The sequence below is a fragment of the Rhipicephalus microplus genome, chromosome 3 (genome assembly GCF_043290135.1).
Source record: "Rhipicephalus microplus isolate Deutch F79 chromosome 3, USDA_Rmic, whole genome shotgun sequence".
In the NCBI taxonomy this organism is placed as follows: Eukaryota; Metazoa; Arthropoda; class Arachnida; order Ixodida; family Ixodidae; genus Rhipicephalus; species Rhipicephalus microplus.
Genome location: NC_134702.1, coordinates 95,803,876 through 95,875,964, shown reverse-complemented (window position 1 = coordinate 95,875,964; position 72,089 = coordinate 95,803,876). Strand labels below are relative to the sequence as shown.

Sequence of the window (72,089 nt, the reverse complement as noted above, 5' to 3'; positions counted from 1 at the left end):
GTATTCGTCTTCTGATGGCATAGTGTTTACGGAGGATGAAATCTCCATGGACAGTACTTGGCTTGAGGTAGGATCATAGCCCGTAACCACGTTGGCAGCCGCCATCAACGGGCTGAGAGCCCTTAGCGAGGCGGCGTTGTAGCCGGGAGTGAAGGATGTCCCTCAAGTTGTCAAAACTGGAACCACCTGGACGAAGGTGTTGTCTAGGCGAAGCGGAGAACTTGGCGGTGACGATAAACCCAAGTTTCAGGGGTACCAGGGTGGATGTCCGCAGAAATAGCAGAAAGCCTACGGAGGCGATGTGGAGTGCGTCCGTCACCATCAAGCGCTCGCAGCGCCCCCTAAAGGACCGAAGCTCAAGTTTTCGGAGCGATGACGACGCCGCGCCTGGCCCTGGCTGCGAGCTCCGGAAAACTTGAGGAGAGACGCGGGGAGAGGTCGCAGGCGTGTCAGTCTGTTTCGCCGAAAGGGGAGTGCGTGGGATGCGCGCAACGCGTTCTGCAGTCGGTGCAGAAACTTTTTAGGCGCCGTACCATCAGCTCGGCAGCCTGAAATGAGACGCTCGCTGTGAAAAGTTGTCTTTCCGTTATAGAAGTGGCCCCAAGGATGCGTCGGTGAGATCCGAAGTATGTTGTGTTGTGGGCTGCCACAACAATGCAGACAACACCAAGAGATGCTCACCACTTGTAAAACTGTATCAGTTTTTCAGAAAGTCACAGCCGGCGAACACAGCTGCGTTGGCGAAAGATAAAGCAAGCATGCCACAAGAGCCGGGAAAAATTAAAAAAAAACGAGGCCAGCACTTCAACTTAACTGGCTGTCAAGTTGAGCTTGCTGCTTCGCAGTGACGTCAGTTGGTCATGCTCGGCACAGAAGCCATGACTAAAACTTCTCGGACATTTTGATGCCATGACCATACAACTTCAGTTTTTTATGTATTTTTTAGAACACCGCGAACGTTTGCACATAACAGTACACGGCTGCTACTGCTAGATGCCACATCAAAACAACAATTATATGGTTTCCGCAAACGTCAACACAGCACATCGATAGAGTAGATAGTTTCATGTCGGCAGAATGAGACTTACTTCGAGGCACACGTCGTATACGGTATTATCACGAAGAACTTGAGAAATGCGTTTCGCAGTGACTCGGGCGTCCTCGTCTTCCGTCCTCTGGTCCGCATCATAAACTTGACTGACGAGCTTTAGTCCTTTTGTTAGACTCGCTTTTTGGAAGTTCCTGTCTAGCTGAGAGATCTTTATGAAGTTGCACTGCCGGTGGTTCATTGTGAGGTGACTCAAACGCAGCAAGCGCTCTCTGCACGAATACGTAGGTGAGCGGCAGCGCATTGTCGGGAAAAGAAAACGCGCGATATATATCCCTGATTTCGACTTTTCCACCAAAAATGGTGCTGCCTGTCCAGAGTCGCAGCACCACCATGCGTTGCTTTGGCTTCCTATACAACGCGCTTCAAGTGTCGAGCAATGAAGTTTCAGGAGCGAAGCTTCTTATGGCGTGGGCTGAGCGTCCCGTCATAATCGTACGTAGCCACCTCTCGTTAGTTCTTTAATCGGTTGTAGAGAGCGGTACTTGTACATATAACGAAGTGCATTTACGCTGGAAAATGCAAATGGTGCGATACTAGAGGACGTTACTTGTAGTATGATAAATAATAAGAATCGCAGCATATCCATGAAGTGAATGATGATGAGTGCTGCGAAGCGTCCATCAGTCCGTCCGCGCTTCCGTCCGTTCGTTCGTTCTTGCTTCCATCCATCCGTCCATCCGTCCCTCCATCCGTTCATGCGTCCATCCGTCCCTGCATGTGTCGATGCGTCCGTTCATCCGTTTCTCGCGCGTTAATCTGTGCGTCCATTAGTCTGTCCATGCGTTTGTCTATGCGTCCGCCCATGCGTCCATGCGTCCGTCCGTCCATTCACTGTTCATGCATCCGTACACCCATCGGTCCATGCGTCCGTCCGTGCGTACATTCATACGTTGTTCCGTCCGTACATCCGTCTGTGCGTCAAACACACAGAGAGACAGACAGACAGACAGGCAGAGTGAACACAACCTTGAGTGAACACAACCTTGAAATTCAGCATGCGTGTTGATGTAGCTTCCAATAGTCTGTTTTTGTTGCCTCATTTCATTTTGATGTGCATGTAATCGATCAGCGCTCCGGTAGGAAAGCTTTCTACCCAGAACATAGATACGCAGATCTAAACACCCCTGTGTTTCTTAGGCTGCGCTGAAAATGCGATGCTATGCCCGACAGAATGCCGACAGAAGACTACCGTATTTCGACGACATTTGCAGTGAAGCGCACTGATACGCGACAACTTTTTTTTTATCAGGTCTATATTGGAGTGCATGTTCACTCAATTAGAATGTTCTTTGAACGAACCGTGCATCGTATATTTCTATGCTCCTATTTCGAGTAGCAGATACTCTCTGAAACGTTAGCTTGTCGGCGACCTGTCATTTCTGATATTCATGTTCGTCTAACTTTTTATCGAGGTCACTTGTGATTTCACGTTTATTAATGTCATTGCTGCCTGGATACGAAAATCATTGTTGCCTGCAGCTACTAAAGTTCGGTGCACCTAAGCAGTTGGACGAATGCGAAATTTCTGGCAGAGAGGAAAGCAAAACGTTAGGAGGGAGCTTCGCGCAATTGGATAAAAAGAAAGAGAGGGAAAATAAAGCTGTTGACCAGGCACACACATTCCAAGCTTAGCCTGCCCTCTTTTTACTGTCAGGGAAGGACTACTGAACTACATTTATTATTTACTTTTCATACTTTTTCCCCCTTTTTTCTTCTACAATTTTATGGATAGGATTTGATGTGATTGCTATGTGGAGATAAACGTACCAAAACCACAATTGATTGATAGATTGATTGATTGATATGTGAGGTTTATTGTCCCAAATCCACCATATGATTATGAGGGACGCCATAGTGGAGGGCTCCGGAAATTTTGACCACCTAGGGTTCTTTAACGTGCACCCGAATCTGAGCACACGGGCCTACAACATTTCCGCCTCCATCGGAAATGCAGCCGCTGCAGCCGGGATTCCAACCCGCGACCTGCGGGTCAGTAGCGGAGTACCTTAGCCACTTGACCACCGCGGCGGGGCCGTACCAAAACCGCCATTTGATTATGAGGGACGCCATATTGTGGAGCGCTTCGGAAATTTCGATCACCTGCTCTTAAACGTACACCCAAATCCAAGCACACGGACCCATAGCATTTTCGCCTCCATCGAAAATGCAGCCACACACCAGGGATTCGAGCCCGCAACCTGCGGGTCAGCTAGCGTGTACCCTAAGCACTAGACCAGCACGGTGGGGCTTTTGCGGCTGAGAGAGAGCGAGCGAAGCGTAAAGATATATACACACAGCTAGGTATATCAGTTGTTGTTTTTATGAATACAAGACTCCTTGTCAAAACCTTGTCTCTAGTGACAAACCCTGTACATAAGATTTTTATCTATTCATGAAGTTGTACATTTTTATCGTTGTTTTTGACTCTCAGGCGAATTCGCACCTGCTAAGCATGCTGCCTACACTGGCAAGTTAAAGCGATAGAGGTTCGTGTTTGGGAGGGGTGGTTGACGGGGCCTTTGTATATATGATAAGCGCATGTGCTGAAGGTCTGCAAGTGCCACAGAAACAGCGTCGTTTCCCAACGTCAACTTGTTTTACTTTTTGAAAAGCATGAACAACATGCAGTTGTCATATACTTTACAAACTAACATTAACCCTTTACTGTCTGAGGTCGGCTGAAAAACATTAAGCTAGCAAGTCACCGGATGCGTTGCGCCTTCATTTTGTATTTTGTATTTATTTTACGCTCAATCGCACATACCTTTACACAGGAGAGTGGGGTGCACACAAAAAAACATAACCAAGAGCAAACATAGTAACATGAAAAAATAATTGAAAGATTACAAGGGATAAAAATTTGATTGCTGGCTGTCAAGTACTCACGGAGAATGTAGATTTCGGTATGGAAAATCTAGTGATTTTGTGTAATATATTTTATGTAAGGGCCAGCTGTATTGTGCCTGATGGCAGAAAGCTCGAAGCACGTGGAAAAGCGTTGACTTCTTTCTCGCCTGGCTAACGCAAGTTCTATCTTCAATACTTTTGCTTATTTATTATATACGCGCTCAAAGCGTTGCGCAGGACATGTTGCGTAGTTTTCAAGTATACGTTTTCACTGAAAAGCTCTCAATTCTGTGGCATGCAAAGAATTCGCTATATTCGAAAACGTGCGCATACAAGGTGCAATTTAGATGATTTAATTGTGGAATCATTTAAAAGTTTCCATCTAAAGCTGAAAAAAAGAACAATTTTCATTTTCATCGGAATTATCATAATTCAGGCATTAAAAGGTTATAAACTTTGTTTTGGGTGTGGCTAAATGGTAGAAGTCTGCGAAGAACAATCTGCATGATATATTTAGGCAGTAGTATATGGTAGTAGTAAACGTCACATATGGTAATATGTGACGATTATGTAACTTATGGTAGTAGTATATCATCGCTGTAGGTGACCGGACGTGCCCAGTTTTCTACCTTTTAAACGTACGTGAATGCTGAAATCTTATTATAATCGCAAAAAGAATGCACGATTATGTTAATGTAATTCACTGTCTCTTCAGTTACACCACTGTCTTATGACAACCTCTGGTCGCCTGTGTTTATTTTTAGCAGCGGAGAGCTGCTATAGTTATTTCAGGCCGTGCGAAGTTCCCAGAAGGTTGTTATCATTATCACCAGCCATCTTTATCTTCCGCTGTTTTCTTGGACACGTTCGGCCGACTGTCATGTTCTTCTTGTCCTTCGCACATGCCACGCACCCATTGAAGGGGACTAGCAGGGTAGAAGGTTAATTTTTCTCATAATTACAGAACACTCTAAGGCAAAATTGCCCGAAAAGGAGTAACGGAGCCCAATGGGCGCACGCGATGAACGGATAGACCGTTGGGGAGCAACCACAGAAGGAATCGTGGCGCGTGAAACCAAGCGATGAACCGCCCGGGAACTGCAGGCAGCGCGAAAAGCGTTGCCAAAGTGACCAGGCCTCCTTCTCCTCCTCTGCTGGCTCAGTCTTTCCCCGTATTTTGCCGGCGGCGGTTCGCGTCGGGCGCGCTTGGAGTGCTCGACCACGGCCGCGTGGTTTCGACGATCTAATAATTACGGCGTGGTGCTTGTGTGTACGCTTGGATGAGCGTGGGCTGCTGCTTTTGCGTTTCGCTGCACCCATGAAGTCTGGAGCAAGTCTCAACACGTCAACACGCCGCGCTGTATATCTCTGGCTTCAAGATAGTCACGACCAACACTAGACAGCAACAGTTGGGGAGGCCATTATGGTAGCCGAGAAGTCAACAGACCTATCGGATATATACTTCAGTCTGACTCAGGGCAGAAAACAGCGCTGGATGCTAAGGCAAGTAGGTTATCATTCTTTATTCTACTCTACTTGTCGCGTGTGCGATACGGATCGCGCTTGCCTGCAACGGGCTTGGTCGTGTTGTATATTGCACGCACGAAATGCATCGCGAAGGTCAGCTTCGGCGTCTGCAGTTCGCCTGTGCTTTGGGACCACCTGGAAATTGGCCGCCATTGCCGTCGGCCTCCCGTACACCCGCTCATCGAGTGCTCGCCTGTCTTCGCCACCGCGATGAGCTCCGGGCTGATGATATTGGGCTGAGACCTCGTCGCTGTGTTGGCAGTAGTCGAAAACACGTTGCGGATTCTCGTAAAGAGCTTGGTTGTAGTATGTCGCGCGCTCAAATTGCACCAGCATGAGCTGGCGGGGACTTCGCTAGCGTCGGAACTCACTGAAAATCGGTCGCCATTACAGTCGGTCGCAAGTAGCTCGGTGCCGTCCGCTGGCCGAAGCGGCGGACTCGTGTTTGCGCGCTGCACTCGCTCGAGTTTGTGGAAAAGGGCCGCATTACCGTCGATTTCTTCGGCGCTAGCTCCAAACCAGCTCGGTGCTGTTCGTGGCGGGGGTGAAGCGTACGCTCGCTTTCCTGTTCGAAGTTCACTGGCGGCAGACAATCCGCGTGCAACGCCGTGTTTGGTCTCGCGTTCGCTTGCTCGAGCTCAACGACGTCGCTCGCTTAGGACTCGCCGACTTGTTAGCGGTACGGAGGTTCGCAGAGTTGTGGCTGCAGCCGCCGCTCCTAAGCTTTTGCGCTACGGGGATCGAAATGAGTCTCTGACGATGTGCGACATCACAGTGACATTGTTAACATGTCATATCTCACGTATGTTTTCATTTCACCTTGCACGCATTTCTCATATGCATTTATATTCATCCTCTGTCACGTCTGACTCACTATTTTATATACTTATTGTGCAGCAGTGGGCGCACAGCGTGCTGAAGACTGTGTGCGCTGGCGTCTCTGATGCCTGTCATCCATCTATTTCGTCAGAGCAGCTTCAGAAGGACAGTTCGAGATGTGAAGGTAAAGTTATTTGTGTGTCATATTTTAACGCTTGCTTTTATATTAACGTGTACGTACTTGTCATACGCGTGCATCTTTATCTTCTGTCACGTGTGTCTAAGTATCTTTACTAAATTATTGTACGTGCAGCCGTGGGAACACAACAGGCTGAAGGCTGCGTGCGCTGGCGTCTGCAATGCCTGTCATCTATCGCTTCCGTCGGAGGAGCTCCCAAAGGAGTGAACAAGATTTGACAGCAAGACTGGACTTGTACACTTCATCATGAATTCACTTGAAAGACTGGAGAAACTTCATGTGTATGTAGAAAAATAAAAGATTTTGATGTCTCACTTTTGTCGTTCGTTGTTGCCGTGACTACGAAAGCAGTTACACATAGGTGGCTAACTACTTTTTCGCGTGTTCTTTTCTGCGCAATTTGTTGCTCACTGCGCAGAAAAACAGGCGAAAAAAGTATTAGGCCTGGCGGAAAATAAACAAAAACAATGTTTGAACTGGAGACAAAAAGTTCATTCGATTGGAGTATATGAGTAGATCAACCGTTCGTCCGGCAAGGTGCAACTGTGAGGACTAACGGTTGCCCGGTAAGGTGTAAATGTGGAGATTAACAGTTGCTCTATAAGAAGCAAACGGGAGGACTAAATGTTAGTCCTCTGATATGAATTGTGAGACTAACGATTACTCACTAAAGTGTAAGTTTGAGGACTAAAGGTTTGTCCCTTGAGCTCATCTTTGGGGACTGTTAGAGCCGGCGCCGTTAGTTCTTAAAGGAATTAATGGTTGTGGCAGCCCCATTAGCCCCTAAAAGGACGAACCACACACCCTTTTTCAAATCATTTTATTTTCCCAGAAAGAAACAGGTTCTGGAGAGGTTCACTGGCTAAAAGCTGTTTATGGACAGCTTGACGAGGCCAGTGAACCCTATACAAGGCAGGTGGGACAATTACAAAAGATGTGTGTAACAATAAAGACCATAAGCTAACATAAAAATACCAAAATACGGTGTAATAAAAACATATATATACATTGCTACGAAACATCCTGATACCAGCATAGCACAGAAGATTACATGGACGCGAGCAAAAAGAAAAAAAAAACAAAGAAAGAAAACAAAAGAAAAATCCAGCATCCATAACACCAATATGGCCAAAAAAATAAAATAATAAAAATGATGAAAATATCAGGGAAGATGCATACAAATTTGATCCTTGTGTATGTGCTGCATCATACAATGTACATATATCAGACAAACAAAATTATACAGACTGAATTATATCATATAACCTATTCGGTACAGCATGGATGCACACACTGAAAGAAAAATGAATTGGTACTATCGTACAGACAGCACATTTTACAACGTGAAAAAAGTTAGCCTATATTTACAAAAAAGGATCGTAGTTCTTTTAATGAGAAACTGTTTACATGACTGTATTTATTGAGAATCATTGGTAGATTGTATTGCAATGTTTGAGATTTATAATTATTGCGAAACCTCGGAACAAACCAAACAGCACTGCTTCTTGTTCCTAACAAAACATTTTTTGCAGTTAGACATGCGGTATTTTTAATGAATTGTTTAAACGAAATGGAAGAGAAATAGTAGGATCGCAGAATGCGAAAGATATACATATATTCCACTTTAATAATACCATAGTCCCGACACGCAAGTTGTGTTGATGACAAATAATCTAAATTAGCGACATGTCTAATAATTTTTTTCTGCATGGTCTGAAGTTTCATTATGTTCGTTTTAGTCGTGGTTGCCCACACCAAACTGCAGTAATTTATGTGCGAAAGAAAAAGAGCATGGTATATTTGCAATTTCACCTTTGCGGGTAAGATATATCTACAACGAGCTAGCACACCAACTACACTAGAGGCTTTTTTGCAGATGTCAACGACGTGTTGGTTCCAGCTGAGGTTTGATGAAACGTGCCTTAGAGTGTAATATGTTATGCTTGTGTCAACTAGTTAGTCATTGTAATTATTTGCGATTTGAATAGTCAATTATAATAGTTGTGAAATAGTGTGCGCACCGAATTTGAAGGAGATTATGGAGGACGCAGTGATTTAGTCCTGAACGGCGAACAAAACATCCCTGTTGCTGTACCCTAGAGCAGTGGCCTAAAACGAAAGAAGAGCATGTTCTGATGTAGTTTCAGGCGCAGTTTTCGAAGAGGTAATTCTAGTACCATCATCATCGTCGTCGTCGTCATCATCATCATCATCATGGGCCTGACTACATCCACTGAAAGACAAAGGCCTCTCCCATGTTCTGCCAGTAAACTCGATCCTGTGCTTGCTTCTGCCACTTCCTACGCTCAAATTTCCTACTGTCATCTTACCAACTTTGTCTCCCCTTCAGCCGCTTGCCTTCTCTTGGAATCCAGCCTCTGATCTTTAATGACCAGCAGTTATTTTGCCTTTGCACTACGTGCCCTGCCCATGAATGGTAGATTACCACTTTCCCTCAAGAAGGTCTGTAATAGCTGCATCGTAACGGTACTTACCTACGAAGCTAAAACCTGGAGTATTACAAAAGGGGTTCAACCTATGTTGAGAATGACGCAGTGAGCAATGGAAAGGAAAATTATAGGTGTAACCTTAAAGGACAAGAAGGGAGCAGATTGTATCAGACAACAAACGGGTGTTAAGTACATAATATAGTTGAAATCAAGAAGAAATGGTGCTAGTATGCACATCCTTAATGCATTTATTAGGCGACACGATCAGAAAAGTTACCAACCGCTTCGTCCTTATAACAGTAAAAACACAAAGGAGAGGCCGAAAACCTAACCCATAGAAATAAAAATTGAGGCAGGTAACACGGCTATGACCTTTTGTGATGCTAACGTTTATTATTCTTGAACTAGCCATATAACTGCTCCAGGGAAAAGACGTACATCGTGAGTTTTAATCTAATTGGCTGCCAGCGCGAAGGATGATGGTGAGTTGCTGGCCATAACCCCCCTGGCCCCATTCTTCATATCTATTTCAATCTTCTGGTCGGTGGTGTACAGGAGTGAATCCCATACCTGGTGAAAAGTAAGCATTAATTTTTGTATCACGATAGTTACCTTTGATTAAGGGTTTTTATAAATATACTGTGACAAGCAAGCCCCTGCTGTCTTTGCGTACAAACTACACGCCGAGCTGTCGAAACCTTGGCCCACGTAAAATACGTGGAATTGAATAAAAGATTGGCAGATCCCACGTACCATGTGAATCGATGATATGCGAAGCACGAATAACGAAAGTTGATATGTAACTTTAAAATCAGCACAACGATACGAAGTAAAGGTAAATTGTGCCGCACATGACTTCCGTGTCATGATTATAATGTTTGGATGTGTCGTTTACCGTCGTCATCTATTAACGTCACGAGATGCCAAATACAGTATATGTGGAGCTAGCGAAATCGCTGCGAGAACGCTATAACGTGGTATGTTGTCATGTTCTTACATGGCACGCGTGTCATGATTATCCTGTTTGCACCAGTCATATACATTCGTCCTCCATTGACGTTACGTAACATCAACTTTGGTATAGGTGGAGCTAGCGAACCGGCGAGTGAATCATGAAAGGCTTAATGGGCCTTTCCAGAAAACGCAGCACAGCGCCTTCCCCTGGTAGATCGGCGCCGAGGCATTACGGGAGCGCGGAGCGCCAGCGGTAAGGGCAGACGATGCTTTCTCGCTTCCGCCTGCGCCCTGTGTGGTTATTGCTGGTGTAAGGAGCTGCTATTGTGAATGGAGAGAGAGATAAATAGAGAGGAAAGGCAGGGAAGTTAACCAAGCTTGGCTCGGTTGGCTACCGAACACTTGGGGTGGGGGAAAGGGAGAATAATAGAAAGAAAAGAGATAGAAAAGAAGATGAGTAAGAAACAGAAGGATGAATAGTCAGCTCGAGACTACACAGCATGGTGTCACACTGTTCTTTCACAAGTTGTCGTGAAGTCTGGTGGTCCTTAAGAAGAAGAGGACATTCGTGGCTTTGAGTGTATGGGAGATTGTCGGCCAAGGTCCCAGAATCTTCTGTTTTTGTAAGCGGCCGTGAGTCTAGCTGCATAATACGTCGTTCAGACTGGTATGCTGGGCAATGACATAGAATGTGCTCAAGTGTTTCCTCGCAGGCGCAGATGTTGCATGCTTCTTCTGACCGCTATGACTTTCATCCACGCATACTTGACTGTGTTCGTCGCAAATAACCGTAATTATCACTGAACATGCTGAATAAGGAAACCGGCAGACACACTTGCTCGGTTCTGGGATGTGATAGTACGTGAAAGTCACGGGACGTTTAATTGATTTTTACCTGCCATGGTGGTCTAGTGGCTAAGGCACTCGGTTGCTAGCCCGCAGGTCGTGGAGTTGAATCCCGGCCGTGGCGGCCGGTAAAATGCGGCCGCGGCTGCCACATTTTCGATGGCGGCGAAAATGCATTAGGCCCGTGTGCTCAAATTTCGGGAGCCCTCCACTATGGCATCCCTCATGATCGCATGGTGGTTTTTGGACGATAAACCCCAACACTTATATTGCTCGTACATTACTTGGTGCTGCTTCATGGCTTCGATGTTTGTGGTGCTGCAGCTAACTTGGACCTTTGTTATCTGTGTCCTCACTGTGATTACGGGGCAGGGATTTTACACTTGCAGCTTACCCTGTAATTAATGCCGCGAAGTTATTACGGCGAGAGGCTTAGATACCTCATTGTAAACTCACAGAGTTCCCTATTCATCCGCCTAATATGATTTGATGGAGAAGACCATCTTCTTTTTCTTCTCAGTCAATATACTGATCCTATCCCGCCAGTCTATGAGTGTCAGCAGGGTTTGCCGTGGATGCGAACACGTGCTGGGCCGTGGCTGGGGGAGAGCGCTGGTGTAGCTTGGGCGTGGGCAGGTGCAGGTGTAGCTTGAAAGGGGCCAGTGCCCCTTTTGCACCCCTTGACCGATGCCTCGGCCTGCCACCATTTACACCACCCTTTAAAAACTTGCTGTAGCTAACCGGGTTTGCACTGCCTCCAAAATCGGTGGCACTGCAAAACTGATTTTGCAGTGCCTCCATGATCAGACCACTTTGCGCCAAGCTCGCATGTCGTACGTTGACGTGATCACGTGAAGTCACGTGATGTTTTGTTGATGTCAAAATTTTTTGCGATGTCTGACGTCGTATATGTTGTCATTACGTGGTGTGTTTTTTTTTCTTCGATCACTCAACGTCACTGACGCGGGACGCAAACGGTCGAGTTTCACGTTTGATGAGGCATCTGAGGTTTTCGCATAAAAAAAGTTACCGTTGGTGGCTTCAATGACCCGCGGCGTCGGCGTTAACAGGAGTGATGCAAAAATCATCGCGTGATGACGTCACCACGCGACGTCATCGTGAAATCACGGATCACCCGAATGTAAAGTCATCATGACGGTCTCCTGATCACGTCATGAGACCACATCGTTCCTTTGCACGGCTTTGTTATCGTGTGATCGGCCCACCAATCACGGAGGCCGAGCCGAACCAGGTGAGCTGCTGAAAGTTTGGAATGCCTCCAGTCATTAATCAGTGCAAAGCCACTTTAGGTGCAGAAAACAATCGCAAAAAGGAAGGGGGGGTTGAGACCAATAAATTGACTGAATAAAAAAAAAAGCAGACGGCTGTCGCCTTCAGGTCGCAGTGGGTGAATGTGTAAGAAACACTGCGAGTTTTTTTTTTTGCGCTGTTACGTTGTGTTTATTTTGCTGTTTACTGCATGGGTATGTTAAATCGCATCTGCTTTTTATCGAACATAAACCTAGCGGCCTCACCTATTTTTGCTCCACGCTTCTTTTTTTTCCTGTGTCAAGGCATAGAGCGCTAGTTGTAGTTTCATGGTTATTGATACAAAAGCTACACTCACCGTCCTTTTCCTTCACATTGTCAGCCTATGTAAGCACTGCTGTGGCCATCTAGACCTTTTCCACACTAAATGAGGCTTTCATCATTGCTTTCAAAGTCATTCTGACCATTAACAGCCTTGCTCAGCAACGTTTTCTGGCCTAAACCATCTGTTCCCAGATAGTGAGTGCTTATTAGCACCGTAAGAATATCCACGCTGCGCAAATTCCCCTTCTGATTACGCCTGAGGCAAGTTCTTCAGATGTTTTGTCCTTGGACCTTTTGGCAAAGGTGACAGCAACTGTTATATGTTTTGGGTAGCTTGGAGAGGCAAACTATTCAAACAACAAATTACTAAATTAGAATAACCATAAACTGTAAAGAAACAAGAGATCACTGAAGCTGAAACAGTAAAATAGAACATTGTGTGAAATGTGCACTCTGAGGCTCATTTCATTGGGAATTTCTTCCAATGGTTAACTAGTCATGACTTTTTGCGCAGTCAGGTCCAAAATTCTGAAGTTAATTTCCAACTTACAGCTGTGGAAACAGGAAGCACACTGAGACAGCAGGTTTTACTCTGTTTGAAAGCAAATACTGCATGTGAGGTATCTGCTATATGTACGTGCTGTTAGCTGGTTTTTACTACTCTCAGCGTCCCAAGTGCGAACTTGCTCCCTTTCGTGCTCCCATTCGGCCTCTGTTCCGCTCCAGCCACATTCTAGCGAATGATGGACACCGTCCTGGCAGACCTCAAGTGCAAAAGCTGTCTCGTCTACCTCGATGACGTCGTTGTGTTTTCAGAAACCTTTGACGAGCATCTTAGTCGCCTTCGGATTGTGCTCAAAGCCATTAGATCGGCCAATCTCACACTCAAGCCTGAGAAATGTAATTTCGGCTATGAAGAAATACATTTTCTTGGTCACGCCGTGAGGGCCGTTGGTGTTCGGCCTGATCCTGACAAAACTGCTGCCGTCGCCGCTTTTCCAACTCCAACTGACAAGAAAAGTCTTAGATGATTTCTGGCTCTATGCGCGCATTACCGGCGCTTTATTGAAAATTTCTCCAACATTGCGGAGCCACCATTACGCCTCACGCGTGATGACACACCATTTGTCGGGGCTGACAAACAGCAGACTGCCTTTGCGAAACTACAGCACCGGCTCTGCTCCCATCCCGTGCTAGGCCACATCGATGAAGATGCGGACACAGAAGTACGCACTGATGCCAGCAATAATGGTCTTAGAGCTATTTTGGTATTGAACGGGTAATAGAATATATACGCAAGTCGCACACTGTCTCGCGCAGAATCTAACTATTCTACATCAGAGAAATAATGTCTCGCGCTCATTTGGGCAATTACAAAGTTTTGGCCATATCTATACGGAAGACCATTTAAAGTGGTGACAAATCATCATGCTTTGTACTGGTTGACCAATCTACGAGACCCTTCAGGACGATTAGTACGATGGAGTCTGCGCCTACAGGAATTTGATGTCACCATCGTGTACAAGTCAGGCAAAAAGCACGAAGATGCCGACACGCTATCACGAGCACCTCTTCAATCCGCCAGTACAAGCGCAGAAAAGGACGGCGCCTTCGTGGCAACTCTGAGCGGGTCGGATCTGATATCTCATCAAGGAAATTACGCCGATCTAAGAAAGATTATAGATCACTTAGAAGGTGGCACCGCGCCCATTCCTCGTCCGATGTCGCGAACGTTGCCATCATTTTGCCTACGAAATGGCATCTTATATACAAAAAGAACACTGGTGCTGGTGACAGATCGCATCTTCTCGTCGTGCCTGAAGCCCTCCGCGATGACGTCTTATTAGCTTGCCATGACGAGCCAACATCCGGCCATCTGGGCTACTCGAGAACAATGGATCGGGTGCGACAACACTACTACTGGCCTAAAATGTCTGCCTGTGTCAAACGCTACGTGAAGGGATGCCGGGAACGCCAGCGTTGCAAGACACCACCCTTGAAGCCTGCAGGCCATCTACAACCGATCGATCACTCCCTACACCATTTGATCAAGTAGGAATGGACCTCCTAAGCCGTTTTCTTTGCGATTACTTGACCTTTTACGCTGAGACGAAGGCATTGCCACGAGAGACCGCAGCTGAAGTTGCCAGTTTTTTTATACATCTAATTGCGCTACGGCATGGCGCCCCGTCATATGTCATCACTGATCGAGGGATATCATTCACAGTGAAGCTCTTGCATGATATCTTCAGGTTGAGTTATACAACGCATCGAAAGACCACTGCGTATCACCCTCAGAGTAATGGTTTAACCTAAAGGCTAAACGAAACGCTAGCTGACACGAACTCTATGTACGTGGATGTGCAGCACAAAACGTGGGACGACATCCTGCCATACGTAACATTTGCGTAGAACACTGCAACGCAGGAAACTACACGCTTCACGCCATTTCGGCTCGTTTATAGTCGAGATGTCGGAACTATGCTAGACGCCATGATTCCGTATGAGGTCATCGACGAGCTCGATCAAATAGCCCCCGACATCAATGAGTACATTCAGCACGCTGAGGGAGCACGTCAACTTGCCCATGTGCACATCAGAACTCAACAGTGCGCAGATGCACAGCGGTACAACATCCGCCATTGAGAAGTTAATTATGAACCTGGTGACCAAGTTTGGGTTTGGACACCCATTAGGCGGCGAGGTCTCAGTGAGAAACTCTTGAGGAAGTACTTTGGACCTTACAAAGTACTCAGACGTGTGAGTGACGTCAACTACGAAGTGGTTCCAGACGGAGGCTCACCATCATCCCAGCGCAGGTTACCACGCCCAGAGACTGTACACGTCGTCCGCCTAAAACCATACTTTACGCAGTGATGCGAATTTTCTTCGTTTGCCAGTGAACTCTTTATGTGAACAGTGAATGCCGTTTATTTCCGATTGTCGGGCCCAGGACACCATTCTTCTCGTGTGCTACTTTGTTTAATGTTTGTTGTTGTTGCCTACTTTGACCCACTACTGTGCACACTTTTCTTCAGCATCGGGTCTATGCTCTCTTGGGGGGATGAGTAATGCCACCTGGTGTTCTGTGCCAGCGAACAGTGAGCCAGTTTTGTGCCAGTGAACGAAGAAGACGAAGACGAGCAACCCGTGCCAGCAGAGACGTCCTTCTTTGAGTCTCAGATTTTGACAGTCGCGTCTTGTACGTTTCTTCGTGCTCTTAGCGCGTGACAATATGGAAATACAGTTTGGGACAGTTTATAGTGTACTGGTATCATAAAAATTCTCCAGAACCCGATATTAACGAGACATAACAGACAACAATGCCACAGGGGATGTCATATACTATAGTGGTTGTTATTGGAAGTAAATAGTATGTAAGTGAGAAGGAAGAAAAGTGGATGAAAAGATAAATTGCCGCGAACGCAGCGTGTATTACCGCAGTACATAAAAAAGGGGAGACGACACAGACGTAGATATAGGTAGGCGCTAAACTTCCAACTGTTTATTTCAGGCCAATGACACCCATTTTATACATCCGCTAAAAAGCACAACTCATCTTGCACGTGTTCTTAAACCAAGGAACGTCATTCTTTTTCTGACAAGGAAACCTATGACGAGCTTACACACAAATGGCCTAATTCTTCTATAGCCTCGGCTTCTTTTATCTCCCGTGTGAGCCCATCTCTAGAGCGACCGATAACTATGCAACTATAGAGATCAAGGGAGCACCCACAACCTTTGCAGTGTGCCGCCAGGAATCCTCCCGCCGTAAGCTTATTTTTCGCGTTATATCAGTGCTCGCGTAATCTGCCATTCAGACACCGTTTCATTTGCCCAATATAGCACATCCCGCAGGATAATGGAAACTTGTAGATGACACAGGATACCCAAACAACGAATCTAACGTGGTGTTTCTTATCACAAGCTGGGGAGCAACAATTCTTGGACAAGTGAGCTTGCTAAGTTCCCCTAGTTTCTTGGGCGCTGAAAAATCGACACGTACATTAGCCCTCTGAGCCACTTTCTTTAAGTTCTGAGAAATTGTGTGCATGTAAAGGATAACACCTACTCTGCAGCCCGAGTACTCCAAAACTTTACGCCTGTTTTCTTTTCGAGACTCTTAGAGAATGCGTTCGGCTGCAGAAATTTGTAGCAGAACTGGGTAGCCTGCTTCGGTTAGACGCTTGCTTTGGGTCTCGAAACTGGACGACATCTTGTGGTGACATAATTTGTGTCAAATCGTGTCACAACAAGATGGTGGTGCTTGTGTTTTTGGAGACTTTAATTGTGTCTGTGACGTGAGAGATCATTCATATATAACAAATTGTTATGAAGCAAGTGCAACCTTACTGCAGAAATTATTGAACGACCCTAATTTAATAGTTGTGGGAGCGCATGCACCTTCCTCGGTGAGGTGAACGCACTTTTAAGGCATCTCTCATGCTTGGCTTGACCGTGTATGTGTATCTCTAATCTTATGGTCTCACATTCATAATTATGCTGTAAAGCCCATATTGTTTACAGACCATTGCTTGGTCACTGTTTCTTGAGGTCCTAAAAATTTTTGTAAAACCCCTCTAAACTGGGACCTGTGGAAGCTTAACGTACAGTTGTTGTGCGAAGATTGTTTTGTTAAAATAGTAAAAGAATCGGTACAAGAGGTGACACAGTGTCGACAGCTGCCAATTTTCGCTCACTGGGAAAGGTTCAAAGAAAGAGTCAAGTGTCAGGCAATCAGTATCGCATGTGAAATAAGGCAAAGAGAAAAAAGCTGAAAATGCTATTTTTATGATTTAGTTCATAAGCTCCGTACTTTTGAAAGTCAACAGCCGGGATTGTACGTGGACGAGATAAATGTGATTCGAGCACAGATACAAAACCACGATACAGATTTATACACAGGAGCAAAGATTCGTACCCGTGTTACCCATTTCACTGAAGAGGAACACTAAAAAATCCTTCGGAGATGAAAAGAGGTATGCACTTTCTAAACAGATGCTGCAAATTGAGTCGCGGGGTTCCCTTTGCACAGAGACATGTCAAATAGGAGCCGCATTTGAAAATTATTACAAAAGTTTGTTCACCGCAGCTGAGCATCAGAAGAATTTTGAGGAAAAAGCTGACCACTTCATTGCCCTTGTGCCTCCGCTACAAGATTCATGATAGACTCACTGTAGATGAGCCAATAACCAGAGAGCAAATCTGATTTGCAATAACAACGTTGCAGAAAAACAAAATTCCTGGCCCAGATGACCTTGGTGGCGAATTTTACATAGCTTTCTGGTAACTTCTGATACATTTCGTTGAGCAACTTCTTAAAGAGGCTTATGACCGTGGTGAACTTCCTCCGTCTTTCAATCATAGGGCCATACAACATTAATCCTAAAGGTGCTGATCCTGACGCATTAAAGAGAGTTAACAAATATTGACCTATATCGTTGTGTAACATTGACTACAAAATATTTGCTAAATTGCTGACAAATCGGCTACAGACAGTGATTACTAATTGTGTAGGTTACCACCAAACATGTGGAATTCGCGGTCGCACTATACCGACAAACATTCATATTGCATGTCCGGTTCCTTAGTGTATTGATGGTAGCATAGACCAAGTAGCCCTCCTTCAAATAGACCTTGCAAAAGCATTTGATAAGGTACTGCATGCTTTTTTGTTCCAGCTCCTAAGACACCTGCAGTTGGGTGGTGTACAGTACATTGGTATTTCAATCTGTTATAAGAAGTGACAACTAGGCTAATTGTAAATCGCACACTTTCGAATATAATAGAGTTAAATTCATCTGTACGTCGGGGATGTCCACTCTCGCTTTTGCTTTTTGCAATTTATCTGGAACCATTATGTTTAAGTGTGCTTCTAAAGTCTAGCATAAGAGGGTACCGATATGATGCTGAGGAAGTTAAAGTTCTAGCTTATGCAGATGACATTGCCTTCTTTTGCGCTGATAAACCCAGCGTTCAAGAAGCAGTCAACACTATTTTACCTTTCTGTAAAGTCGCTGGCGTCAGCATAAATTGTGATAAAATAGTGGATTCTGGCTAAACATGTGGGCGCAAACTCCTTCGGTCTTCGCAAATATTTATTGGAATGCGACTTCTTGGTGTGCCTCTCGATAACTATCGCAACAGTGGCCCACACTGGACCGCTGCGATAACTACAGTCCGCCGAAAGGTGGCAACATGGCATGGACGGGAGCTTTCTATTTTCGCCAGAGCGTAAGCGTGCAATATATTCCTTGTATTAAAGCTTATCTATATTCTGCAGCAGGTGTTGCACTGGTCTCGTGCACACATTCAAGCATTTCATATGATATTTGCCTGCTTTATTTGGAGCTCTACCTGGGAACCCATGAGAAGAGGCAATATTTTTCTTCCGCTTGAAAAAAGTGGCCTCGGCCTTGTGCATTTGTTCATGCGACAGTCGGTGTTGCGATTTCTTTACCTCAAGGATGTGTGCCACCCCTTTCTTTTAGCGGTTTTTTGTAACAGCCTATGTTACCACCTTCCTTTTATTCATGTCACAACAAGCGTTGCTAAGGAATAGCCGTTGCGGGAATTCCTAAAAGAAACTGTTCATACTGTCAATTTTTTGAAAGCCAGGTTCACCATAGAGTATTTGTATACTAATGACAGAACAAATTTAACCGCTGCACTTGTGAATAACTTTCTTCCCGAACCTGTTTATCGAAACCCATATTCGCGTTTGCCTGGTCACGATGTATTATTTCGCGTACGTAGAATGTGGATATCTTCTTCAGGGAAAGCATTTTCCTTTAAACTGCACACTTCCACGCTGCCAGTTAAAACGTGGCTGAAGAAAAAATAAATATACGTACCCTGGACAGTGAATTGTAGACTCTGCAACCAACCTGAGAATATAGAGCATTGTTTTATTCATTATCATGACGCTTTTTATTTTTTGGGGCATTGTAAAAACAACATTTAGAAAACAACTTCCAATCACAGCTCACGGTATTACGTTTCACCCATTCAAAAAGAGTGACTGATAATACTCCTCATGATCTGTTTATGTATTGGGACTTTATTCACCATGGAAAAGTCGCATGATTGATAGAGACGCAGAGCCACCATGGTCGACGAGATCTGTCTTCCGAGAAGCAGCTGCTCAAGTGCGCAGTGTTGTTGAGACTTACGACCCCGTTCCGGAGAGGCTTCTTGACGCTTGTGTGTGTTTGCCTGACTTCTATTGAAGTATGTTGTGCGTACTTTACTGGTGATAATTTCATTCATTAAAGAACAAAAAAAGCACAGGCTTGGCTCAGTGGTAGAACATTGGGCTGGCACACGGAGAACCCGGATTCAAATCCCATCGTGTTCGTGGTGTTTTTATATGCAATTTCTTTTCATTCCGCGCCATAGTTGTGATGGACAGCAGCGGTGGCCGACAACTACGGCGCACACGACCCTTGTTTTGATTCCAAAACAGCTTTCACCATAAAAGAACAAAACATAATTATATACGCATACATTCAGTTGCAAAAGACGTTTCAATTCAGTTTTCAAAAACGGAATCCTGCGGGAACAGTAATGCTTTATGCTAATCTGGGGCCCTAATATTGAAGCTTAGTTTGATAGAGATTTTTCATTTTAAAAAGGGAGCCATTTGCTTACCTCGTGAAATAAGTTTTCACCGGGTATTTGACATCACTTCCGCGCAGCCTGTTTTAAATACGCGCGTGCGCACAACTTAGTCAACTTTACGATAACATGGCTGTGGAAAAGACCACTTTTCCATTTTCCCTACCACATATTACTCCTCGAAAGGTCGAATCGATCGAACGCAACATTTAGCACGGTGGACCGCTCGATCTGCTAAATGCCTGCAGCTGACGCGAATACGAAAAGCCAATGGAAGTACCCCGACGCAAGGGCTTCTCCTTACACTGGAGCATATTGAACAATACGGGCAGATTTTTACAGTCGCGGCACTTGCAACGGTGACTTTATAAAGAAAATCCATGCGAGCGAAACGATTGCTCATTCGTACATTCCTGAACCAGTCGTCACGTAGTGTTGAGTACGCATTAAAATGCTCATCCTAATGTTTCCATCCTACGTCTCAATTCTGGTGTTTGGTAAGTACCTGAAGACACGATACTGTTTCATCGCTACTCCTGTTGCTGTCCTATGTTCACGTTAATTGTGCATTGCCCTAGTTTGACTAGCCGAGACACACGTATACGTTTCTGTCATATTTATCAAAATTTATTTTCTTATTTTAAAGATTTTAGTTTTGCCTCCGAAGGGCTATACATATATAATTGTCATCGTCATCACTGTCTTATAACAAACGTTTGAATCGCGAGAAAGAATTTCAAAATAGTCAATAAGCACCAAATGGTAACGCCCAGCTTCTACGCTAAAAAAAGAGCGCCAGTGTGAATACTCTTCACAAGCACTTTTAAACCGAGAAAGAATCTGTCCTTCGTGGTGAATTACGGCCATCGTGATTATTGAAGGACCAATTGACAATGAGTCCATGATGAGGTTTGAGTCCGCCGACGTGATCAAGCTTACAGCTAAATTATCACTTGTTCGTTGATGTACTTCACAGTGGATGCCACTTGTACTTTGTCATCCGGTCCTTTGTATATTTGTAACGTATCTGTTGAAACGGAATGCATGCACAACCATGCAAAAGAGCCGTCGATATGTAAGGTCTTGGATTTACTGATGCCAGGGCATTGATTGATATGTGGGGTTTATTGTCCCCAAACCACCAGATGATTATGAGAGACGTCGTAATAGAGAGCTCCGAAATTTTCGACCATCTGGGGTTCTTTAACGTGCACCCAAATCTGAGCACACAGGCCTACAGCATTGGCGCCTCCATCGGAAATGCAGCCGCCTCAGCCAGTGGGATTCTATCCCGTGACTTGTGGGTCAGCAGCTCAGTACCTTAGCCACTAGACCACCACGGCGGGGCGGATACCAGGGCATTAGGTTGAGGCTTTGTGCGATCTGAGCCCATTGCTCGCATGTGAGCTTGCTACACTTTACACGGTGTGTGACGTACTCGAAAGCGTCACGGCAACAATGAAAGTTTCTATTGAGGACACATTATGAACCATGATCATCGGCATGATTATCGTGATCGCCTAATACATCCAACTACTTTAAATTCTACTACTCCAAGTTAAATGTCTAGTTTTCTCGAAGATATTGCAAAAGGACTTGAAAGTCGCTTTACGCCTGCCTTCTCAAACCACTCGCGATCTTCCGAGAAAAGTGACGGTTTTTAGGAGATCACTGCTTTGGAGTGAAAACAAGTAGTGAGAAATTGCCCAATACTGCGCCAGGTCCGAACGGCATAACTATTTCGACAATGAAAATCATCCATAAGATTTTACCCCAGGAACTCCCGACATAGGTTAACCACTCTATCAAAAACTCATGGATTCCACCTGATTGGAAAATTGGGAACACAATTACTTTATTAAAAAAAGAGGTGCTGGGTTTACGATAGATAACATAAGGCCTATACACTTACATTTAATCTGGTAAAATAATGAAAAAGATCTAACGCATTAGGATAGATAATTGGTTGAATTAAAACATGGTCGTGAGCCTATGCCAAATTGGCTTCAGGCATGGTTGCTCAATTTAGTGTGCCCATGTCAATTTAGAAAGTAGAATACAGCTTGCCCGTTGTAAGAAACAATATGCCGCATTAGTAACCCTAGACATCACAAAAGCTGATGACAGCGGGGAACATTCAAAACTAATAAATTCACTTAAAAACGCAGGTCTACCACAATACTTTGTAGCATGGGTAGATTCCTTCTTAACGACAGAGAATTTCACTTTTCTCAATCTGGTTTGTCGTCTCTAAGGCACAAACAAACTAGAGGTCTCCCGCAAGGATCAGTGTTATCGCCTCTGTTATTTCAAATTTTACTATGCACTCTTCCTGTACAGATGGACGTGCAAGTGTATGTATATGCCGATGATATCGCGTTTGTTTCTACTGCTGCTGGTATACATCCACTTTATCGAAGTCTGCAGACGTATATGAACGCTTTAGAAACGTAGTTATAAAACATAAATTTATCACTGAATGCCAAAAAAAGTGCAATAGTAGTTTTTCCTCTGAGTGTTCCGGTCTATATCGCTTTGCATTACCGGCAAAACGTTATCCCGCCAGTAGAATTTGTTAAGTATTTAGGGATCACTTATACTGCAAAACTTAATTGGAGTCCACATTTAGAAAACATGACTACCAAAGAAACTCGTGCGCTAGGGATAATACCGCAGACTCAGCAGCAAGCGTGCAGGTTTTTGCCGAGATGTTCTCATCATGATTTACTGCATGTATATTCGCCCGATATTAGAGTTCGGCTGTGTCTTGTTTTCTGGTGCCCCTGCATACAAACTACGACCACTGGTTCATTTAGACCGCGAATCATTACGATTATGTCTTGGACTTCCAAAATTTGTATCAATACTATTTTGTACAAAGAAGCACGCCTGCCTTCTCTTCGTATTCGGTGTAACATCCTAAACGCGCGTACATTTGTACAGATCTATGCATCGCCATTGAGGAGATCGAAATATATTTTTCTTGAACACCCGACGGAATTTTTCGGCCATCAGTGGCCAAGATTACGGCTTCCCCAAGTCATTTTCACACAAACACAATTGGAAACATTACAAGTGCAGCTCCGTGAGATACTAATCATAAGCACATCCTTCCAAACAAGCCAAATAGAATTTGAGGACATATTTCCAAAGAATCGCAAACAATTACCCAGTAGATACTTAAATAGCATATTAGAGGACCATTTATCTTGGTTAGAAACGGCTGCAGTGATAGCAGCTGACGCTTCAGTTTGTGAAGAAAAGGCAGGGGTGGGAATCGCATCATTACATTTAGATCTGTCCTTTTCAATTCGATTACCGGACTTTACTCCTATTTATCATGCGTAACTACTTGCTATCATAATAGCTCTACGGAAATTACCCCTATCATTATTAGAAGCCGTCATTCTGACAGACAGCCTATCCGTATGTTCCTCTTTAACTGCATCAAATTTTTTAAATTTTTTTAGAAATATTTCAATCCCTCATTTCAAGACATATACGTATTATTCGCTTTGTATGGGTACCTGGTAACAAAGGTATTCCTCTAAATAAACAAGCGGATGCACTCGCACTTTTATCATGTAATGGTCCGATAATGTCTATCTTGCCAACGTTGGCGTTTGTAACTGCGACACGTTTTGAAAAATTTGCCATATCGGACAACTTCGCAAAGTCTGCGTTGTCAGTTTCTGACTTATCTCAGCTCAATTATCGTTGGAACAATCGATGGTGTTCCTCCAGAAGGACCGCAGTTACCAAAATTCGATGCCGACTCCCCCCACTGAATTTTTACCTACACAGGTCTGGTCTGGTACAGTCACATTTATGCCTCCATTGCAATGAGTGTGAATCTCTTGATCATTTCTTTCTAACGTGCAGATTATTCAGCAATCAGAGGAAAAGACTTCTAGACGAACCACTTCGAAGGTTGAGATTAAATTTATCCCTTGCGGTTCTTCTTTCATTTTGGGCTACCATGCTGGGTTTTAGCCACTGGAGCGTTTGCGAAGCCGTTTGCGATTTTCTTCGGGAGACGAGAAGAATAGAATGCTAAGTTCATCGTTAAAAACATCATAATCAAGCATATTCATTAAAAGCTAAACATTTCTAGATTATGAACACTTCTTTTTAAAAAGCAAGACACTGCTCGTTTCATGGCCGATCCCCCATGGTGGGTTGCGCCAGGATAAAAAAGGGACAAACAAACAAACAACTCATGGCTGTCGGTCTTGTTTTATCCGCGACATTTCTGATGGAGACACTGGGTACGTGTACTTCGGTTGTCTCAGCCATCTAGGAGACAGATACATCTCCCAGAGCAAGAAATAGCCGCCACCTGCGTGGGTTACCCCCTGAATTTGGTCCCTTGGCATCGACACCTAGAAAGGTGACAACGACAAGCCAGGCGGTCCAGACCAGCGATGCCCATGGTTCTTTTCTCCGCATGTTTCTCATGCGCCACAAACAAGAAAACTGTTTCATTAAGATATCTCCGTGAATGTTGATGACTGTCTCAACAATTTTGATCAGGTTGTTAGTATCAACGAATGGGACGATGTTCGCAAGCTGCGCTGGGTTTACTTGTACTTGGAAAATTCTGCGTAGACATTATACGAGAACCACGACGGCTCCTCTGCGACATGGCAAGAGTTAAGCCGACAGCTCCGTGACGCCTACCACAACGCCGAAAGAAAGGAGACGGCTGAACATGCCATATCCTGCAGGAACCAGCAGCCGAACGAACGGGTCTCTATGTTTGCCGAGGAGATGCTTCGGCTCTTCAGGCGTGCCGATCCTGCCATGTCGGAAGAAAATAAGGTACGGCATTTGATGCGGGGTGTAAAGGAACAGGTTTTCGCTGAACTCGTGTGCAATCCACCGATAACCACCGCCGACTTCATCCATGAGACAAAGTTCATGGAGCGTACTCTGCAGCAGTGGTCGTCACAATACGAACGCCACATTCCGGCCCCCACTAGCTCTATTGAATCTGACAGTGAGACAGGCCCTCACAGACTTCATTCGAAGTATCGTGTGGGATGAATTGCGATAGCTTCAGGTAGTGGAATCCCGTCCACATGTGCCAGACATTGCGGATGTAATCAAAGAAGAAGTCCGGCAGGCAGTCATACCCCTGGCGCCAATAGCATCACCAATCACCGAGGCCCCAGTCCTCACATATGCGGTGGCATTGCGATCCTCTGGGCCACCGGCTACAGGTCCCGCTATGCGGACAGTGTACCAGACTATGCCCCATGTCCAGGACACTGCTTCGAGTCCACCTCTCAGCTCAAGGTTTGCAAGCGTACCCTCCTAACTGCCGGCCTCAGGACAAAGTGGTAGCAAGGCAAGCGCGTGGCGCAACCTCGGATAACCGTACACTTTGCTATCACTCCGGTGAAGCAGGTCACGTGTACTGGAAGTGTCAGTACTGCCTAGTAGGCCTCCGTGGTTTCAACCCTGATGCTCGATGCCCACGCTACGGTGAGCGTACCCATGAAATTGAAGCCTATCTTAAGGGCCAGTGAACTCCTTCTGCTGTTCCGCACCACCAATCTAGATCACCATCGTCTCGCCTTTCTACGTCGCCTGTCTACGTCGCGCCTGTCTATGTCGTCTTCCGCTCCCTTCAGGAGCCGGTCACCAAGTGCCCGTAGGGGAAACTAGGATCGGCGACTTCTGGGAGTGAGGTTGCGGTCAGGCGAACTGTTAGAGACCCTCCTTCGACGCAACGACCCGACGATGCCCCTTCCGGTTTTTCAGTGTTCCCCGACAGCAGAAACATCTTTTCTGCCGAAATTGCCGTCTTCGTCGACAATCATGCTGTCAACGCCCTCATGGACACCGGCACCGACTATTCCATAATAAGTGCCGCACTGGCATCTGACTGAGTAAGGTTACCACACCGTGACAAAAACCCCAGTTGAGCACGGCAGGTGGCCATCTGGTGATGCCGTATGTGCATGGCGCGCATTCGAATACGTACGTCGACATTTACGTGGTCTTTCCTCGTATTGCGCATTTGCTCGCGGCCAATCATCTTGGGAATGGACTTTCTTTGTGAATACGGCGCAGTCATCGACCTGCGTGAATTACTTGTGTCCTTCAAGGATCCTTTTAGTGCTGCAACGGACGGTACGCAATTCTTGAAAAGAGCGCTCCAGGTTACTGACGATTCTCTAACTCATCCGCCTCGAAGCAGCCTCTTTGTCAAGGTATAAGTGGGACAGGACGTGTCTGACACAATAAATACGGAGGCCAATTAGTCTCTCCTTATTTCACGACGAATCTGCGTTGCCCGAGGAATCTTTCAACCTAACAAGAGACATGCTCCTCTAATCACGAACATAAGCGACGTGTATCTCCACCTTACGAGATACACTAGCTGCCATTGCATATTTTGAAGAACTTGCTGATACCCAAGGTTCGTCGACGTTAACCCCCCTGACGAGGCCATCGCGGACGCTCTCGATGTGAACGAGGGTCTACTTTTGGCACAAGGAGGAAGAATTTTGCGTATACTCGGTTCATTTCGAGACTGCTTTGCTACTACGTCGAGGGTTAACCAGACGCCACTTGCCCAGCATCGTATCACTACGGAACCCACCGAGAGAGCCATCCGACAACATGCCCATAGGGCACCACAAAAGGAATCAGACGCTATACGTGACCAAGTCTAACAGATGCTTCAGGACGACGTTATCCAGCCATCTACCAGTGCCTGGGCTTCGGCAGTTGTGTTAGTAAAGAAGAAGATAGGCACGTTGCGCTTTTGCGTTAATTCCCGTAAATTAAACAAGGTCACCAAAAAGGACGTTTACCCTGTACCCCAGATAGAAGACTCACTGGATCGTATACGCAATGCTAAGCACTTTTCCCCCATGGATTCGCGTAGCAGCTACTAGCAAATTGCAGTGAACGAGCGCGACCACGAAAAAACGGCTTTTATTACTGCCGACAGCCAGCACGAGTTTAAAGTCTTGCCTTTCTGTCTATGATCAGCACCAGCTACTTTCCGAAAAATGATGGCTATGTTTCTCACGGGAATCAAACGAAAATCATGTCTGGTTTACCTTGACGGCGTCGTAGTTTTTGCAGACACGTTCTAACTACACATCGAGCGCCTTCAGGCACTTTTTCTGGCAATTATAACAGCGGGGCTTTCTCTCAAACCTGATAAATGCCATTTTGAATACGAATGACTGAAGTTTCTGGTCGCCCCGCCGCGGTGGTCTAGTGGCTAAGGTACTCGGCTGCTGGTCCGTAGGTCGCGGGATTGAATCCCAGCTTCAGCAGCTATATTTTCAGTAGAGGCGAAAATTCTGTGGCCCTATGTGCTCAAATTCGGGTGCACGTCAAAGAACCCCAGGTGGTCGAAATTTTTGGAGCCCTCCACTATGGCTTCTCTCATAATCTTATGGTCGTTTTGGGACATTAAATCCAAGATATAAATCAATCAATCAATGTTTCTTGTTCATGTTGTGAGCCATGTCGGCATTCGACTAGATCCGGAGAAAACTCGCGCCGTTGCCGCCTTTCCCGTGCCCACAAATAAGCGTGACCTACGCCAATTTCTGGGGCTCTGTGCGTACTTCGGGCGCTTTGTGAGAACCTTTATAAATATCACTGAACTCCTCAACAAGGTTACAAAATATAGTGTTTCGTTTGTTTGGGGTCCAGAACATGTTTGGGGTCCAGAACATTATTCATGATGTAGTGGGTATCCGACAAGTAGCAGCAGTAACTCAGAGAGTTTAGAAAAGGCTCTGAAAGACCGCTCTTCCAGTTTTCGCAGTGTCTGTGCTGCGAGTTCTGTGAAGGCCTGGTGTGAAGGCCTGGTGTGAAGGTCTTGTATTTCAAAGTTTTTTATTTACATTACATTATTTACATTTTTGATAATTTCTTGTTATTCTATAACAAACATTTCGCATGTTTCTGCTGTTTATTCTCTGTCTATTAACACTGTGTAATACCACGTGTGAATAGAAATATTCTGTTTACTAATACCAAAGGTTTAATTGATACATTATTAGGAACATTGTAAAAGTAACAATATTGTTAAGAGTTGGCATAATGAATCAGTATGCCATTTGTGGTTATTGAGAAAAAATTGTTCCTTTATCTCAGAATATACAAACTGTAGGGTCAGACACCCAGCTTTAGTGGTCTCGAAATGAGGTTGTTTGGTGTCTCAAGTGAAAGAAATTAACATCGATTATTAATTGAAACACTTACTCCGTACCAGGAATTGCAAGAGTGACCCTATTCGTCAAGCTTTCTCTGGCCTACCCAATCACAAGTCATCCAGGCAGTTCTAATGAAAAGAGTGCCATTGTTTACCCCCAAGTGTACGAAAATCGGCAGGAGAATTCGGAAAAAATCTTGGTCATTGACGGATACTCTCTTAATCTGAATAAAGCTTCAGTTCTTGCAGACACAGTCCTTCTGTTAGATGTAACAGCAAATGGCACTGCCGAGCAATACGTGAGTATAAAAAAGATCTTCAAGTTTTTTTAAAAATACTTTCGTGAAGTATTAGAATGATTGTCGAGTAGTCCATAGGACATCCCCCACAAAATTTTTGAAAAGATTTCTCTGTTCTAGCAATCAGCATGCGTAAATGTGGCCGGACCCATCAAAAACCCAGACAAATAATTGTGCCCATGCCTTATCATGTACCTGAACTTGATGCTGTATGATTGGGCCCTCTGTCAGCCTAACATGTTGAATGATATCCTAAGCCACAGTTGTAAATTCAGCTAAGAGTCCTATCCCTTCTGGTCAAGACGAAAATAGCAGATTAAAACAAAACGCTAACCATGATAAATTACAAAATTTAAAAACGACGTTGGGGCTTCCTATACTGGAGCCTTGTAGATTTGCTGGTATTAATTTTCGTGTAGATAGTCAAAAATTCCTAAGCATTTCCCCGAGGGTGAACATGGTTAAGTGCGAATGCACGGGGTGATGCTATAAGGGGTATTTATTAATTCGCACTAATATACTTATTAATCACACTATGGTGCCTTTATGGTGTAATGGTTCCTGGGAATCGCAATTTGATCACACGGGGAAGTTAACGTTAACTCACTGGCGAATGCCAACGGATTTTAACTTTAATCCCCCTCATAGCATCAATCACCCCGTGCATTCGCACTTAACCATGTTCACCCTCGGGGAAATGCTTGGGATTTTTATTACTGATGATGATGAATAAAGTGTAATTAATTAATTTAAGTGTTGTTTGTCATGAAGCACTTGTACACAGATACGTTATATACGAAGTATTATTCAGTTACACTTCACGACGCGTCCAGACGAGCAAAGTCCAGGGCTCGCACCCTCTCCCGAGCGGCACGTTCACTGGCTGGAACGGCTTCGGGAACGTCCACTCGCCGTTGACGATTGCGAGCGGCGTCTTGACGCAGGCCTTCATCGCCCTTCTCCGCCTGATGCTTGCGTTGTTGTTCCGCTTCTTGGGCCGCGTTCGCGGCTCGATGCTGACACCTCATCTCGGCCTTGCGAGCGCGCAGTTCACCATCCGCTGCACGCTTCGCCCGCTTGTCCTCGGTCTCGCGAGCGCGAAGTTCGGCATCTTCTGCACGCTTCGCCCGCTTGTCCTCGGCCTCTCGAGTGCGCAGTTCGGCATCCGCTGCACGCTTCGCCCGCTTGCACTCGGGCTCCCGAGCGCGCAGTTCGGCATCCGCTGCGCGCTTCGCCCGCTTACGTTCGGTCTCACGAGCCCTTCACAGTGCCGCCTTGTCTTCAACGTCGGCGAAACCACCGCGGTACCGTCACCTCCAACGACGGGTGCAGTGCTAGCATTCGGTTGTACTGCATTCGTTGTTGATGGTAGCGTTGCCTCCGGGACACCATCGCACGACCCGCTCTTGACGGGAGACTGAGAGAGAAGGCGGACGCGCGAGAGAGAGGGGTGCGCGCGCAGCGAAGAGAGCGGAGGAGCGAGCCAAGGAGGAGGGGGTATAAGGCGCGTTACTGACACCGATATCAGCGTCGCGTCCGTGGCTTATTCGGTAGAGCGTCGCGCTGCGGCCCGCCAAGTCCTCTTTATTTTAAAGATAGAGAGAAGACTGCGGACGCCGCCGACGGCGGTGGATGGTTTAGGGTCGCTTATAAAGTGTATTCACACCTAAAATTATTTCATAAATTTTGTGCATATTACTTAGGTTGCGTTCTTGTTTCAATCCACAATAGAATTTGAGCACTTTCAAATTTCTTGACCTGTAACTTAAGGATAGAGACCTATAGAAGGAGAAGATCACTCGGCCACTCGGCTATTTCCATAGTGCTTGTTGCTAGTCGGTGGAACAAGCCCGTCGTCCATGGGTCTGCCTTTGACCTCCCGTTCAAAGCAAGAGAGCCCACGCGTTTCAAAGTGCAAGCGCAGAAGCGGGGCTGGTCTGACCTTCTAGTGGCATCGACAGACGCTGCACTCAGACGGCTGTAAAAATAACAGTGTCTGCCCTTTCGTTCCTTCAACATAGTGGCCTTTACGCTGTGATGCGGACGCTCATTGGTGTGGTGTGCACGGGTCACCGAAGGAATGCTGACTTCTGTAAAATCTATAAAGGCGTATAGTGATAACGCTTCGCAATACGGCCAGTCTCATAAATGGACGGTTCAGTGTTGTGGTGGTTCAGGCACGCACTTGGAGATGTGGATCGAATTTGTCCTACTTTTCTTTATTAATTCCTATCCCTTTCATTCAAGTTACTCCATTTCTGTGTCGACCTGTTGATTGATTGATTGATTGATTGATTGATATGCAGGGTTTAACGTTTCAAAACCACCATATGATTATGAGAGACGCTGCAGCAAAGCGCTCCGGAAATTCAGACCACCTGGGGTTCTTTAACGTGCACCCAAATCTAGCACACAGGCCTACAGTGCCGATCTGTTGAGGCGTCATCCTCAAGATAGACAGTTACGGGCGGCACTTTTCTTTTCTTTTTCTTTTCTGATAATTTAGGGGAATTTCAGCTGTTGTTTCCTTTGCGGTGGTATGATATGTGCTCTTTGATCCAGCGCACTATCGTTTCACCGGATGAGTGGAAACCAAGATATACCATGTGTTAGTCATGCCAAAAGAATAGCGAAACCAGTTCCGATTCCTTATAATGCAGCTTTTCGCTGGAGCACGCACGTTGTAACCCCTAGGGAAGATTATATACGTTAACTAACCACTGAAGGTGGCGTAGCTAGCATTTATTACATCTGAAAAAAATGAACTCCCCTATTCTCAGACAAAACTCGAAGTGCGCAGGAACAGGAACTCACACAATTCGCTTTTTAGAGGGGATTTGGGGGAATATACGCTTTTTCGAATTCACAATGAGTCATTTTATGTTTAATTTTATATCTGCAAATTGATAACAAGAGTTGGACGGACACTCGTCCGGTCGAGGAAAGACATGAAGCCAAACTACATAATTTCTTAGCAAAAATAAAGTCAGCATGAAAGCAACATGTTTCGGCTCCCCCTCAGAAGCCCTGTTCAGAAATGAAATGGGATGAGCAGACAGTCTGAAATTGTATCTTTTAAAATGTGACGTAGACAACGTGCGCACACGAGGGGGATGTTACCATTATTCCGTATAATCATTCTGTGCGAAGACTAGTGACAGTTACGCTGTGAGAGAGGCAACATTCCGCAAAGACTAAGACAGTGTATGTAGAATGCAGTAAGAAAAATGGTTTAACCAAATGGGCGGGCAGAACCTGCTGAAGGAACTAGCTACGAAATCAACGGGGGTAATGCAAGGATTTCCACACAAGCACAAAATTAGGGTCGTTTCTGTTTCATTTCGAATGTCTTGACAATCCAAACGATGGCACGCACAATTAATCCCAAAAACCGCAGCGTTCTTCACATTTGCGCACGCTGTCTACGTCACATTCAACGTATACATAAACACACAGCTTGAGCGATGATTTTCGTTTGAGAAAACGGCTCGCGCGCGAAAGGGTAAACTTGTCCTCACCTGCAAATTGTACGCATTTCTACATTTCTCCTGTGCTCACTAGAGATCACACGTAACTCTAAGGCTTCTGAACAGTCGTTTATGTAGCGGCATTGTCGATCCTTTCATCAAAAACATGTTTTATTTTCTTTTTTGTAGAGCACACATACAATGACCAATAAGCTTTCCTAAGGCTTGGATGTCTTGCATGACGCACTTTTCGCGCGAAACAGTTTTTCACCAGCTGCAGTATCAGACGTGCAAAGCTTCACCGTACGTAAAAAGTACAAGGTGAAAGCGTGTAAAAGAGAGCCGTATGAATGCATGCTAATTATTTCAAAATGTACTGAGAAAATGTTCACAGAAGTTATGTGCAGGTTCAAGGTCCCCACTACGAGAGACACTTGTTCGAGGATAAGGAGAAACTAGCATCGCTCATCCTTAAGCCCCTAGGTGGAGGAAGCTACCACATCGTGAGTAAACAACATTGTTGAAGTAACTATAGAAGAATAAGGTTGGGGTGGAGCACATACGGCAAGCATTCTCTAATCAAGACTTGTTTTATATTACCGCTATCCCTCAAGAGGAAGGTTCAGCTTCAATTGAGGATGACGCAGCTAGAAAAATTATGGGTGTTAATTTAAACAGACAAGAAGGGGACAGAGTGGGTCAAGAACAAAGCAAGAATAGGGATATCTTAGTTCAAATCAAGAAGAATAAACATACATGGGCCAGGCTCGTAGCACGTAGGCAGGATAACCGGTGGTAATTAGGGTAACTGACTGGATTCCCAGAGAGGGCAAATGCACGAACGGGAGACAGAAAGTTAGGTGGACCGATGAGAATAAAAAGTTCGTAGGCATAACGTGGCACAAGACCGGTTTGATAGGCAGAGCATGAGAGGTCATTGCCTTGCAGTGCGCGTAGTCAGGCTGACGATTATGATAACTATTTTGAGTAAATAACATTCTCAAGTAAAAGCGTTATAACTCCTAATTGTATCAGTATAGCCAGGAAAAATAAAAAAATCTCCCGAAATCAACGCAAGTTTATATTGATATATGTGGAAACACACACCCACGCACAACAACCCTAGCCTATTTCTCTACCACCATCCCAAAACGAGCTTTTGGCTTTACCTCTGCACATTGACAGCCTGTTTATAAATGATTTAATTAAGGAACCGTTCCCATCTATTTGTGCGTAATACTACGGACGATGTTTGACGAGCATCATATTTAATTACAAGTCAACAAAAAGAGCTACTCCGAAAATAGACATGACCTGTTAATTCACGGAAATATTTCGATATTATAACCACTGTGCAATGGTGAAGATATCCATGGCATCCGTGATTCGTGTGTCCTATAGGTTGTGCCACAGAAACAGGTCAATTCAACTCCTAACCAGGGACTCAGTGGTAACCTAAAACTAAAAAAAAGACGACAGTTAGTCCATCAAAGCTCCTACTTACCACTGGCCCACTAAAATGAAGAAAGCAACAGCTGTAGCCCAAAATGTGCGACCACCAGTGGTACTGAGTAGAAACTACAGAAGGACCCATGACCCCCTCCATTCTGGTTCTCAGTGGGAACCACAAAACGACCCATGGGTCCGACCAGGGGACCTGCAATAGTTCGTTCCCCTCAAGAAGACGCCACGCTTCAGAAAGGAAAGCTCGATGCTATGCAGAATGGTCAGCGTCAACGTCAAGCCGATCAACAGTATACCCAGTCAGAGCTGCCTAGAACCAGAGGCGGCGAAGACGCGTGTACTTCGAAGATGCCAGCCGTGAACGTAAGTCTAAGGCTGCTCATACTGAAGCAAAAAGACAACAGTTGGCCCGACAAACGACTGCGAAGCAATGGTGGCACGCCAAATACCCGAAGATCCGAGTACGTACAACGAGAGAATAATAGAAAAACACGAAGGGCAACTGTGACCGCGAGAAGACCGCAATTCGATAAAAGGCCAACACCAACGGCCATCGTGTCCATGTCGTGTCTGTGACTACCTGTGGCGTAACTCGAGCTTCCGTGTGCTGAGAACCAACTTAGAAACAACTTATCACCACCGAGCTAAAGCCTAGCAACGATGCAATAGCAACGTATAAACAACCTGCCTCACCCAGCTAAAGCCTACAAGGAATCAAGAAACAACTAGATTAGTTTTTAAATTCTCCAGTTTCGCTTTTTCAAGGCTTCCGTGGCTTAGTAGAAGATTCCATTATATATATTTTTTAATCAGACAGGTATGGTGAACTACACTCACAGGATCGAACCTGGCGAGACTTGGGAACGGTCATCACAGGAAAGATTGGCGCACCGACTATCATTAATTGACGTCACACCTGGGACATATGACGTCGTGAATAACGTCGGTAAGCTGCAAGCTTTTCGTAGTCTCCCCTTGCCTCGTGTGCGTGCGCATGTGTGTGTGAGAGAGTGAGAACATTATTTAATGAATACAAGATTATTATTTGAATGCACAGTGCTGATATAGCCCCCTTCCCCTCCACATACCTTGAAGAAAAAAAGAAAGCTAATACGGCTCTAGTTGAACACCTAAGAAAGGGCGTAGCATTGTCATGCAGTGATTTGTGTTGGTAGAGTTTCCGCTGCTGCGTTTACGAAACCGTTAATGTTTGTGGGAAGCATGCATGGTTTTCCCGGCACGGAGAAGAACCTTGTTAGGGTGATTCACAAACTGGTAGGCAACACGACACAACTTTTAATGACATTTCTCGACTTTCTACTTGTTCCCTCAGTCGATGTACATGTCGTTTGCGGCGACTTCCGTCGGGTTATTTGCCCCCTTCAGTTGTAGCGACCAAGAGATGGTAAAGTGCAAGTAGGAGGAGCATTTGTGAAATGTTCGAGATGGTGCTGCATTGCCTTGCGTGGCGTAGGAGTCATTGATACATATGTGAGGTTTAACGTCCCAAAACCACCATACAATCATGAGAGACACCATAGTGGAGGGCTCCGGAAATTTCGACCTCCTGGTGTTTTTAGGAGCGAAGCTCCTTAAGGCGTGGGCTGTGCGTCCCCTGTATGTAGCCACCTCTCGTTCAGTTCTAAGTATTACGCTAGCCACCGCCCGATCTAAAGGGTACAGCCATATCCATCCGTCCATCCGTCCATCCGTCCGTCCGTCCGTCCATCCATCCATCCATTCATCCATCCGTCCAACCGTCCGTCCGTCCGTCCATCCATCCATCCGTCCATCCATCCATCCGTCCGTCCATCCGTCCGTCCATCCATCCGTCCGTCCGTTCGTCCGTCCGTCCGTCTATCCGTCCATCCATCCGTCCATCCATCCATCCATCCATCCATCCATTCATCCATCCATCCATCCATCCATCCATCTATCCGTCCGTCCGTCCGTCCATCCATCCGTCCATCCGTCCATTCGTCCGTCCGTCCATCCATCCGTCCATCATTCCGTCCGTCCATCCGTCCGTCCGTCCGTTCATCCATCCATAAGTCCATCCGTCCATCCATCCGTCCGTCCGTCCGTCCAAAAGATGCAAGATGTTATAAACTAGACGGCGGTACGTGTTTTTGATTATGAAAGATGCGAGGTGTTATAAAATAGGAATGATGCCACATATGGCGCGTGTCATCGTTCGATATAGTGCGGCGACGTACGCTAGGGGGAGCGTTGCAATAAAATGGAGTGGGCAAAATGTACGGAGGATTCATGGTTTACCAGGTTTACCTCCGGAGCTTCGCCCACTCATCATCATTCACTTCGTGGATATGGCGGCATTTTTTAACGTGCACCCAAATTTGAGCACACGGGCCTACAAAATTCCCGCCTCCATCGGAAATGCAGCCGCCACCGCCGGGGTTTGATCCCGTGACTTGCGGTTCAGCAGCCGAATACCCTAACCACTAGTTCACCACGGCGGGGCGTCAGTCAATGGAAAGCTTTGAATGATTCTGGAATTTCTTCCAGTCACGCTTGTTAATGAACCAGCAACGAAGCACAACAACCTTCGCCAAAAGTAGTGAAAATGTGGGGAAGGAGTTAGCAGTTAGACTGAGTGCACTTTTCTTTGAGGAATGTCAAAGTTTTCAAACCTGTGCTTCAAGCCCATACTACTCATCAAGACCATATTCTGGTAAGAAATTTGTTTTTGTAAAGATATGGCATATACCATTTAACAAGGCCATTTGTACGACAAGTTTGTTGTGACATCTTCCTTGCGGTTTCTTCGACACAAAATATCCCGACAATAACAGCGCCATTCATGCGCAAGATGAACATTTGTAGCGATACTTGTCCGCCTTGTATTTTTCAGATAACAGTTTTAAAAATGAACAACGCTACCAAAAAATCAGTAAGTCTTTACCTATATCTAGTAAGGAGTTCTACGCCAAAAACGCCCTTTGTGCTGCTTTCTTGTTTACAGAAAACCGAGCTCTCCCAAAATTTTATACGGTGGAGACGCACTTCATCACTGGTCTCAAGCACACCAGCTACTTCGGCAACGGAACTGAAGACCGAGTTGCCTATGCTATGCTCTTTATGCACGCGGTAAGAGAAGAGAGGAAAATTGACGGGGTGTTTTCTCAGTAGGCGAAGCTGGCGCATGTTTAACATAAACTAAAAGGCAGTGACATCTTTACACCGGTGCTACACAGGCAAACTAACCGACGTAAACATAGTTATACTCGTATAAGGGCTAAGTTTCCGGATGGCATTTTTTCGGATGAGTTGCAAAACGTACATATTTCGTACCACTTCACCTAATGATGCCGCAAACTAGAACTTACGAAGTCGACTATCTTAGAATATTATTTTAAAAATTAGGCATCTTCGCACTATGTTTAAAGAAGTACGAAACAAGGCAGCCTTATTTCTTTCCTCGCGCTCTCGTTTCTTTTTTTTTGCATTTTTTCAATCTTGGTATATATTTGAGGCGAATTAATACTTGCTCGAGATCTCAACGTGTTTATCTCTTTTCTTTTGTCCTCTTTCATATTTTATTTTTATTCACCCCTTTATTTTTCTCACTTTCTATTTATCACTGGCTTCTTTTCTCTTTTCTATTTTTCACGATAGCATGGAACCCAAAAGTGCATCGCACGTATTTTCATCAAAGTGGTCGTACTGCAAAGCAAGTTTACTTCTTTTTGGCGTAAGCGCGAGTAGGCGCTCAATATGATTATGATACCATTGCTATCAGTATTCTTCTCAGCTTTAGGCCAAGCTAGGTCCGCTGATGACAGCGTAAGACAGCATAAAAGAACTCGGCCTGCAGAACTGCCTCGCACTTGCAAAAAATTAAGTTTGTAGGAGTAGTCTGTGCTCGAGACTATAGCGGGATTTTCAATAACCACACTGTAGCGACAGTATTTGGGACTGTTTCTGTTGCTGCGACGTTCCCAACTCCCCCAGCAACAGCAGGTTCTTTTTTATCAAGCTCAGATGCTATGTGACATGATTCATGCCAATGTCGTCGCACCACTGCACGGAACTTCGCCAAGTAAATCTCCTGCATTGAGTGCTTTTCGTTTAATGCCTTGTATGAAATATTACGCTATTTTACGTGCTCATAGAATATACGTAGCGAACTGCTCATGCTAAGGCGTTGATAGTATTTAGTTGACGAATGATATTAAAGCGAATTAATTTGTTTATTCGTGCAAAATCGTTCCGATTCCACTTATTATGACAGGCAGACCTTAACGAGAAATACAAATTTTCGTGTGAGTCAATTACAACACAGCTAAACTTAAAGCTAGTACGACGAGGTCACGTTCGGTAAGAGCGAAAAAGCACGAAAGGAAACCACAGGCGGCGACGCTATATTGAAGTATCCGCAAGAACTCCTTGTCACATCAAAGATTATTATGGCACCCACTAGTGGTTACAAAACTCATTAAAGTAAACCTTATATACGTAGTGTTTTGCGTGACTCACAGCCTTCACGCACTAAGTTTCAGAGTTTAGTTGAGCCAATATGAATTAAAGAACCCAAAAAAACTTCAAATTTGTGACTTCGCAGTGACCCTCAGGCATGAATGTATGGTGCTAAAATGAAAAATGAAATTGAAGCGTTCGTTTTCTATTTTCTATTTAGCGCACTACAGATTTCTGAAAGAGCAAGTTCTTAGCATAAACTAAGAAAATATTTTAACTTAGTCTTTATACGATGAATTAAAAAGATATATCTGTCTCTTATACTAGAGGAGCACCGGTATTTTAGGCATTGCCAATGATGGGCTGCTCAAGGAATGTTTTTGATGAAAAAATGCGCTGGGGGAACGCAAATTCCTATTTCTTTTCTATAGTAACAGACCTTGCCTCTAAGTATTTAACTGTCCGAAAGGCAGCGTCATGGTACCGTTAATGCATATCTTAGTAACTTCGCACATTTACAAATAAAATGTCTATTGGATAATAGGGGACATTTGGGAATCATTCTATTACCATGAAAAAAAGTTTTTATCTTTTCCCACTTCGGAACGATTATATACGTACGCCATTATGACATCCTAGGCCTAGATATGTTATCTCTTACTGATGAATCAGTACTGGATAACATAAAGTTTTTTTGTACTGAAAGCGCCTTTGGCTGTGATAGGACACCACACTGGTATTATTTCACATCTTTACATCTTTACTTAAATTACTTAATTTATCGCTATGAATTAACGCACAGATTTCTTCACTTTAACGTTCGCAGGTGAGCCTTCGTTTGCAACAGCTCGAACCACCCGCTCGCATAGGGTTAACAACTATCGAAGGATTGAAGGTACTGAGAAAGCCGTTGCAATTTCTTCGTACGTTGATGACGACAAGATTGTCTCGTTTTCAGGAAACACCACCATATATAAATCTACATCAAGATGGACGCGTTATGATATATCAAACGTTGGCTGCATTAGGGAAACATGCAAACAATAGTAAAGTACACAAGCTGGCCGATGTCGTCTATTTGGCAGTCAGGTAATTATGAAATACGTTTGCCGAACCATTTAGAGCACAGAGACGGTAACGTGGAGAAAAACCGATCTTTTTCAGAGTTCTTCATAAATTAGGCTTATTTGATAAACTGCATGCCATATGTTTTATTGAACTTTGTGCCGCTTTTGTGATCTTCATCATATAAGGTAAGAAGAAAATGCTATTACCGATTGATTGACGTGCTGCTCAGTCAAACGTCTCCTAGACTCGATTTCTGTATCGAAGGGGACATAATTAGACGAAGTGAGCAGGCTTCAAGAGTGTAGGATGAGGACAAGAGATATTGACAGTATTTACGAAAACTACTTCACCTAATAGCTCATATTGAATGATGAGCGTGCTTATTATTACTACTGTGATTTATGTAAAGCCTCTTGCTTGCAATGAACGATCACCGAATAATGCATTGCAGTCCGAATTCGCACGTATATAAGGAGAGAAAGGTAATAAACTTTAGTTGTGCTTCTTCTAGGGCTTCTGGCGCCTTCGATTCCGGAGAGTCGCGGTCCACCTACTAGTGTGGAGCATGGCTTGGTATTCATATAGCACCTGGTTTGTAGAATAGAAAACATTGTGGAGACCCATTGATACTGATTGATGCGTTACTACTTGTAAGCAGTAACTGTAAGAAAGGGCAATCAGGTCAATTAAATACATCGAGCATGACCATGTTTTTAGTTGGGTGTTGCCATAATAGCTGTTATATATAAAAAGCATTTAACGCTCATAAAAGACATTTTATTTGTTATGTTATGAGGCAGAAAATTGATTGCTGTGATCATGTGTTGCATACTATGCTTATCGTTTTGCTTAGTGCCGGTCTGGTTAAAATTAAAAACGGGACGAACCAAGGCAGTACTTTAGGTAAGTAGCAACTGTACAACACACTTCTTTTCTATGTATTTTCCAGAACTGGTTACTCTTATAAAATTGAGAATCGAACTTTTTTTGAAATCATCATAGGAGTATCATGTCTCCGTTGGATCTGGGATTCTGCTTTGTAATACGTTTGTATTTAAAAAAACAAAAATAAACACCACCACTTGTAAAACTATCATTTTCGCGTTTTGCAGAGTGGAACAAGCCTGTCGAATTAAGCATTAGGTTGCCAACTTTTATGAGCTATAGAAGCGCAATTAAGGCAAAGCCCACTGCCTCCACCCTCGCCTCTCATTTGATGCGTTTATAACCTTGCGACTACGCGATTTCCTTCTAAAGTAAATGAATGTTTTCCGCCACCGTATCGCATTCCTCAATATTAGGTAATTCACATGTGAAGTTGGACGTCCCAAAAGTCATTCCTCAATAGGCCCTTTGCTGAGAGCCAGCACTAAGTTCAAAAAAAAAAGAACCGTGTGTACGTACCAACAAGCCCGCGTTGCTAGCATATTGAAATTGAACTCTTTTAGTTACACGTAAAAATGACCCATATTATTTTTTGTGTTTATTTTAAGTCACCTCGTAACTATTTGTTCCCAGGGATGGCAAATATGGCCAGAGCCTGCATGTTTGGCAAAGTTGCCATAGGATTCGACCGTCCTGCCACATTCTCCGGTGTGCAGACAACGGCTCACGAAATCGCTCATCTGTAAGTGCTTTAACGTTTTAAACGCAACTCATCATACGTACAGTCTTAGTCGGATCCTGACTAGACTACACGCCCGCAGGCAGGAAATCAAGTCAAATTATGGCCGCTTCTACGCGGCTCCGTAGCCGTGTCCCTGAGAAAGCGCTCAGATTTGAAGTGACCTTCAGAATAGCCGGGACAAGAATTAACCGGGATTTTAAGTCAAATTTTTCGTGGCAAGATACGGGCGAGGAGGGGAAGGCGGCGTTTTGTTTTTCTTTTCTTTTTTTTCTCTTTTTTCCGCTTGCGCCCGTCGTTGAACGGGTCTGCGTAAGCTGATGCCGGCTCCAGGTGCCAGGCTGGCGTGACAGAGGCGGTGGCTCTCTCCTTTTCTTTTTCTTTCTTGCGCCCGCTCTTACCGGCTATAGGCAGTAGGGGCGCACCGCCCATATGCCGTTCGTGATCCGGCACCTGACTGAGAATGTACTGTGTTTTCTGAGTCGAAACATAACAGAGGTAGTAGCCCACCAGAAACACGCGTACTAATTGGAGAGTAAATTAACAGTCCTAACCTCAGAAATGTACTATCATTGCTTACTTGCGCTTTGAACGTAGTAGTTGAATTTTGCAGGCTAACAAAAAACAACGCCATGTGAAGCACTACGCAGCGCGCAATGAAAAGGCAAATGGTAGGCGTAACAATAAGCAATCTAAAGAGAGTTAAACGGATAAAAAAGAAACGGGTGTTGGTCATATTCTAGTTGACTTTCAGAAAGAAGTGGAGCTGGGCCGGACATGTAAGGGGTAAGATTTACACCCGGAAGCCATTCAAAACAAGAAAGTGGGTACCACCGGAAGGAAAAAATGGCAAGAATGGTAGCAAGTTAAATTAGGTAAAAGAAAATTGAGCATTTCACAGGGATTAATAGAATAAGCTGGCGCAACACATGGCCATATCTTAGAAGAGGTCTTCGCCTTGCACTGGGCATAAACACAGCCTGAGAAGGATGACATCCACGATGACGGTGACGGCTGTAGGCGTGCTTACATATACAAAATAATATTGGGAACTCATAGAGAATTCACACTGTCCTTCGTATGTACATTGTTATTTAGTACACACAAGTTTTCATGAGACCCATTAGAATAAGAAGCACGCAAATACATGCATAAAATACCGAATAAATGAAATAAGTGCATGTCCTTCGATGTGACTGCCTCGCGTCAGATGTGAAAGCATTGTGGGCTGGGATGTTGACGATCGAATAGCAGAGTCAAACAGAACATATAGGTCCTGGATAGTTCGTCCGGCTGTGGTCATATAGGTTAGGCTGACCATAAGCTCAACAGTACATTTACATCTTCATGCTGATGCATTATCTGACAGTTAAATTTAAATTGTAAATTATCCCATAAAGCCGATTCCATTTCTCCGAACTTTTATGGCCCTACCTGGCACTCGCGCAACTTAACATCATTTATCTCATTTACTGATATTTATTAACCATAATTTTGAGCTCTGAGCTGCTGTGTTGTGTACAGAGAAATCCACGTAAAATAAAGTATAGCGTAGTCCTGTTCATTAAATTACTTGTGTCTTTCGACATTCAACCGTCTAGAGAACGCAAATAGATTCAAAACAGTTTCCTTCAACTTCAGTTATAAATCCTGTTCTTATTTTAATGTTTACTTTTGTTTGCCTTGTTTGTATGCGCCAGTGCCAAGACAAAAGTCATAGGCATGTTTAAAGGGACTGTCTACCGTCCTTCATTACTTTCCTGTTTTGTGTGGCAATAAAAAGCGTTAGATGTGTCTAACCTTGCAGCCGTTTCTCTGGAAAGTGCATAGAAATTTTTACAACAAAATTTTTCTGTCCGCGTTATGTCTCCTACAATCAGTGGGATTAATGCCTACAACACTGGTCGGTGCTTGTAAAAGACGATAACTGAAACTGCAAGTGGTTTTTACAGGCTTCATGAAGTTTGGTTATTAATAAAGCAAATACCTTAGTGGTCATTTGAGGCATACACAACATTTTTTGAAGTTCTTATAAGCGGCGGCGGACGCCATGGTCGCGTTTCTCCGCTGTTTGCAGGCAGGCATGCAGGCAAGAGAGAGAGAATAAAACATTTATTTGTGACCGAAGAAGGATTGTCGGTCAGTGGGATCCTTAGTCCGGGATCCCATTGGCACAGGCCGCTGTCCTCGCTCGTCTCACGAGGGCCTGTTTGGTCTTCGGATCGGAGCTGGACCGAGCTGCCTCCCACCCTATAGTGTGGTGTTGTGCTTTAGGTTGTAGACGTGGATTGTGTGGGCATTCTCATACCATGTGGTACAGGGTGGCTGTTTTAGTGACGCAGAGCCTGCACTCTGGCGGGTATGTGTCGGGATCTATCTTGGACAGTATGTATGGATCGGGGTAAGCGAAAACACCGCTGGCGGCGCCGCTGGGTGCCTATTTGAACGCGTGAGAAAAAAACACACACCAAAAATTGGCTTCTGCTGCGATCTAAAGGTGCCTCAAGTACACAAAAACAACTTCAAGAAAACGTGTCTGTTTTTAGGCAAAATAAGTCTACCTGCGACGATTTCTTGTTCTACCAGTAGCCTTTCAAGATTGACCACATTCGCTGTTGGGTGACGCTCATGGTCACTTTTTATCGACTTTCAAAATCAAGTTGAAATTGCAATTCATTTTTTCTCGCATGAAAACATGCTCGTTGCCACCGATTAGACGAACGATCTTTTTATTTGCGCCAAAATCAGAAAAAAGTTTACGAGTGGTAGACAGTCCCTTTAAGAAATGACGCAATGAGCGGCACCAAATATTTTTATTTTTCTGATTATAATTGCCATCATCATCGTGATAATTGCTGCAGCTGCCACGCAGATTCGCCTTTTCCTTTCTGTTTGAATTTTGCAAACAATAAATGGAATTATTTTTATGGCTTAACATTACGTGACACCACTTGCTAACAATGACTTAGCTTACAGATTTATGTTGGATCTTGTGATTTGCGGAACATCACAAGATGCATAAAAACTAAAGATCATGCTTACGAATTCTATACATAACAAAAGTTGAAATCTGATTTGTTGTAGTACCCAATGAAGTACGTATCGCGGAGCTACAGCCGTTTCTTTTGATGGCATATACATGTATATGAAAATACCCAGCCATTCGATAGAGCATTGCCTACAGTATTTGCCCCCTACTTTTTTTTTGAAGACGATTGCTAACGGCAATGGTGCCATATTCTACAGGCTGAATGCCGATCACGATGGATACAGAACAGCGAAGGATTGCTCGGGCAAGGATGGTTATATAATGAGCAGCCCCCGAAAACATGGGAAGAACAGTTGTGCGTTTTCGAGCTGCAGTAAGAAGGACATCGCCTCCTTTTTAACGTGAGTTTTCTGACTAAGGCCATCAAACTTATTTACTCTAGTCTGGATATCGCGCAAAAGACAGGGCACTGACGGTTAAGTGTTGTACTCAAGAGCGAGTTAATTAAGGAACCGGAAACAAAGTAAACCATGCTTATCACCGCATTAGAAAATCATTACTGAGTTTACATACTTTAACCTTCTTTATAGTACAGCGACATGAAGAGACAACAAAGAATGACGACTGAATATCAGCCCATCCAAGCACGGGCAAGTCGCGTTCTTCATGCCTTCTTCCTCAGAAGCAGGGTTTCAAAAATCTACGCATCTCTACGAAGTGAATGATGACGATTGGGCGAAGCTAACTCCTAAGGTTCATAATGTCTACGTTGAAGTTGTTCGACTAATATATGTTGTCACGCGCTAAGAGCTCGAAAGAACGTATAAAGGAACGCGACTGTCAAAAATCTCAGAGACAAAGAAGGACGTCTCCACTGGCACGGGTTGCTCGTCTTCATCTTCCTCGTTCACCGGCACAGAACTGACCCACTGTTCACTGGCACAGAACACCAGTTGGCATTACTCCTCTTCCCAAGAGAGCATCGACCCGATGCTCAAATAAAAGTGCGCACAGCAGTAAGTTGAAGTAGGTAACATAAAAATATTAAAAACGTTAGTGTACGAGAGAAAATAAGTCCTGGGCCCGGCAATCGGAAATAAACGGCACTCACTGTTCACATGAAGAGTTCACTGGCACAAGAAGAAGATTCGCATCACCGCGTAAAGTATGGTTTTAGGTGGACTACGTGTACAGTCTCTGGGCGTGGTAACCTGCGCTGGGATGATGGTGAGCGTCCGTCTAGAACCACTTCGTAGTTCACGTCGTTCAGACGTCTGAGTACTTTGTAAGGTCCAAAGTACTTCCTCAAGAGTTTCTCACTGAGACCTCGCCGCCTAATGGGTGCCCAAACCCAAACTTGATCACCAGGTTCATAATTAACTTCTCGATGGTGGATGTTGTACCGCCGTGCATCTGCGCACTGTTGAGTTCGGATGTGCACACGGGCCAGTTGACGTGCTTCCTCAGCGCGCTGAATGTACTCATTGGTGTCGGGGGCTAATCGGTCGAGCTTGTCGATGTCCTCATATGGAATTATGGCGTCCAGCATAGTTCTAACATCTCGACCATAAACCAGTCGGAATGGCGTGAAGGTTGTAGTTTCCTGCGTTGCAGTGTTATACGCAAATGTTACGTACGGCAGGATGTCGTCCCACGTTTTGTGCTGCACATCCACGTACATAGAGATCATGTCGGCTAGCGTTTTGTTTAGCCTTTCTGTTAAACCATTACTCTGAGAGTGATACGCAGTGGTCTTTCGATGGGTTGTGTAACTCAACCTGAAGATATCATCCAAGAGTTTCGCTGTGAATGATGTCCCTCGATCAGCGATAACATATGCCGGGGTGCCATGCCGTAGCACAATTTGATGCATAAAAAAACTGGTAATTTCAGATGCGGACCCTCGTGGCAACGCCTTCCTCTCAGCGTAACGCGTCAAATAATCGGTTGCGACAATAAATTATTTGTTGCAAGAAGAAGACAAAGGAAACGGGCCTAGGAGGTCCTTCCCCACTTGTTCAAACAGTGTACGTGGTGGATCGATCGGTTGTAGATGACCTGCATGCTTTAAATGTGGTGTCTTGCGACGCTGGCATTCACGGCACCCCTTTACGTAGCGTTTGACACAGGCAGACATTTTAGGCCAGTAGTAGAGTTTTCGCGCCCGATCCATAGTTCTCGAGTAGCCCAGATGGCCAGATGTGGGCTCGTCGTGTCAAGCTAATAAGACGTCATCGCGGAGGGCTTTAGGCACGAGTAAAAGATGAGATCTGTCACCAGGACCAGCGTTCCTTTGTATAAGACGCCGTTTCGAAGGCAAAGTGATGGCAACGTTCGCGACATTGGACGAGGAATGGGCGCGGTGCCACCTTCTAAATGATCTATAATCATTCTTAGATCGGCGTCATTTCGCTGATGAGACATCAGATCCGGTCCGCTGACAGTTGCCATGAAGGCGCCGTCCTCTTCTGCGCTAGTACTGGTGGATTGAAGAGGTGCTCGTGATAGCGTGTCGGCGTCTTCGTGCTTTTTGCCTGACTTGCACACGTTGGTGACATCAAATTCCTGTAGGCGCAGACTACATCGTGCTAATCGTCCTGAAGGGTCTCGTAGATTGGTCAACCAGCACAAAGGATGATGGTCAGTACCCACTTTAAATGGTCTTCCATAGAGATATGGCCTAAACTTTGTAATTGCCCAAATGACCGCAAGACATTCTTTTTCTGATGTGGAATAGTTAGATTCCGCGCGAGACAGTGTGCGACTTGCATTGGCTATTACCCGTTCAATGCCATCTTGTCTTTGTACCAAAATAGCTCCAAGACCAATATTGCTGGCATCAGTGCGTACTTCAGTGTCAGCATCTTCATCGAAGTGGCCGAGCGCGGGAGGGGAAGAGAGCGGGTGCTGTAGTTCCGCAAAGGCAGTCTGCTGGTCGTCAGCCCAGACAAATGGTGTGTCATCACGCGTGAGGCGCAATAATGGCTCTGCAATGTTAGAGACATTTTCAATAAAACGCCGGTAATACGCGCACAGACCCAGAAACCGTCGAAGACTTTTCTTGTCAGTTGGAGGTGGAAAAGCGGTCATAGCAGTAGTTTTGTCAGGATCAGGCCGAACACCAACGGCGCTCACGACATGACCAAGAAACTTCAATTATTCGTAGCCGAAAGGACATTTCTCAGGCTTGAGTGTGCGATCGGCGAATCTAATGGCTTCGAGCACATTCCGAAGGCGACGAAGATGCTCGTCAAACGTTTCTGAAAGCACAACGACATCATCGAGGTAGACGAGACAGCTTTTCCACTTGAGGTCTGCCAGGACGGTGTCCATCATTCACTGGAATGTGGCTGGAGCGTTACAGAGGCCGAAAGGGAGCACTTTGAATTCATAAAGTCCATCCGGCGTTACAAAAACGATCTTTTTCCGGTCACGTTCATCGTCCTCTATTTGCCAATAACCGTTTTTCAAGTCGACGGACGAAAAATACTTCCCGCGTCGCAGCTTGTCCAGAGAATCATCGACTCTCGGCAATGGGTACACGTCTTTCTTTGTGACATTGTTCAACTTTCTGAAGTCAACACAAAAGCGAAGCGTGCCATCTTTCTTTTGCACAAAAATGACTGGTGATGACCAAGGGCTGCTTGAAGGCTGTATCACGCCATCCTCAATCATTTCCTTAACCTGCGTTCGAATCGCATGACGTTCGTTGGCGAACCACGATAAGGCTGCTGCCGTATGGGACGCGCGTCGTCGTAGGTAATAATACGGTGTTTCGTTATCGGTGTTTGACGTATCTTCGAAGAACACGCAAAGCATGTGCGGAACTCCAGCAACAGCTCGCTCAAACGGTGCTTGTTCGCTTCAGAAAGTGTTGGATTGATGTCGACGCTGCGGAAAGGCATTTCACAGTGCCGATGGCCTCGGAAGAAAAACACTCGGTGACATTGGCGACTGGGTCGGCGTAGGCGATGACAGTTCCAGGGAAAAGGTGTTGGTGCTCGTAGCTGAAGTTTGGGACAAAAACGTTGCAGTGATCATCACGAAGGTCAACAAGGCTTCTCGCTACGCAGACACCCTGAGACAGCAAAAGCAAGTGATTGCTTTCTACGACTGCTTCACCGTGCATCACTCTGTACCACGCCACCTGAACCACAACAGTTGCATTGGGTGGTAACGTGACTGCGTCGTCGACGACGCGAAGAGACACTCGGGAGTGGCTGGGGTCGGCGTAAGCTGTTGTGGCGTTTGTGGTCGCGAAAGTGACTAGACGTCGTCGAATGTCAATTATAGCACCATGCTCCTTGAGAAAATTCATGCCAATGATCAGGTCTCGAGAGCACTGTTGGAGAACGCTAAAACTGGCAACAAACGTACAACCATGGACTCGCGATCTGGCCGTGCACATACCGAGTGGCGTGACGATATGCCCGCCAGCTGTAAGAATTGCCATTCGGTTCCAAGGTGTCGTTACATTCTTGAGAAGGGCGGCCAGCTTTTCGCTAATTATGGAATACTCCGCACCAGTGTCCACTAAAGCGCTGACTTCGCGACCATCTAGCAGAACAGGAATATCTAAGGAAACTCTTCCGCAATTAGCCAGTGGTGTCGTTGTCGATGTATCGTCGGTATCCTCAGTCCGCGTCGATAGGGGGCTTTGAGCATGACCAGTCTGAGCGGCCTTGCCCCTGAAGGTCGCTGAGGCTAGTTTTCCCGACGCGGGCTAGGTGACCGGCCCTGCGCCACGCCTGCATAGGTGCGATGATTCGGCGGGATTCACCGTGGTGATGGAGAGCGTGAGTGGTGCCGAGATGTCAATCCGCGCTGCTGAGCAACGTAGTCAGCGATTTCCGGAGGCCGCTGGCCAAACCTAGAAGGTGGGGAGTTGGCCGAAAAACTATGAAGTCCCAGCTGTCGATAAGTGCACTGTCGGTAGATGTGCCCAGGTTCACCACAGTGATAGCAAAAGGGACGTCGATCGGGGGCCCGCCACACGTCTGATTTTCGCGGAATCTGTCGGTGTTCACTGAGGTACGGGCCCGCTTGGACTGCCTGAAGCATGACTGGGGCTGTGGTATAAGGCGGAGTGAAATGTGGCGCAGGTTGGAGCAGAGTTTGGTCTTCCGAAAGCATGGCAGGGGCCGCGGTGGGAAGCGGAGCCAAAGGTGGTGCTGGCTGGAGCAGAGTTTGCGCATACGACATGCGAGGGAAGTCATTTAGGGGCCGCGGCTCTGTCTGACAAGACGGTTCTCGTAGTGCCTGCTGAACTTCATCTCGGACGATGCCGGACAAAGTACTGACAGTGGGCGCTGACGGTACAGATAACTTCTGCAGTTCTTCCCGAATTACAGAGCGTATGAGCTCTCGGAAGAAGTCGATGTGGGCCCCAAAACCACCCATGTAGTCTTTAGCAGAAGCAAAGTTCACTTGTCGCTCGTACGTCTGGGTCCGTTGCCGAAGCATGCTTTCAATCAGGACGGCTTCAGCAAGAAACTCTGACGTAGCCTTGGGGGGGGGGGGCTGCGTACAAGACCACCGAACAACTGCTCCTTTACTCCACGCATCAGGTATCGCACCTTCTTCTCTTCTGACATGTGAAGGTCGGCTCGTCGAAAAAGACGCGTCATGTCCTCAACATACATTGCTACGCCTTAATTTGGCATTTGCATACGGCACTAGAGTTCACGTTCAGCTCGCTCTCAGTGACTGGGACTTGCATACGTTTCGAGAAGCCGGCGTTTGAAGTCCGCACTTGACGTGAACACACCTGCCCGGTTTTCGTACCAAACACGTGCCTGTCATTCAAACTGAAGTAGACATGTCGGAGCTTGTCTGCGTCATCCCACATGTCATGAGCGGCAACAAAGTCATAGTGGACTAGCCAATCTTCAACATCCTCATGGACAGCACCATGAAAGGGATTCGGCGTTCGTGGTTTGGACAGTGTATATTGCAATGGCGTTGCGCCTTCCATACCAGCTGGGTTGGAGCCGCTTGGGACGGCACTGCCTGGAATAGTTGGGGCCGTCATCTCCTCTGAAAGAAGTCCGAACTCAGGGTCCAGTCCAGGGATCCTGCGGCTAGCACGGTGAACAGGCGCAACCACCGGTATGGGGCTGGAGCTTCTTGTACTAGGAGGGGTTCGGTGCATAGGGTACCCAGCAACTCCACCAGTTGTCACGCGCTAAGAGTTCGAAAGAACGTATAAAGGGGCGCGACTGTGAAAAATCTCGGAGACAAAGAAGGACGTCTCCGCTGGCACGGGTTGCTTGTCTTCGTCTTTCTCGTTCACCGGCACAGAAGTGACCCACTGTTCACTGGCACAGAACACCAGGTGGAAATATACTCTTAAGGAAGGACGCACGCGAGCACGGATGTATGAATGGACAGGTAGACGAATGAACGGATGGACGGACAGAAGGACGGACGGATGGACACTAGGACCGATGGACAGATGAACAGACCAACGAATGAAAGCATGCACGCACGGTCAAATGAACGGTGCAGATGACAATGTATCGTACTGTTATATAATTGACCTATGAACACATATGGTGGACTTGGAACGTTGAATTCGAACAACTGAATGAATAAATAAACTGTATTCAAAGTCCGGCAGTTTTCACCGGGTGAGGTGGGGGAAGAGGGGATTAATGCCTGTCCCTTCCAACTCTCTGTCGAATATGGTTGTGGTGCTTCAGATGACAGCTCGAGGTCCTTGGACCCGGGCGGCGTCTTCAGCCTAAATAATAAAAACTTATTTACAAGAATGCCTTAGTTTTTAAGTGTGAATACACTTTATAAGCGACCCCAAACCATCCACCGCCGTCGGCGGCGTCCGCAGTCTTCTCTCTATCTTTAAAAGAAAGAGGACTTGGCGGGCCATAGCGCGACGCTCTATCGAATAAGCCACGGACGCGACGCTGATATCGGTGTCAGTAACGCGCCTTATACCCCCTCCCCCTTCGCTCGCTCCTCCGCTCTCCTCACTCGCTGCAGCTGCGCGCGCACCCCTCTCTCTCGCGCGCCCGCCTTCTCTCTCAGTCTCCCGTCGAGAGCGGGTCGTGCGATGGATGTCCCGGAGGCAACGCTACCATCAACAACGAATGCAGTACAACCGAATGCCAGCACTGCACCCGTCGTTGGAGGTGACGGTACCGCGGTGGTTTCGCCGACGTTGGAAGACAAGCCGGCGCTGCGAAGGGCACGTGAGACCGAACGTAATCGGGCGAAGCGTGCAGCGGATGCCGAACTGCGTGCTCGCGAGGCCGAGTGCAAGCGGGCGAACCGTGCAGCGGATGCCGAACTGCGCGCTCGCGAGGCCGAGGACAAGCGGGCGAAGCGTGCAGCGGATCGTGAACTGCGCGCTCGGGAGGCCGAGATGAGGCGTCAGCATCGAGCCGCGAACGCGGTCCAAGAAGCGGAACGACAACGCAAGCATCAGGAGGAGAAGGGCGATGAAGGCCGGCGTCAAGACGCCGCTCGCAATCGTCAACGGCGAGTGGACGTTCCCGAAGCCGTTCCAGCCAGTGAACGTGCCGCGCGGGAGAGGGTGCGAGCCCTGGACTTGGCTCGTCCGGACGCGTCGTGAAGTGTAAATAAATAATACTTCGTATATAATGTATCTGTGTACAAATGCTTCATGACAAACAACACTTGAATTCATTTATTACACTTTAATCATCATCATCAGTAATAAAACTCCCAAGCATTTCCCCGAGGGTGAACATGGTAAAGTGCGAATGCACGGGGTGATGCTATGAAGGGGAGCAAAGTTAAAATCTGTTGGCATTCGCCAGTGAGTTAACGTAAACTCCCCCGTGTGATCAAATTGCGATTCCCAGGAACCATTACACCATAAAGGCACCATAGTGGGAATAATAAATATAAAAGTGCGAATTAATAAATACCACTCATAGCATCACCCCGTGCATTCGCACTTAACCATGTTCACCCTCGGGGAAATGCTTGGGAATTTTCGTTGTGCAGATGTTCGCGTTCAGTTTAAATTTTGTGGAGCGTGGCGAACGCGTACGACAAAAAGCTCGATTTTGAAGAGCTTTACCTGAAATTTGTCTGTTGAGACCCTGCCTATGTCGTCTGTTCTCCTGCCTTTGTGTCCTCAAGCCCAGCATATTGTTAGCGAAAGGAATCATGAGTGAACCTGCTATATTTCCTTTGCGCAAATATACACGTATTAAATACAGGGAAGCTTAAGCGTCACGTTCTTTATCCTAAAGAATACATTTGTTAACAATTCACTTTCATAATAATTCACTATGCCAGTCTGTTTATTTTGACAAACACAATGAAATTCATCTTAAGTAGTAGATTCTCGACATAGGAGCACGTTGTTTTTTTAAATCAGATTTCAGCTAGCTTTATAGCCTGCATTTCCGATGAAGGCGGAAATGTTGTAGGCCCGTGTGCTCAGATTTGGGTGCACGTTAAAGAACCCCAGGTGGTCTAAATTTCCGGAGCCCTCGACTACGGCGTCTCTCATGATCATATAGTGGTTTTGGGACGTTAAACCCCACATATCAATCAAAGCTAGCTTTATAGCACAGAAGATGGCACATCAGCTAAAGGTCATTACTTTAGGTTTACCATCAGACCACAAGTTACAGCTTCTACACTAATATTGGAAAGATAGCAGTAAGTGCGAATGTTGATTACATAGTTGTGCAGTATTATACTTATTGATTCACGATCAAAACGTCGCTTAGAGGGACGCCCAGCGGATAGAGAGGACCGGCGGGCGAGCGCACGTTAGAAGACGCTTCCTGCGTCCGCGTTGCGAGGAGAGAGAGGGGTGGATGTCGGAGAGAAGAGAGAGAGGGGACGCACAGTGAAGCACTGGCGCCGCCGGATCGAGCTCGCTCATGAAATGCTTCGCATCTAAAAATCTGTGAATCTTTCAAATTGAATGATGATGAGTGGGCGATGATAGGTCCTAGATCCATAACGTTAACCGACAAACAGATGCACGGACTAAGGTCCCTGATGTAAACATTCAAAGATGTTTTCATTGTTTGTCGTGCAGTTCTCCCATATCGATTTCGATTTTGTGTAGCGCGACAAACGCCGTCAATGCTATGAGCTTAATAGCTTCGCCACTGGTAAACTGAAGCACATACGCGCATTTGTTTTCTATCTGGCGTGTTGGACTAGTGAACGTTGAAACAGAAAGCTTGTCGGGAAAGACAACCGGTTTTCTTGAATTATGCCACATGTTTTACGTAAAATTTCATTCATATAACAAAACCGTGACAACTATTTGTGTCATTGCGATAAGTACTGTACTCGTTAGTATTTGTTGCATTGTGAGCCTGAGGTGTAGTTTGGTCCACACAAGTATTGTCGTGACGAAGTTAAGTTTTATTGCGAATGAAAATACGAAAAAATTCAGCGTTAACTTTTGCCATTTGCGATATTTCCCATTGCCTTCTATAGCAGGATATATACGGACTGTCCATTTTAATTTCCCCAGCGTAGGGTAGCAAACTGCGCATGTGCCTGGTTAACCTCCCTGCTTCCTCTCTTGTTCTTGTCCTTTTCCTCCTCCTCACTGTTTTGCAGGTGGCCACACTCAAGATGCCTATTTGAAAAGAATGCATGCCACGTCAGTTTACTCCCAAACAAGGCAGCGAATCTCCCAGGGGACGTAATGAATGGACCAACGTACTGTAAGGAGTACTACAGGGAGCCCGAGTACTCAAACTCTACTTACATAAAGGTACGGTACCTTTCACGCAACAAGATATTTTGTACGGTTTACGCACATCGGACGATTGGATGGACGATATTGTAACCAGCGCGTGTTAGGATTGTTGTAGTTTAAAAAAAAGTTGGCAGCATATCCACGGAGTGAATGATGGAGAGTGGGGCGAAGAATTCATCCGTCCATTCGTTCTTGCTTCCGCCCGTCCATGCGTCCATCTGTTTGACCGTCCATGCATCCATCCGCCCATCCGTGCGTGCGTCCGTCCCTGCGTTCGTCCATGCATCCGCCCCTGCGTACGTTCATGCGTCCATCCATGCATCTCCTTGTGTGTCCGTTCGTCCATCTATTCAACACTTCAAATACCACCATGATGATTTGATTGATTTGTGGGGTTTAACGTCCCAAAACCACCATATGATTATGAGAGACGCCGTAGTGCAGGGCTCCGGAAATTCGGACCACCTGGGGTTCTTTAACGTGCACCCAAATCTGAGTACACGGGCCTACAACATTTCCGCCTCCATCGGAAATGCAGCCGCCACAGCCGGGATTTGATCCCGCGACCTGCGGGTCAGCAGCCGAGTACCTTAGCCACTAGACCACCGTGGCGGGGCCCAAATACCACCATCTCGCATCTTTTCACCATATATTCCCCAGATAAAAGCAACGCCAACCAGTGGGCATTCCAAGAACTAAACGAGAGGTAGCACACGCACACTTTCTTACGGCATGCCCTTCGGGTCAACTTCCCACCTTTAACCACCTCGAGTTCACGGTATATACTAGTTCACTGTATTTATAGCACTGCGGCCCAACAAATTTTGTCCCCTCACCACATTCCGCGTCTAGAGGTCAATCTGCATGTGTGGCAGTTCCTTTTGCTGACACAAAGTGTTGGAGTATCTTGTAAGAAAAGAAAAACTCAAGAAAAAGAGACAAATCGACACACTTGCAAGCCCTGAAAAAATTACTTTTCTATTCATTTGCACTGACCCGACATTAGTAGCGGCACGTGCGCTTTTTCTGTGGCACACGCCCGCAAGCATTCGCAAAAAATTTCCGCATTGAAAGGTGAAGTACCACACAAGCGTGCATAAGCTATGGGTCATCCAGACAGTCCACGATGCGGAGAGGTCTGGCTTAGCCTGCCCGTCCCAACGTGTGAGAAGCCCACTGGGCGCTAGTCGCGTTTCTCAGGACTACAAATAAAAGTTGCTCCATCCATCGATCTCACGCATGAAGCAGTGGGTGGGTAATTCTGTATGCTGTCCTACGTGGCTTTGAGCAATGTGTTAAGAGGTGGCTAGTAGTGTTTTTTTAAGTATTGTACTTCTGAGTACAATGTGGGCTTACCAGGAACGCCAACTAAACACACTGGTGTAGGGCAACTTATCGTCAGATTTTGCGTCAGTACTCATATTAGAGAACACAACTCATTATTATTATAACTAAGTGTAGTTTAAAGTGTAAAGATGAGAATATCAACCTTAGCGTTTAACGTATTGCTTTGGAATGAAGAAAAGCTTCAATATAGCTTGTTCAGTCATAGGAATTCAAATGTAATGTTTATTAAACAGCTAAAAAAGCGGAGCCAAAATCAAAACCGTTAGAACCGCCTGTATCTTAGGGGTACACTTGTGTATTATTTAGTGCTACTACGATTGACGCCGCGCCATCATTGCCCCTACACTTTCTTCCAAAAACTGCTTCAGGGTCTAACGGGGTTCTGTGGTAGAATAGATTGCGGCTACGCAGACCACATGGGTAGAATTCCTTCTGGAATCTCGATCTTTATTTCTTGTATCTATCAGGCCAACGCTGCCGATGTCTGTTTAAGAGCGAAGCGGGAATTGGCCATGAGATTAAAAGAAAAAGAAAAAAACAGCGAAGCTCTTTTTCTAAGTTGTCAAAGTTTTTCAAACCAGGTTAATACGGCTGTCTGAAATACAAGCTCAAAAGCCTAATACTTGTAGTTTAAATTTATTCTATTGAGTATAATTGCCATTTTACTTCCATCTTTTTGAATTTTACTCACATATCATGCCTAAAATAACAATCTCGACATCGCATTCTTGGCCAGTCTCCCAAAGTGGGTACGTGCAATTTATTCCAGAAAAGAAACGAACAAGACAAACTGTTTTAACCATCGGTTTTATCTCGGCGTAAAATATTCCGTTCCAAAATTATCATGCACTTGAAACTGCAGCTTTTCTCTTTGTCCTGTTCGTCGTCTGAGAACTAGTGCGCCGATTTTGCTGGCGTGCGGCAAGGCAATAGCAGAAAGCGAAGGAGAAATTAGGGAGCGAAGAGGAGTACACGAAAAGAAAGAGGGAAACAAACAAGGAGACTGGAAGAAGAGAACATACAAAAAACAACTTTTGCGAAAAGGAGTTCGTCACGAGTCAGCGACGTTCGATCCAGCGTGCCACCGATCATAAGGCGAATGTCCCAATTAATTGGCTATCCGGGCAAGTCGACAAAAACTTATGTAGTGGAGCATACGCACCAACGCGTATGCGCCTTCGGAAAATAATAAAAATCCCTGTGCTCTGCTTACGCGAGAGCCTGTGCGGCCTTTGCCAGAGTTGGCGTACGGCCATTTTTTGTTGCAACCTCGTTGTGACTTTTCTGCTCGAATAAGCATCATCACATTTGGTGCAGGCTGCTGAGATCCCCAAGCAGACCTGGAGATCTGCTCTCGCAAGTTGGCCGATAGACCACCGTGAAACATGACTGATGCAGTCGCCAACCAGTCCATCCCAGCCCAGCACGCACCATTGGCTGCCCCGCCTACCTGCCCCGGCGCTACCCGCCAACGGGACTCACCAATCTTCAGCGGCAGTGGTGAGCAAGACGTCGAAGACTGGCTCTCCTTGTACGAACGCGTAAGTGCCAGCAACGAGAGGGACGACGACTCTAAGCTCGCCTACGTTATCTTTTACTTGGCAGACGTAGCTAAGCTTTGGTATACCAACAGCAAAACTGTCATCGCCAACTGGTTCTCCTTTAGGACGCTCTTGACTGAAGCGTTCGGCCGACCAGAGTTTCACAAGCTCCGCGCTGACCAGCGTCTATGCCACTAAGCCCAGCAGCCTGGCGAGACGTTTACTAGTTACATTGAGGATGTGCTCGACCTCTGCAGGCATGTTAGCCCATCTATACCTGAAAAAGGGAAAATGCTGCAAATTCTCAAGGGCATCAAGGATGGCGCATTCCAGATGTTGCTAGCGAAAAGCCCGACCTTGGTGGCAATCCTCGTAAGCCTGTGCCAAAGCTTCAATGAATTACGCCGTCAGCGTTCCATTGCCCGGCAGAGTGTCCAACCACAAGATTCGATCTCGGCCGTCGCACTCGCAAATGCCAACGTTCGCCAAGAAAGTCTGTCCAACCAGATCAAAAACTTCACCAGAGAGGAAGTCGCCCGACAGCTTCTCTGCTGTCGCATAGCAACGCGCCCACCGCAAGCCTGCCTTCGACACTTCAGCAGGCAATACGCACTAAAAATTGCGATGTCCTCCCTACAGTGCCGGCCCCTTACCCATGCACTTCAGTAGGACCTGATCTCTCAACTGTTGGCTACGCACTACCTGCGCCACCTTCACCTCTCAGCTACGCAGCTGTGGTCGCACGGCCCTCACAGCATCTAGTCTCCTTATCGGCTCCACCTCCTCCGGCCTCAACTCCGGTATACAGGCCCCCACCTCGCTTTTTCCGTCCATCTAATGAGTGGCGCACCCAGGACAACTGTCCAATCTGCTTCGCGTGTGGCATCGCTGGCCACGTTGCACGCTTCTACCACCGCCGTCCCACAGCTGCGTACGCCTTCTTTGGAACTCCTACCTACGCGTCGCAGCAGGCCACCACGTCTGCATATGAACACAGGCACTCCGACTCGGATCGTCGCCCATCAACAGTTCGTTTCCCATCCCCTCATCGCCGATCGCCATCGCCTATGCGTCGTCGACCACCTCATGAGGAGGGAAACTAATCAGTACGGTTCCGGGGGCAAGAGCTGCAACTTCTGCGCAATTATACAGGCCTCCATTTTCGCCGCAAAATGTTGTTGATGTCGATGTTGAGGGAGTCGCCAAACTAGCGTTAATTGATACTGGGGCCGCCGTTTCTGTGATGAACGCAAAATTTTGTCAGAAACTGAAAAAGTCACCACATTTCTTTGTGGCACATTGCTGTTCATGGCTAGCGCGCAACGCATTCATCCCTCGGCTGTGTGTACGGCGTGCGTCGTCATCCAAGACGTTTTCTACATTGTAAAAATTTTTGTTCTACCATCTTGCTCATGACCTCATCCTGGGTTGGTATTTCTTATCACGTCAAGAAGCTACCATCGATTTTTCCGGTGGAAAAGTGTACCGTGTGCCAATATGTGAATTTCCATCGCCCAACCGTTCTCCTCTGGTCTGCAAACTCATCGCCGACGACGACATCTTTCCTCCGGAAGCTTCAGTCCCTATTGGGCTTTCATGTGTAGCGCAACCTGACCCCACGGCGGTGTTAACGTCATCTCCGGTTTTTACTAAATGCAAGGGCATCATTCTCCCATTTGCCATTCTTACAATTGCGTCTAGTTTAACCGTAATGCTGGTTACCAACCACTGCAACTACCCCGTTGGCTTACTCCGCAGTAAAACCTTGGGATCTGTACAACCTGTCGACCATATCGATGATAATATTCTTCCCGACGAAACCCCATTTAACATTGCCGCAATCACTGATGCGTCTCTGCCATCAAGTTCGTTAGCCTTTGACAATGTTATGGACGCACACATTCCCCCCTCGCATCGTCACCAACTTGTTGCTCTTCTTTCGACTTTCAAGAACCTGCTTTGGGCCGCACCACGACTGTAAATCATACTATTGACACCGGCTCACATTCGCCTCTGCGACAGCGTCCGTACCACGTTTCCGCTGAAGAGCACCACGTCATTATGGAGCAAGTAGACGACATACTTAAACATTGAGTCCTACAGCCTTCCCAAAGCGCTTGGTCATCACCTGTGGTTGTGGTAAAAAAAAAGATGGTACCGTTTGATTTTACGTGAACTATCGCCGCTTAAACAAAATTACGAAGAAAGATGTCTACCCGCTACCATGAATAGACGATGCTCTTGTCTGTTTATAAGGCGCCGAGTACTTTACATCATTACATCATTGGATCTGCGTTCTGGGTATTGGCAGGGGTCAATGGCTGGATGTGTTCACCCTAAAACAGCCATTGTAACGCCGGATGGCCTATATGAGTTACAAGTCATGCCATTTGGGCTCTGCAACGCGCCTGCGACATTTCAGCGCATGATCGATGCCATATTGCGCGCCCACAAGTGGAAAACTTGCTTGTGTTACCTAGATGACATCGTAGTCTTTTCAGCTGATTTCCCGACACATCTTGGTCGTCTCCACGAGATTCTGACGTGTCTTACTCCTGCAGGCCTACAACTTGACACTAAGAAGTGCCACTTCGCTGCACGGAAATTAACCATCTTGGGACACGTCATCACAAGAGACGGTGTTCCGGATCCCGATAAGCTTCGAGCTGTCGCGGACTTCCCAATGCCCACATCACTGAAAGCCCTAAGAAGTTTCATTGGTCTCTGCTCTTACTTTCGTCGCTTCGTGCGCAACTTCACGTCCATCATCGCACCTCTGACAAGTCTGCTTTCCAGCAGCAAAGGTATATCTGCATGGTCACCTGCATGCGACGACGCATTTCTGCAGCTGCGCAGCCTGCTGACCACACCACCTATTCTTCGCCACTACGACCCCACTACTGCCGCAGAAATTCACAGCGATGCAAGTGGCGTTGGTCTTGGTGCAGTTTTGGCACAACGAAAAGGCACCAAACCAAATACGTAGTCGCTTATGCGAGTCGCGCTCTCAAGAAGGCTGAATTGAATTACTCCGTGACAGAGAAGCAGTGTTTGGCCATAATCTGGGCGCTGACGAAGTTCCGCCCATACATTTATGGCCGTTCTTTCGACGTGATCACAGACCACCACGCTCTATGTTGGCTGTCCACCTTGAAAGGCCCATCCGGACGCCTTGGGCGTTGGGCACTTCGATTGCCGGAATACGACATCTGTGTCGTATATTGTTCCGGATGCAAGAATGCGGATGCTGATGCACTCTCGCGATTGCCATTAACACCGCATGTGGCTTCTCTGTCACCCCATTTTACCACCTTGTCACCACTCGACACCACTGACATGCTTTTGGAGCAGCGTAAAGACCCATGCCTTGCCTTGTTAGTCGACTACCTTACCGATCCGTCTGCTGTCCCTTTCACAAGAGCGCTACGCCGGCAAGCAGCCCCCTTTTCCTTACGAGACAACATTATGTACCGCCGCAACTACATGTCTGGTGGTCGGAAGCGGCTCCTTGTTGTCCCAACTCATATGCGCTTTGACATCTGCATGAATTTCTATGCAGAGCCCCAAAATGCTCACGCAGGTGTCATGAAAACCTACGAAAGGCTGCGCCAACGATATTACTGGCGAGGAATGTATCGCCATGTGCAGAAATACGTTCAGTCTTGCACCACTTGCCAACAGAACAAGACACCTGCACGGCACCTTACTGGCAAGTTACAGCCACTCTTGTGCCCGGCTCGCCCATTCGACCGCGTGGGTATTGACCTCTATTGCCCCCTCCCTTATAGTGGCTCTGGAAACAGGTGGATTATTGTCGGCGTCGATCATCTGACACGCTACACTGAGACTGCAGCTCTATACCGGCAGCGACCACCCACGGAGTTGCACTCTTCATTCTCCGCAGCTTCATTCTACGCCATGGTGCTCCGCAGGAATTACTCAGTGATAGGGGTCGTGTGTTCCTGTCGGAGGTCATTCAAGGTATCTTCGCTGAATGCAACATCATCCACCGGAAACCTACCGCATACCATCCACAGAGAAATGGTCTCACTGAGCGCTTCAACCGCACAATTGGTGACATGCTGAAGATGTACACCTCCTCCGACCACACTAACTGGGACGCTGTATTACCTTTTGTTACCTTCGCTTATAACACCGCGACGCAAGCGACTACCGGTTTTTTCCCGTCTTTCAGTTGTACGGCCGCAAACCTTCCCACCCACTCGAAACTATACTCCCTTACCGCCCTGATGCGTCGGAGTGCTCTGCTTTCGGAAGTCGCCAGATACGCTGAAGACTTCCATCAGTTGGCTCGGTCTCTGACAAGTGAGGCTCAAGGTCTACAAAAGACTCGACATGGCGACGTTCACCACATAGCTCCTACGTTTTGTGCTGTTTCCCTTGTGTGGCTTTGGGTGCCCCCGCACGTTCCTGGCCTGTCTTCTAAACTTATGGCCCGGTAACATGGTCCTTACCGTGTCATTGACGCCACCTCCCCGGTGGATTACATCATCGAGCCACTAATCCAATCACTAGATTTGCGCCGTGAAGGACATGAGACCGTACACGTCGACCGTGCCTACTCCCTGAGTTGCCAGGATGGCTACCATTCACCCCGGGAGTATTGTAGTGGAGCATACGCACCAATGCGTGTGCGCCTTCGGAAGATAACGAAAAGCCCCGTGCTCTGCTTGCGCGAGAGCCTGTGCTGCCTTTGCCAGACTTTCCATATAGCCAATTTTTGTTGCAACTTCGTTGCGACTTTTCTGCTTAAATAAACATCATCACACATATCATAGTCTTTTATAGCATTGTTACGCAAATCATTGATTGATTTACACGTGGGCTTTTAGGTATGAAAACCACCGTATGATTATAAGAAATGTCGTAGGGGTGAGCTCCAAAATTTTCGAACACATGTGGTTTTTTAACGTGCACCCAAATCTTAGCCCCTAGGCCTACAGCATTTTCAGCTTTATTGAAAATTCAGCCACCGCAGCAGGGATCCGATAACGCGACCAGCGGGTGAGCAGCCGAGTACCTTAGCCACTAGACCAACGCGGCGAGCATTTTTTGTAATGCAAAGCGGCCGTAAAAAAGAGGTGAGGGTGATGGTGAATGGCGTGGGGGGAGAAGAAAAACTAGGAGGAGAGAGTAAAGCAGTGTGTATAAAAAATGCTGAAGGACAACAACAAAGACAAATAAAACGGGAAAACAAAGAATCACATGAGGAAAAAGTAATGGAGAGATAAAAAAATAAGAAGCGAAAAAAAGGTGGAAAGAGTAAGAGAGATAGATCAAAGAGGAAATATAGAGAAATTAAGAGAAAGAAATATGACATAAAACAGAAGGAAAGAAAAAAGGCATGAAAAGTAAACAGAAGCAAGGACGAAAGGAAGCAAAAAGGGAGTAGGCCGAAAGATTAACCAATACCTTCTGGCTGGTTACCCTACACCGGAAAAAAGACGCATGACGACGTACTCTTGTCGTTGTAATAGATTTGCGTCTGTGTGTTAAAAGCGGGACACGCTGCGAAAATAACTACCGAAGAAAGCGCCAGACCTCATGGCTACGCTACATGTGAGAAGTTTGATTGATCTTTTACAGCGAAGATGTTATTTCTTTGCCTGGTTAATCTTGTGGCACGTTTACCTGTCTGTCTACGGACCCGGACAAAATAAGCTGCGTGACTACCTCGGAGCGATCAGGGGTGTCCCATAATAAAGGCGTCATGTGTCATCGAGGCTTCATGTATCCCCAAAATTTGGGAGTCTTTATAATGTTATAGTGATGTCAGATGCTGACACGTCAATACAATACCTTGAAGGATGACATCGTTTATTGGAATCAGAGATCAGACAAAGTTGGACCGAAGTCGAAGGGTCTGCAACATCACGTGGGGTGCAGATAGCTTCACTGAAGTGGTCCCCCTTTTACACTATCAGTTTAGTGTGGGCGACTGCTGCGTTGAAGCAATGAATATGGGTCTCGACTTCTGTGCCGAAGGTAGTGGGTTCAATCCCTGCTGCAGCGGTGGTCGTATTTTTATGGAGGCAAAATGGTGAAGGCTCATGTACTGTGCATGTCATTGGATGTTAAATACCAGACGGTCAAAGTTCTCAAAGCCCTTCTCTATGGCATCTCTCATAATCATACTCTACTTGTGGGACGTAGAACTCCAGATATCATTGGCACTGCGGTGGTGAGGTCATGCGTGGAAAATATAGCTGGCCGCCCATTCTGAGCACGCCCAACGAGCAGCGCACCTGGGGAGAAGTCTGAAGAGAGAAGATTCGATCGTATGCCCGTCAGCTTCACTGGGCCCCTGACTTGAAAGAATGGAGAAAAAGTCTAACTTTCCCTTTTTGCAGCTTCATTCGGACATCAAGAAGTGCGTGTTCCGCTGTTTGGTGGAAGAAAAGAAAAAGCCTGGGCAGCTGCAGAACCGCACATCATTTGCATTAGATGGCACACCCTGCTCTGAGGCTCAGCATCCAAAGGTGAGAACTATTATTATACTACAGAGAATCACGCGAAACAGCATATCGGCTTTAACGTCTGTGCTGTAAACTTCCCCAAAATGTACATAAAATGACTTCTGGTGCTTGGTGCAATCTCACCTGTTCGAGACGTCATGTTGTTTTTAGATAGCTCAGTAATAGTTGTCTCTTCAATAATACCTCCTTAAAAAATGACCTGTTCTGGTTGAAAGCAAGCGAGAACTAGCCTTTGTAAATTTTGTAATTTTTTTAATGTAGACACCAAGAACGTGTGAAATGCGCCTGAGGCATTTGACAAGGTAGGGAAACCGATTCTGAACAGTTTTTGAAAAAGCCTTTAGAGACTATAACGTGCGTTTAACGTTAAAAAATATATCGGTGCAGAAGTTCGTAATAACCCCACTCGGAATCTAATATCTCGCTTTGTAGTTGGAGTGTCATATGTCTTCAAAAAATCACCGCATCTTCAGGAAGTGAACGATGATGTGTGGGCGACATAGTGGAATCATTCACCGGAAGGAAATCACCCGTGACATTGCCTCTGACGCATGTAAATGAGTGAAAAAGCACTATACAGTTACACCACGTTCATTGGTCACAAATGGCGTGTCGTGTAGTGAATTTCATTTTGCCTTCATTATTACTGCTGTGTGGTCCTTGAAATGTACAGCCGATGGTTTTTTTATCAAATCCAGCCGGAAGCTAGCAAATACGAGGTATATGCACGTTCCCCTGGTTGTTGTTGGTTGTCCGGAGTAATACGAAATGCATCACAGAGCGTACCGATGTGTCATATACCGCAAAAGCCACCTGGCGTTACAGTGTAGTAGCTGGTTCTCGCGCTCTCGTCTTCGAGTCCACTTGGCACTTTTGTCATTTTGTCGCCGCTTTCCGCGCCGTATATGTTCGTATTTACCTATTGCCAGAAGAGAATGTTCCTTGGTCGGGAACGTGCTCATACGCGCCTTTGCACTACACTGTCCTCTTGTGTACTCCGTGTCATCGTAATCGGGTATCTCTCATGTGCTAAGGCGATTGTTCTCCATCGTCGTCAGCAAAATCGCCATCGTAAGCGCCGGATGGTGTACAAGCCTAGCCCCTAAAATGATTTCCTTCAATATGTTTGTGATTCACTTTTAACTCAAAAGTTTTGAAGTCCCACTACACAGCCAGAGCATGAATGTTACTGTCACGTTGTCGGACGTTTTCATCCAGGGGTGTGCTGTCTGTAAAAATGACGTGCGTGCTAAACTCAGGCATGCGCAGGCTGGCCTTAGTGTGCCGCAGTGTGACTCGATGGTCACGCCCTACCCTCTACCCAAGTGCGCTCGTGATTACACAGAAGGCGCCTTCACAATTCACCTGAATGGGGCCGAAAGCCGATAAACCGACCGGAAATCGGCTCGCTTCGGCACCTCCATGGGAGGCAAGAAACCTATGCAGTGAAGTCAATGCGAAAAAATCTGTCACGGACCGTTTTATCTATCATGGAATAGTGGAATGCCGTAATTTGAATGCACTTTAACATAAAACTACGTAATGTAAACATCCGACCGCCAATTCAAATAGCTGCCCAGAAGCCGGCAGTGATTCTCATCGGCGGAATCATAAACTACTCATGCTGCACTACGAAATCCTCAGCGTTACGATGACGCGATCCCGCAATAGTCTGATTTTTCTGATTTTATTAGGATTGCCAATAAGACTAGAATTAGTGGAAGGTGCTACAGCGGCGAGTCGCGATCCCATATCATGACTCACTATTGCACTGCTGCGCGGATTTGCTACCACCACTGCTGGTTTCTCCGATTCTGAAGGTTTCTGTTAGTGCATCTCTTGAAACAACGGCTCGAAAAAAGTTATTCCTTGTTTTGAAGGCATGATTTCGATTCGGCATGCAACTAAAAAGGCTCAGAAAACAGGTAAACCAGATTGAACTTTACGGGTCGTGAAGGTGGCAGCAGCGGCTTATAAGAGCTTAAATATTAAGAAGGTTTCGACGCGCGTGTGCGAGCGTTTTGTTCCTCTCTGGCGTTCTCACTCCTGAAGTGTGAATGTGTTTTGCAAGTGAGCCGCCTGTTGGAAGAAAATAAGAAAAGTGCTCAAGATTATGCCGTGCGCTAACATAAGGAAAAGCTTCTTACGCCCTTGTCATGACACCTCCTTTCCCTGTGTGGCTTACAGAGCGTTCGCTCAGAAAAAAAAGGGAGAAAGCGCATCGAGCATGCGACGAATCGTTGCGATTTCATTCATACCAGATGGATCGTAAAACTTTTAGCCGTAGTCAATTCATAACAGAATAAACTGCTTAATGAAGCCATTCCTTAATTGTTTGACTAAAGCCGTGGCTGATCCCTCTAACATAGGAATTGGTATAACACGAATAGATTCATATGTGGGGTTCAACGTCCCAAAAAAATAATATGCGTGGTTATGAGAGACGCCGTAGTGGAGGGCTCCGGACATTTCGACCACCTGGGGTTCTTTACCGTGCCGTCAAATGTGAGTACATGGACCTACAACATTTCCGCCTCCATCGCAAAATGCAGCCGCCGCCGCCGGGATTCGATCCCGCGACCTGCGGATCAGCAGCAGAGTACTTTAGCCACTAGACCACCGTGGTGGGGTGGTATACCACGAAGGAGAAGTGTGTCTTTACAGCGGCAGCTAAGCGTTTATTGTGCACTGTTTCGCCACAATGGCGAAGGAATGTATGCCTAAGCACGCGAACAACGACCGATAACTTGAAACTTGCAGCGTGCTCTACAAGCAGAAAGGACGCACATGGTCGAGCGTGAGACGAGCGTGAGGTCCTTGAATGTGATAGCAGCAACTTGGAAAGGAACGCTGCGAACGGCTGCTGAGATCGAAAGGTGCAGCGCGCTGCTCACGCACAAATGCCACACGAAAATCACGCAGGATGACAGTGAACTAACAACGTTTACAGCTTGACAGCTAACATGCTGTTTAAAAAAACGACTCAAGAAACGTAATCACAGGTGCAGATGAGTGAAAACTAACAAGGTTTCCAGATGTTACTTCGCAGCGCACGAAAAGCGCGCTCTTTTTACAACGCAGCCTGTGCAGCGAGCGAAGTGACCGCAGTGGGCCTGGCAACTACAACGCAATCATTCCGGTGATAGTCGAAAATGCACGATTCTCCTCCCCCAACGCATAGGCGTGCGCGTGTAAGCATTTACCCCCCTCCCCTTCCTGGGGCAAAGTACGCGTTGTAGATGAGCGCGCGTCGGCGCATTGCCACGAAGTGGGCACGAAGTGCGCTCATTGCGCCATCTCGCTGGTAATACTAACAAAGCCTGATTTTTCTCCCGAAATGTGTACCGAAAAATAGTAAAATAGAAAACAAACGTGAAATGTTGCATTTGACGGTGGCAAATCTAACGCCATAGGAGAGTATAGCAGAAAAGAATAAATGGTCTATGAAGTACCCCAAAATTGGTACTGCTAGCGGGAATGGTAGATATAAATACCTTGCCGTTTGAACGTCGAAGGAGCTGCTCCTTCATGGCTCTTTATTGTCCATGAAGGAGCACCTGCTTCAACAATCAAACGGCAAAAATAAAGGGCACCTTCATGGCTCAGTAGCTAACGCCGCGTGATATGGAGGGAGAGGCCACAAGTTTGACTACGCTTGGCGGAGTATTATTTTGGATTATTTTTTCTTGCGTTTTCATAAATATAGTTTGGTATACATACACGATGAATGACGGCGGTAACAAGCGCCAACGTGGGCGGCAGAAAGCTTTTCGACCCCCTGAGAATTTCGACCCTCTGAGGTACGTTAACGTGCACCCAATTCTGAGCACATGGGCCTGCAGCATTTTTGCCTCCATCGAAAATGCAGCCGCCACAGCCAGGATTTGATCCCGCGACCTGCGGGTCAGCATCCCAGTACCATGGCCACTTCGCTACCACGGCGGGGCAAGACAAATATTATCCTGCTGTAATAAGTTAGCAGTCTTAACACTGTAAAGAACCCTAACGATCAGCCTAATTGCCTTATTCTGGAAGCCAAGTATAATTTTAAATTTTCTTTTTGATGTTCAGCCAAAAACAGGGAGGGAGTAGGAGTAGAAGGAAAGAAGGATACACTTTCTACAAGTGACTAAGAAGTTGCCGTGATGAAGCTGGCAACTTTATATGGTGGTCACAGCTAGTGGAACAAGCTTCCTGTCGAAATAAAACACAGCAAACACTTTCCTAATAACGAGAAGAAGTGTCAAGACCTGTAATAATATTTTAAATTCGATTCAAATACACTGACAGCTATCTTTTTGAAAGCAAATAAATGGTTAAAATTTCTATTTTGTTCTTGCATATGTGCAAACTGACTGGCACGGACCTAAAGAAGAGTCATGCTATGGATCCAGATGTTTTTGATGGATTTTTCGCTCACAGGGTTTATTTGAAGAATAATGTTACACTCAAAAAAAATCCATTAAATACTGTACAATCGAAAGCGTGCATGGTAAAATGTAAGCTCGTGTTTCGGCAAAAATTTATTCCAAAATTTAGAGAAGAATCCCATGGCCCGATTGATCTTGTTTACAATATGCATTGCGTAGTCGAGCTTTCTCATGCAGCAGTCATAAAGAAGGAGAAACAAGAGGGCTTAAGGAAGGGAGGAACAGTGCGCGTGTAAGGGAGAACAAGACGCGCAAGGATATGTAATACATACACGTATATTATTTTTGTCTCAAGCAACAGACGCGTCTAGAAACAGATCCTTCCTTCCAAAATGTCTGTCGGGCAACCGCTAAAGGAGCCAAATATAGGTGAAGAACCATCATACTGTACGTATCTTCTATGATATTCGTTTCCGAGCAGCTGAAGGTAAGACCCAGCAATCCTCACCCAAGAAGCTGAGTGCGAACATAATGCGAGTCAAGTTGGAGCTGTTACTAACAACTGTTGAAGTTTTGCGTCCCCAAACCAGGACATCATCCACAGGAGATCTAAATCTAGGTACACGGGCGTTGAGAATTTTCCTCTATCGAAATGCGGCCGCCGTAGCCGGCACTTCGGCTCGTGCGCAACCACGGTGGGCGAAGGTTAGAGCAGTTGTCACCCAAGAAGTTTCTCCCACACTGTTTTCGAGCCGTAGCAAGACAAAATTATTCTTAGTTGCATTCCCATGTCATGTACCGTAAGCGCCTGATATGAAGCCGACTTCTCTAATTGATTCATTCATTTGCGTAGTTACCCCTGCAAACTAAATTTACGCTGCAAATAGCTACATATATTCAGAGGCGTAGACTAAGACAGCACTACCCTCACAAAAATTTTTCTAGAAAATTGTTCCTGCATTTGCCTTATCCATGTGCAGTTAAATGCGTAAATATTGACGAAAAGCCGGCAGACATAGTATAGAACGTCATAGAATGTGTGAGACACAGCTTAGCTTGTAAAAGCGTGTAAAAAGATCAGCCATATTTATTCCAATGCTTCACTTTCACTTCAATCTGATACAGAAAATGCTCAAAACTTACTCACATATGCTTTTGTCGTATCAAAGCGCAAAAGTGTGTGACGTTGTCTGGATCTTTTCTTTCCCAGATATGCCGCAACATGGTCTGCGTCAAACCCTAATCAAATAATTTGACATTGCTGGAAGCGCAAACCTACAACTGGCAATGATACAAGTACACTGGACGGGCATATAAGATGGCTTACACCTGGCACTTCATTACGGCGATGTCAACTCACAGTTTAGAATAAAGGTGCTTCGTCCACAAACGAATGTCTTTGAAGCTGGCTATAGTTTCTCACACAGGAAATTTCGGTGAAGCACTTGCTACAGTTGCAACATTGTCTCACATCACGTTTTCATGAGATGACGTCGTCGAATGACATCATAATGAAGTTAGAGATCAGCAATATCTGGTCACACGACAATGTTTGGTGGTACAGGGAGCCCACTGCCTCTTTTGCAGTTCACTATGTCATGGCACCCCCGAATGAGCAACTCTTTGAGGTCAGCATGCGTGCTTTCTTATATGAGGGAGAGCAGGCTGAAGGGCGACGTGATTGTCACCTGGCGAGTGCCGCAGGTAGTGGAACCACACTCGAGCCCATTCCGATGGTGTACGTGAGGTGAGCACCGTATAAGCCCGCGCATATCCACCGCATAAGTCAGGGAGGAGAAGAAGAGAGCGTGTGACGTGGTGGATGTGATGTGAGCATACCAGGTGTTTGCGGTCATCTGGAGGGTTCCAAGTTAGGACATAACTTATTGTCCACTGTCTCAAATGAAACTCTGAGTGGAACCTATTCCTTTACTTTTTAACATACCCTAGCTAGTCGTGTGCTTCTGTCAGGCGACTTAAGTGTTTCCCGCTCGTGCGAAGCCACATAGAAAAAAGAGCGTTCTTGCGATCTCAACTTTAGCGCGCCGCGACGAGCTTGATGTGGCGGGTTTTTGAGATACAATTGCTGTTTAGTTTCACTAATTGTTTGGCATAACTTTATCCCTGTCATATGTTACGTTAAATTCCTTTATCTACTTTATTAGTTTTTTATACTTGTGCCTAACTTTTTGCACAACTCGCCTCGTAGATTAAGAAGGTGGCTGGAGAGAAGACAAATAGTTTTATTCCCAGCCATGTTAGAATAAACATTTCTTTGTGTCATGTACCATGCCGGTAAAACACGTCATCTGAATAGGCCTCTAGCACAATATAATCATTAATTTGCACGGGATTATCGTACGAGTATGAATCAAAACTTGTCGATGCAATTTATTATATAAAACTAATAACGTAATTTCTCCATCCAAGTTATAGTTCAAACATAGAAGGTAAAGACCGTGCACTGACCCGACGTTTCGCGACTTATTCAGTTCCTTTTTCAGGGGTGACTGCTAAGACGGCTCTGAAGCTCGCGGTTTTTCTTCGTGGTGTCGCCTTCTCTGTCGTCCTTCTTTCCACCGTTGTTGCTGCGGTGTTTTCTCAACGGGTTCTGTTGGTTTTCAACTGGTTTTTTTTCAACTGGTGCACAATACACGCACAGACCGTGCATGTATACACCGGGTAATGTTTCACTTGAGCTGTTAGCATTTACAGGACTTGTTTGCATGTGCCAGGGCTCTGAAAACTGTCTTTTTGTGTGACTACCCTCCTTGTCGATTACCCGGGCGTCATCAAAATTGATGCAGTGGTCCATCTTTTCGCGGTGTTCAGTGAAAGCGTTTCGTGCGGCGTTGAGGTTACGACAACGTCGTTTCGATGTGCAGGTCAAGTCACAGCAGACAAAACTCTGACCACCACGGCATAGTCAATGCCGCCCAACTGAATTAAGTTTGGTACATCGTCCACCCAAGTTGAAGTATGACTGTGCTTAAAGTAACATTATAGGATCACTAAAAAGAGACCTACCACCTAAGAGATAGGTTTAGGCAACACAGCTTTAAAGGGCCCGTAAACAGCCTCTAAAAAGACCGTTATCGAGCCCGTTATTCCCTCCTTGCGCTTCCCGTCTTTACGGCACAATACGTGAAGCCAGCAGTTTACTCACTTGACGTCAGGATAAAACAAGCTCTCAATTGGTTGGTATGCGAGAGATATATGTTGTGAATTGCCTCCTACCCTGCTTTGCCATGCAGTCGCAGGCCCCTTCTGCCTTGTCTTGCGCAACCAACGGGCACGATAAAACTGCTTTCATTGCGTTTTCTGCATTTGTGACTGCGCCAGCGGAGATAGAGTGGTGGAAAAGTGCGAAACTGGCTCTACTCATAGTACTGGCATCCCGAAAGTTTTATAAAGTGGCGAGCAGGAAATATCTCTTGTAGAAAGGGTATTAAAGGCGAGAAACATACTACTGTGGCACCCCTCACCACCCCAAAGGCACCCTGAAACATTTCAGGCCTGTTCATCTGTACCGAGCGAGTGACCACCGGCGGCTGTGAAGCCATTGCCATCAGCGCCTTCCGGGCAAAGACAAACCATGCAGCTAGCATAACACTCGCAAGAGCTTACTCTTGCCTTTAGTGTCGGAATTGATTCTGCTTTAAGGAGTCTGTTACGCTCTAGAATATTTCGTGATTTGTCTGCAAGCCTTTTAATATTTCACTTGAAAATAAGAAAATATTGTATGCTATCGAACGTTTGACCAATCTATAAGAGTGAATTTTTATAGCCCAACAGACCAACGAAACAAATAAGGTAAAATTTTATTGTTTCCTACTCGTCAGTTTACCCCCCCCCCCCCTTTTACAGACTTCCCAAAAGATGAACATGAACTGTTTTCATTGAGTAGCGAAATTTCTGCGGTTTCCACTGCTGAGTGAGCGCTTCTGTATACTGTCCTGCTGTTTTTGGTTCAGTGTACTTGCGGTAGTCGTCCTTCAGGATTTCGTGAAACCCCTATGCGAAAGAGATTTGTAGTGAGCTTTCTGCTTCACATCTCCCTCATTGAAAACTTTACAAAAAAGGGAACTCTTTGAAATGTCCATAGGCATCCGAATTCTGTTGTAGAGCAGCAGTGCATATTCGAAATATATTAGACAAAAGTGCTGGCACGACCGGGGAAGAATTATAAAACAGCAGAAAAATCATCAGGGCAGCGGTTTAAGAAGTACTACGCACTACATAAACACCTTCACGACGCCACGCACAGGCCCCTACCTTAAACAACGTGATCGGAGGTTTACAACAAGCCCGCAGTGGGTGCGTGCCGCATTACGTCAAAAGCATTCCACGCTCCGCTTCTGAAGTCGGCTGAGCGGAGCGCTAACGCGCGCCTATTTCATTCTCCCGCCGCTTTGTAGCCAAGCAGTCAGTGTCTCGCAAACACGCTCGACGAAAATGCGAGATGTTTGTCATTCATAGCACTGCCTCGCGACACTAACGTTATCGCGGAGCTGAGCGCGTCAGTGACGTTCAGCGAAAAGTGCCTCGCGTCAAGGCTTACGTTGACGAGGCAAGCGAACACGACCTCATTTTGCACAAAGCACGGTATCTGTTAATACTTCTTTGAAAACAAAATAAAGAATACCTTTGAATGACGGAGAGAATGCATGCGTGGCATCTTGATGAACGGCACACTCTCATTTGAGTTTTTGATGCTGCATAGGCAACAAAACACTCGGGCCTTCGATATCAGCGACTGTTGGGCTTTTAGTATACTGCCGCATTGCGAGAACTTGCAGGTGTACACTAGTGCGCAAAAATTCAGTGAACGAAGCACATCAAATCACCACGCAGCACGTCACAGACACAGAAAAACAGTGCCATCTTCATGCAGCCGCCGAAAAAAGCACCAGCACGCCGCGTCAGGCTTAGCAATACAGCTTTCTCGAACGGCGTCAGCGTGCATGCCTGCTCAGCAGGACACGAGAGTCACATGTTAGTGACGTCAGAAGCCAGGCACAATGTAGCAGGCTTGAATAACTTTTCTAGGTGACGTTTCACTTACTCAAAGATCGGGGAGTTCATTCACGGGCAAAATCTACTTCGCGCTGCTT

General features: G+C 46.0%; 1 protein-coding gene across 1 annotated transcript; it reads left to right on the top strand.

The window, feature by feature from the left end:
* The first annotated feature begins 20,326 nt into the window (after positions 1 to 20,326).
* LOC119159988 (venom metalloproteinase BumaMPs1-like) lies at positions 20,327 to 68,316 on the top strand. Its single transcript, XM_075888392.1, has 14 exons — positions 20,327 to 20,460; positions 28,212 to 28,450; positions 32,325 to 32,420; positions 34,195 to 34,327; positions 36,254 to 36,292; positions 36,365 to 36,489; positions 38,645 to 38,713; positions 38,777 to 38,907; positions 39,740 to 39,789; positions 40,405 to 40,513; positions 43,757 to 43,900; positions 53,079 to 53,235; positions 62,480 to 62,608; positions 68,186 to 68,316. Exons 1-14 carry the CDS (start codon positions 20,415 to 20,417, stop codon positions 68,216 to 68,218), a joined length of 1,500 nt encoding a protein of 499 aa, XP_075744507.1. The 5' UTR covers positions 20,327 to 20,414; the 3' UTR covers positions 68,219 to 68,316.
* The last annotated feature ends 3,773 nt before the right edge of the window (positions 68,317 to 72,089 follow it).

Excerpts from the sequence above, each read along its gene's own strand:
- LOC119159988 (XM_075888392.1), top strand. The coding sequence starts at position 20,415 with ATGCTCATCCTAATGTTTCCATCCTACGTCTCAATTCTGGTGTTTG. Across the intron at positions 36,293-36,364 it reads ACAACGCTACCAAAAAATCA|AAAACCGAGCTCTCCCAAAA; the intron begins GTAAGTCTTTAC and ends TCTTGTTTACAG. Across the intron at positions 38,714-38,776 it reads CAACTATCGAAGGATTGAAG|GAAACACCACCATATATAAA; the intron begins GTACTGAGAAAG and ends TCTCGTTTTCAG.